Below are 72,089 nucleotides of genomic sequence, written 5' to 3'. Positions count from 1 at the left end.
CCATGAGTCGGGGAGTATTCCTTCCGGTATAATATCTGTGAGGGCGTGTTGAGTGCAAAGGTACGGTTCTGCGAGCACGAGCAATGATTCCTGCAAAACAGCAAACAGGTTAATATGCATGAATGCGACGTCTATCCATATGAGGGAGCTTCTGTCCTTTGATTCCGGTTTCATCGAGACAGATAACATTTTGACATCCATATTCTGAAATTCAAGATGTCTCTCAACCAGATTCTCAATCAATAATGCTCCCCATATGGCTAGACGTGTTTAGGTGCAGATGAATGCAAACTAATGCTGATGAATGAATGCAATGGGCCATCCTCTAAGTCATCTGATCATCTGTACTGAAGCCTGGTTTCTGAACTGATCATAACCATCTGAGGGAACTGTAACCACAACTCTGACCCTCGGGTTCCGAAATAAACGGAAGAAAGATACATCATCATCATCACCAGTCTCTGAGCAGACACCCACAACCATCTGAATCGGCCCGGGGAATCCTGAAATAAACGGATCCCCACTGATAAATATCTCGGCCCGGGGAATCCTGAAATAAACGGATCCCCACTGATAAATCACGGCCCGGGGAATCCTGAAATAAACGGATCCCCACTGATAAATCACGGACAGCACTCCGGCGTCTCTGAAATAAACGGCCATAAATCCGACTTATAAATTGGACTCTGATCCACAGAACAAAAAGTCACCATCTGATCACCATCTGAACATGCATCTATAAGAATCAACCCTCCCCTCACAGGTAAATTCTAAACAGGTCATCCTAAGGCGGACAATAGTCTCGACAATCGGGCAGAGATACTCAATGGGTTTGCCCTTTCGGGTGTGCCATTGTAGCTCTCCTGAGATCGTCTGAACCAAAGATCCGGGAAATGATCGGTCACCGAAGTCAATAGCCCAAAAGAGATAACCCAACCAAAGTGGAAAACCCCACTGGAAGAGCACTTCTCAGATGAACCTCGTCCGGCTTGTGGTATGTCACATCGCAACATCATGCCCAACCGACATGTGAGCGACGCGAGACCACGCTAATCCTAGGTGTATACTCGGGCCTGGGTTTTAGCCCCACTCAGAACACCCACCCCAAACAACAGAACCACCTGCAGAGGACGGCAACAACATGATAGTATGATGCATGCAGACATTAATGCAAATATATACACAGTCAGAATAATAAATGCAATAAATCAAACATCACAAGCAACCTAAACTATCCTAGAACGCTAGGAGAGACTCGCTTAGGGAAGATGGACCAGCACAGGTCAACATCTATGTTTCCCCAGCAGAGTCGCCAGCTGTCGCATCCTGCGAAAAATCAACCGGCGAGCCTAAAAATAAAAACACACAGAGCCGCCACTGCGCGTTATTTATCCCAAGATAGGGAAAGGAAACGCTCAGAGAAACCTGGAAAGACATGGTCTCGCGACCAGAGAGAAAAGGTTCGGGAGTCGGTTACGCGAGGGGAAGGTATTAGCACCCCTCACGTCCTAGGTACTCCTAGGGATCCACGTTCTAAAATAAAGAAAAGGTTGCTAAACATCACACACACACACGGGGAACGCAGGTGGGGTTAAGAGAAGGGAGCTCGATAAGGTATCGCACCTTATGCCTACATATCTTGTCTGCTACAAGAATCAGAGCCACTGTAGTTCGGCTTACGCACGCCAAACAACACAAAACATACAAACAAGCAAGGGTGGCAAACATGGAGCCCGACAACCACTGGATGGAATTACGTCGGCATCCGAACCAAAACACACTCAAAGGGCAAACGTGGAGCCCGACAGCCAATCACTGGGCTTACGTCGGCATCCGAACCCCAAACACATAATCAGATAACAAGTTAACACACGCAAAAAAAGAAAAAGGTTGCCCGGAGTGGTCTCGCACGACCCCCTGCCTACATACCTCGTCTGGCACGAGGATCAGGGCGATGTAGTTCCCCTGAAAGGGACTAAATTGCTAACCAGAAACCGGGGAAAGACACACGACTAGGGAGCTGAGACTCGAGCCTAATGTTGTCATGCATCGTTAACCCTAAGTTCGGTTTTCTATCCTACTTGCATAAGCAAACCAACCTAACCAGGAAAGAAGCTAGCACACAAGCATACAACATATATCAAATGAGAACAGGCATCTCAAACAAGCATGTCAATCAGAGATTCACAGAGCACGCACTATAGCCAAAACAAGGGACTCACACAATAGGTTTGACTGCCTCAGCAAGTCGTCTGTACGGGCTGTGTTTGCTCTTAACCTTGCCATTACGAGGCTAAGGTGAAGCAGATGAAAGGATGAAGTGAGGATCAGACCTCACAGCTCTTATCCCTAACCAGGGAGAGCGTCTGACAAATGAGCATGGGTCCAGAATGGGGGGACCCTTCTATACTCGGAGACTCTGACTCAATGTGCACTGCACAGGATCTTGGGTTAGGATCTCAATGCTTCAACCATGTAATGGGAGCAAGGAGAAGACTCAACTGAATAGTGGGGGACAGACTGCTTGTCCCTACCTTCCACCAATTGCCTTCTTTGAAGGACTTTTCCTGCTTGGGCTTAAAAATAAACAACCACAATCATTGCCTCTTAAGGAGGACTTCAGACATTTATTTGCCCGGCCCGGTAACAGCCGGGTCTCCAGACTACATGAAGTCAAGAGGACTTACCTCAATGCGAGTTGCTTAAGCAACGCAAAGCAAAAGTTCACAAGGAACTGAGCAACTAAAGTACCTGGAAACAATCCAACACAGTTAGTACTCAGACAGACAAAACCAAACAGCAAGTGTTCAATCAATCAAACTATACAAAGCAATGCACAATAAAGCAAGCTCAAAGCCCAAGCCTAAGCTTCACCACCTACAAAACAATGTTATGTTAGTGTACAAACATCAACAACATCAATTAAATTTAACTTGATTCATTCTCCATGTGCATTATGCTTTTGATCCTGAAAAATCAAGCAAATATTAGCAACAAGACCACTAGGCTAAGCCTAGGGTCCAAAGCAAGAAAAAATATTAAACAGCAAGGCATTCACCAACCAATCTCAAATTAAAGTCAAACAAGAGCAAACATCATTGGTCTCATGTTTATATCATTCATCATGCTCATTTTATGCACAAAATAAGGCAAACTAGTTCAAATGAAGCACCAAGCATACAAACAGAACTATTGCATTCAAATCCATATCAAAATAACTCCAAAAATTCTCAAATTAATTACACCTAAACAGGGGATGTTCAAGGTCTACCATATCAAATTTGAGCTCATTTGGGCAAATAGAACCATGTCAATGAAAATCAACAGAAAAAGACACAATCATAGGCTCCAAATCACAACATCAATGCATGCTTCCACTTCAAAAATTCACATCTCATTGAAAACAAAATAGAAATGGATGGGACCAAAACAGGGATGTCACATTATGTGTCTATTACATGCATATCAAATTTCATGATCATACAGTACCATATGAGGATTTCTCAATCAATCTACCAACCTAGGTCACATGAGCTTGCACAAATGATCACCAGAAATGAAAAATCATGATCAAATTGAAAATGCAGTGTAAAATTCCACAAAAATTCATACAATATCTCAACATGCCAACCAATCATCATGCAAAATTTCAATCAATTCTAACAAGTATAGGTCATGTAAAAAATTCCAGAAAGTTGACATCATGAGGTGTGACACAAATTGTCACACCTAAGTTCCAGAATTTGCTGCTCAATGACCAGGTATCAAAAATGCATGAAATTTACATGTAAATGAGCATCAATGAGTCCACAATCATCACAAAAATTTTCAAGAATTTATTTAACACTATGAGCATTTCACAATTAAAATGGTAAAAGGTGTCAAAAATGGATACATGTGAAACAAGCCTAAGCCAAATACAATTTTTGCCATGCACAACTTTGACCAATAGGTCAAAAAAATTCTACACTCATCAACAAAGTCATAGAAAAAATCTCCATATTTTTCTGAATTTTCTACTATTTTTTATGCATTTTTTAAGGTGTTTAAATATTTTTTAGAATTTAATTAAATTAATTAAAATAACAGTGGCATAATTGTAATTAATTTGGCGCGGGAGGGAAACACCAGATTCAAACTTTCAAACGCTTTTTTGGATCTACAGCACATTCAGTCATCATCTTCAAGCAACAATTTCCAGAAAATTGAAAATTCGAAGAACATTGAAACTCAATGGAAATTGGCAAGCGATAGCTCGTTCGAACCGTCTCAATGTGAGGAACACAAATATCATATTATTAAGACCTAAAAGTTCCTAAATCGAACAGATCGAAGCATTTAGGGTTTGAGTTCATAATTTCAATTCACGATTTCTCACGCTACAGATCACTATTTCTAAAACCACAAGCATCATCATGTTCTACAAGCAAGGCTCTACAGAATGCACATCATAATTCATCGAATCTTGAATTTCGAAAAAACTCCAAACCTGGAAATGCATAAGTGAATCCGATGCTTTTAGCGCTCCATTCTTCAAAACAGCAACAGCAGAGGGATAAGGAAGGTGATTGGCGCGCTCGAATTCAATTACTTCCACTCCTAGTGTCCACGATCCGGATTTGCCATTGATGAGGTGATGTTGAACAGTTGAGAATCCGAACTCCTTGCCTTCCAATTTGCAAAAACAGTCGATGAGGATGATGAATGTGGTTGAATGCAACAAGAATCGTGTGAATTGGTGGAGATTTGATGAAGAAACTTGAGATTGAAGGTGTTGGTGTTCTTGAGCAATCTTGAGAATTTGGAGAGTTTTGAGATCCAACTTTGGAGAATGTGATTTCTGTTTTGATTAGCAAGTGATTTAGATTATATATGGGTCCTTAATCCATGCTTAAGTGTGTGATTAACCAAATTAGCATTGTTAGTGTAATTGGTTATTTCAAGTGAGGGGTAAAAATGTAATTCCACTATGACAGCTCATGCCACCTGTTAACAGCTCATGCAACCTCTAAATATCATATGTGAACCATTGCAACTTGTCCCATTCCCATTGGTGGTGTATTTCTCAAATTCACATGTGTGTGGTAATTGTCCAATTTTCACCATTTCATTCTTCAAGCCAAATTCCAATTTACAAAAGCCTATGCAAGAAATGATGATTCTTCCAACACACTCCAAATTCCATTTATGAGGTGTAGAAAAAAGTCCCATCTCCAAATTCCAATTATTTTGAAAGTTGGACAATTTTGCCCCTGATCCAATTCAGCTGTCCAGTTGAAAAGTGACTTTTTGCCTTGGCCATTTTTGGGAAAATCCAATTATGCACCATGAAAGTACATATCAAATGGAGTTTGTGCATATAAAGAACTTGCAATTTGGACAAAATATGTGGAAATTATGGCCTCCTGATTACGGGTCATTTTTGAAATTCACTGGACCATAACTTGACAACCATACATGGGATTTTCAAGTTCTTGGACTTTTTGGAAAGGTGAGAACAAGATCTACAACTTTCATGTTGAACAATTTTTCATTTGAAGCTTCCTTAGACACGTGGCTTTGAGGTCAAAAACTTTCCATTTTTGGAAACTTCCATTACAAGTCACTTTCTATTTTTGGCAGTTTTTGTCCTGACTTGATTTTCTTCATTCTTAAGCTTTGAGATGTCATATAACACTTGTTCCAACATGAATGAAGTGTATCCAACTCCTTTCCACCTCCAAATCCATCAGATCATGTACAGTTGACCACAGTTGACTTTTTCATCTGACAGATGAATCTGGCAATGCATAGATCCGATTAAGCCCCAATCTTCAACTGAAATGGCTCAAGGGTGAAACCCTAGCCTCAATAATCACCATATAATCACAAAATGAACCCCATAATCATCAGAAACCTCATCTCCTGATCCAGCCCTGACTGGCCCAATACAACTGATTAGGGTTGACCAGTGGTCAAAACCCTAATCTCAAGGAATGAGCTTCAATCTTCTGATGACATCCAACCATGATGATGATGATGTATCACTTCAATCAAGATGAAGACCAATATCCATGGAGAATCCTGAAACCCTAATTCACAGCCCAATCCTCAGATGGCCAGTGATCAATCAGTAAAACCCTAGGCTTGCACTTTCTGACTTCCTCATCTTCTGATCAAGACTTGGGAAGATGGCTTGCACAATGTAACCACATGATATGCAACATGAAATGCCTAATGCCCTAAAATGAAATGCAAATATGTTAATGCTTAGTCCCACGAGAGGAGGGCAAATTTTGAGGTGTTACAGATACGCGTAGCATACGCGTATGGGCGTAGGCATTACGCGTATGGATTTGGTCAGGCGTGGGCAATACGCGTATGGGCATAGGCAATACGCGTATGGGCAGAATTGTGATTTTCTGTGCTGTTGTTATGCAGTTTTTTGGTTGTTTAGGCTGAGTGATGTACTTAGCTGATGTATGATGTAGCAGGGATCATTTCCCGTTGTTTTGAGTGGTATAGGTATTAGTAGAGTGTGCTAATACTGTATTTGATTATGTGGCATGATGTGATATGCTTTCGTGATAAAATGTATTAATGATGTGTGATGATATGCATGATGCCGTGAATGTATCAGTTATGTATGCATTTGTGAATAGACTGTTTTATGGCTTAGAGTGTGGGCTTATGTCTATTCTTGAATTGTTGCTGTTGTTGTTGCATTGCTAGGTGATTAGCATGCATATTCTAGCCTTTGGGGCTGTAGCTAATTCCCATGGTGAGGAATTAGTGAGTGAATCATCGTAGATTTGTTGTTGATGTTTGCATGCTAGATGATTAGTGTGCATAGTCTAGCCTTCGGGGCTGTAGCTAATTCCCACGGTGAGGAATTAGTGAGTGAGTCATTAGATCTCAAATGAGTGGGACTAGTGAGCTTAGTAGCCGTATCTGGATTTGATCGGTGAGCTTGAACTGTATGTTCAAGAATAGTCGGTACCGCATGTGTGGAGTCTCATTGCATAATGAATGTATGGCATATAATATGAATGGATGTATTCCAGTATTATATGTGTGTTGTGTGTTGTGTTGTTGATGTCGAGTATGGTTGAGATTATACATATGCTATATGTTACTGTTGAATATGATGTTTGAACGGATATTGCCGTTGCTGAGTGCGTAGTCTGATTAGGGTGAATTGATGTGTTATTTACTTAGCATTACATGTTGTTCTATAATGCTTATTATATTGATTGAGGAACTCACCCTTACAACTATTTTTCAGGTAACGAGCAGTGAGTTGAGTAGAAGCTAGTGCTATGGAGTCTAGTGTCGTCCTTAGTGGGTCATGCTCTGGTAGATGTGACATCGGGAGGGGATGTTTGACTATGTTTTATTTTAGTTGTTGACCAACTTTACATGTAATGTAGTACATGATTTGAATGTCGATATTTTGTGTCCGCTGCGAATTATGCAAAAGAGTCTTATTTTGATTAAATAAATGAGCATGACAGGATATTTTGATGATTGTTGTGAAATGATTGTGTGACACCCTTCGGGGCATAATTACTCTGATTTGATATGTTATATATTTAATTAAATATTTTGGGGTATTTAGAAGGGTGTTACATTAGTGGTATCAGAGCATCGTCGGTCGAGTCGAGTCGTAATTATTCTGTTTCCCCTGTACGGGATAGGTGTCGTGTGACCCTATCAGTACTTATTGTTTGAGTTGTTTGGGTTTTCAGAATAGAGATGGCTGGAAGAGGTAGAGATGATGCTGCAATTGCTGAGGCTCTGGGTATGCTAGCTGGAGTACTTGGAGGAAATCCGAATGTTGTGGGAATGGGAGCTGCTCGTCAACTGAGTGAGTTCCAGAAGAACAATCCTCCAATGTTCAAGGGAGCATACGATCCAGATGGCGCTCAGAAGTGGTTGAAGGAGATTGAGAGGATCTTCCGAGTGACTGAGTGTGCCGATAACCAGAAAGTCAGGTTCGGTATAACCAGGTGCCATCAATTTGCAGGAGAGGTTTGCAGAAAGCAAAACCTTTGATGCACGGGTCAAATGCCCAAAAGAGACGGTGAAATATTCTATTACCTGTAGCACAGGTTCCGTCTGGCATCATTGCTGGCACTGTCTCCAGAATTGCCACAGTTCTTGGGACATAAGTTTTTAGTGCCCATAAAAACCGTGGTAATTCCTTGAATGAATCCTCCCAGTTGCCGAAAACCTGTTCAACAGCCTTTGTCCTCGCAATCCATGATTTCTTGTAAGATGGAATATAATTATATGTTGTTCGGATATGGGATATAATTATACTCACCTTCACTGATGGGTCTTTATTTACCAATGGCAGAATGTCTTGACATATCAAAGTTGTGCTCAGTTTACGGTGATCTTGTTCAACGTTAGTTGCAACGCAACTGTGTGGTGGGTCTATTGAAGCGATCTCCCAAGAGTCATTTTTCTTCTTGTAAGATGCAGCCAAACGAAACTTACAAAGCATGTTACGACATTCGATAACATACCTTCTAGAATCAGTGCATTTCACTGTAAAGTCAGCAAAGTTGTTCATGTGGAATTTTTTGATTGCCAAGACACATTCTTCTTTGGTACGAAACATGTCTCCCACCTTTAATTCGCCTACTGGTCTCGGATACGGATTATAGAAGACACTGTCGGACGTTTCATCGTCGTGAAGATCCATATTTGTCATATGTTGAGGAGGATTGTAGGCATGACTAGGAGGTATTGGTGGTGGTTGAGCCTCGTCTTCATCGTCGTTGTTCAGGATGTGATCAACCTGTATCTCAGTCTCCTCTTCTTCTTCATCAACAACGTCGACTTCTACTTCTGCTTCTGGGTTGAGTTCATCTGACCATTGTGCATCATCTGCAGCATCTTCACCAGCTGCATCCTGATCGGTTAGTTGAGACTGTTGAGACGGTATACATGGTTGTAGAGTAATGTACAACTCGATACAATCCATGCCTGAATGTTCATGACTAAGAAATATGTTTTCAACATCTTCATCGTCTCGTATCTTAAGGGGGAAAAACTTGCATTGACCATTCTCAAAAAATATAGGATTTTGATATGTCATCTTTGACACAATACCTGATCCTATAAAGGATTGTATTCTTTTTTTCAAATGCAAAAATGTTGCATTTCTCTTCAACGTGACTCTAATGGTATCAGTGTTTCTAAAATAAAAACCATGAAGCTCATACTCAAAAGTTTCACCGTTGCAGTGAACGTTGACACTGTATAATGATGAAGATGACATTTTGGAGATGAAAACTATTTTGCAAGTGCAGATGAATGTGAGTGAAGTGTCTTGGATGTTGATAGTAAGACACTTAAATAGATGGTATCAGTGTCTCACATGCTAGCTAGTTCTGAGATAATGTGTCAGACATTGAAGTTACTCTGAGATAATGTGTCAAGAATGCAAGTCAGTTCTGAGATGAGGTGTCTGTCATGCAATACAGTGTGAGTTGATGTGTCAAGCATGCTAGCTAGTCATGAGTTGATGTGTCTATCATGCAAGACAGTGTGAGTTGATGTGTCAAGCATGCTAGCTAGTCAAGACAGAAGTGAGTCTTCAGCATGCAGGATACTAGAGAGCCACGTGTCTGAGATGATGTGTCAATCCTGCAAGACAGTGTGAGTTGATGTGTCAACCAGGCAAGCTATCAAGAAGTTAGTCATCAGCATGCAGGAGACAAGACAACCACGTGTCGGACACCTAAGATGGTCAGACATGATGTGTCAACCATGCAAGCTATCAAGAAGCTAGTCATCAGCATGCAGGACACAAGACAGACACGTGTCGGACACCTAAGATGGTCAGAGATGATGTGTCAATCATGCAAGCCATCCATAAGTGAGTTGTTCAGCATGCAGGAGACAACCATATCTCTTCCAAACACCCCAACAACCTTTCCAACCGTTCCTAGACCCATCATTCACACCCATGTCTCCCTTCAACCGTCCTGGTCGCCCATCCATGAGTCAACCACACCCCAACTTCTCTGGCATGGGTCATGAGCTCAGCTACGCCGGTACACCATCATTGAATACTGAAGACTATGTTGAGTTGGCTGAATAACTCAATGGATCTTCTCCTGTAGGAGGTAATGACGCTCCTGGACCATCAGATGAACAAACACCGGTGCAGAATCGTCAACGGGGGTTATGGCCAAGGGCTAGGGTAGCTAGGGGATGTGGGACCGGAGGTCGGTTAGGTGATCCCGGTCATCACCATTAGGATTCTTTGTGTAAAATCCAAATTTTATTAATATCAATTCGTATTATATCAAATTTATGTAAACTCCAAACATTAGGTTTCTTTGTCTAAACTCCATTTTGGCAAAATTCACATACACATGTTTTAACTGAAACTCCATTGAGATGTCTACTTAAATTGTTATGTTGGACAAAATTTCATAATTCTAAAATAAACACATATGATAATACAAAACATTATAGGTCAGATAACAATTGAAATGTCAAAGAGTCCAACTTCAGGTGCCCATACCTTTCTCATAAAAAATGCAAATGATGCAAAAAATTTGTCCAAATTCATTATCTTGAAAAGATATAAAACTTTTATGTTGAAGGTTTTGTCATTTGAGGCTTTTATCATTCAAACAGAAGGGCTTGAATTTGGTCCCTTTTGGCAAAATTCACATACACATGTTTTGACAGAAACCCTAATTTTGGGTCAAGTTCGCAAGGACCTAACTCACTCATTTTTAATTATTTTGAGGTGGGACCAAGTGCATTGGAAAATTTAAGATGTCTACTTCACTTGTTATGTTGGACAAAAATTCATAACTCTAACACAAACACATGCAATAATACAAAACATTATAGGTCAGATAACAGTTAAAATGTCAAAGAGTCCAAGTTCAGGTGCCCATACCTTTCTCATAAAAATTGCAAATGATGCAAAACTTTAGTCCATATTCATTATCTTGAAAAGATCTACAACTTTTATGTTTAAGGTTTTGTCATTTGAGGATTTTATCATTCAAACAGAAGGGCTTGAAGTTGGTCCCTTTTGGCAAAATTCACATACTCATGTTTTGACATAAACCCTAATTTTGGGTCAAGTTCGCAAAGACCTAACTCACTCATTTTTAATTATTTTGAAGTGGGACCAAGTGCATTGGAAAATTTAATATGTCTACTTCAAATGTTATGTTGGACAAAAATTCATATTCCTAAAATAAACACATGCAATACTACAAAACATTATAGGTCAGATAATAGTTGAAAAACTCAGAAGTCCAACTTCAACTGCCCATAACTTTCTCATAAAAAATCCAAATGATGCAAAATTTATATCCAAATTCATTGTCTTGAAAAGATCTACAACTTTCATGTTTGAGGTTTTTTCATTTGAGGCTTTTTTAAGGGAGGCGCCAATTGGATTGGCGCCCCCTCTTAAAAATTACACATAGGCGCTAATTGGATTGGCTGGGGCAGGTGCCCTAGCCAATCCAATTGGCGCCTCCTTGCAATTTTTAAGAGGGGTCCCCAATCCAATTGACGCCTCCTCCTAAAAGTGGGGTATTTTGGGAATTTTCCTGAAAAATGGGGTATTTTGAGATTTTTTTTCGAAAAAGTGGATTATCTCGGTAAAAAAAACCCTTTAATTAAACTTTTATAGTCTTATTATAGTCTTATATAATTTTCCTCCACACATATATAATCTTATAAAATATTGACCATGATATTCAACTCTATATCATTCAATTTTCTCACGTTGACCCAAACCCAATATTCTACTACTAATTGAGCAAACTCATACACATGCAATGTATAAACTAAAGATAGATACAGAATATGCATTGAAAATATGATTGAAAGCATGATGTATATTTTATCTATAATAATTGATAAGAATTTCCAAATGAAAAAATACAATTGATAAACTTTCTCTTATTATACTTGATATGCATTGACTAGCTATGTACACGTCTAGTTTTGCTGGAATTTTAGTATTCATTAATGGTATAATATATTCTAATACTCCTTAAAGTTGGAGGTGGGATACAAATGAATTTTATTTTATTTAAAAAATAATAATTTAAAAAAAAATTAAAAAGTTTGTTTATAAAATTTTCTATTTTTATTTTATTACAAGGGGGTAAATGAAAATTTGCTCACACTATAGGGTACATTTTTTTTCATTATAATTAAGTTGTCAATCATTTTCCAATGTCTCCTAATTGGCCTAATGGATTCCTTATAAATAGTGACACATGATACCAAGAACAATTACATGATGAAAATTCAGATTCCGAATTACATACTATATGTGTTATGCTGTTGTCACTTTCATCCGCAAAATAATCAAGTCAGCAGCTTGAATGCTACTTAGTTGTTAACTTGTGGACTAACTAATCTACTTTTTGCAGCGCTCTTAGATGTGAATCATCGAAAAATTTGGCTTTCTGTTTAAAATGGTAGGCTTCTAATGCTCTAGAAGCTTCCTGACCGTAAAAATTTTCATCGTCCAAAGCCACATTTCTAAAAAAAAAATATTTAAAAAATAAATAAATAAAATAAAATCCACATACATTTTATAAAAAATAATAAAAAAATTAAATTAAATCATATAGACAAGTCACATTAACAAATGGTGTACTTCAGAGACCGTAGACAGAAAATATTCACATTACAAGAAGAATAAAACATATTTTTTACAAAGATTCAAATCAAATATCATTTACATTTTAAAGAGTATAATATATTCAACGCTTATTATTATTATTATTATTATTATTATTATTATTATTATTATTATTATTATTATTATTATTATTATTATTATTATTATTATTATTATTATTATTATTATTATTATTATTATTATTATTATTATTATTATTATTTCCTACATTTTGTGGTGAAATTTCTTCGTATCAATTTGCATCTTCAAATCACTACTTCCTTTAATTTTTAGGATAAAAATTTGCATGACTCGTAACTTCACAAAAACTTGAATTGACAAGGCAAAGTTAGACGTGTTTAGACGTGTTGTACAAATTGATAAGCTTTGCCTCGCTGTACTTGATATGCATTGACTTGATATGCATTGACTTGATATGCAATACTCCTTTAATTTTTAGAAGATGTCACGTTTAGTGGATTTTTTACTACTATTCAAACATTGACATCTTCTATACAATTTATTCCTTTTTCTATCAAGCATGACAGAAGAGAGAACCCAAAATTTAAATATCTAACATATAACTGCAAAAACAAACTGTATTTGAAACTATAATATGTATCTGTATCATTTTGAAAATAATATTATACTTATATAATAAAGGAGAAATAATTGTTCTATCAGTATGTGATCTTATTTTATGTGATTTGCATTATATATTATATATATATATATATATATATATATATATATATATATATATATTATATATATATTATATATATATATATATATATATATATATATATATATATATATATATATATATAATTTCATGTGATATATAATATATTGTATAGATTAAAAATAGATACAAGGATATATATGCATTGAAAGCATGCATCGAAAGTCAAGCCTATATTTTGTCTATAATAAAAATCTATTAATACAATTGATAACAATTTTTATATGAAGAGATACAATTATAAGAATTTTTATATGAAGAAATACAATTGATAAGCTTTGCCTTGTTGTACTTATATGTATTGATCAGCTATGTACACGTCTAGATTTGCTGTAATTTTGGTATTCATTAATTGTATAATATATCCTAGCACCCCCTTCAAGTTGGAGGTGGGATTGAAATCTCAAGAACACCCAACTTGTCGAGTAGTCGTTTATAAGAATCGCCTCCAAGAGGTTTAGTAAAAATGACAGCTAGTTGGTCAAAAGACCGGAGATATGAAGGAGTGATAAGACCTGATTTTATTTTCTCACGAACAAAATGACAATCGATTTCAATGTGTTTGGTGCGTTCATGAAAAACTGGATTTTCGATAATATGGATGACAGCTTGACTATCACAATAAACTGTGATCGATTGAGGGTGATCAATTCCTAGATCAGAGGGAAGGTATTTTAACCGTTGTAACTCAGAAGATAAAGTTGTAAGGGAACGATATTTTGCTTCAGCAGAAGAAGGTGAAATTGTTGGTTGCTTCTTGGTTTTCCATGAAATTGGATTAGAACCCAACATGGTGAAATAACCAGTAGTGGATCAACGAGTTGTAGGACAACCGACCCAATCAGAGTCTGCATATCCAACTAAATTAATAGAGCTAGCTGCTGAGAGAAATAAGCATTTGCCAACACTTCTTTGAAGATATTGAAGAACGCGTGTGACTGCATCCATATGAGAGGTACGCGGAGATTGCATTAATTGACTGAGAATGTTAACAACATATTGAATATCAGGTCGTGTCACTGTGAGATATAATAGACGACCAATGAGGCGACGATAGAGTGTCGGATCAGGAAGAGGGCTTCCATCATTGGGCCATAGACGAAGGTGTTGTTCCATAGGAAAATCTGATGGTCGACAGCCAGTCATACCAGAGTCAGATAAAATGTCAAGTGTATATTTTCTTTGACATAAGAATATTCCTTTTTTAGAATGGGATACTTCAATGCCTAAAAAATAGGAAAGATTGCCCAAGTCTTTGATAAAGAAAGATTGGGCAAGAAATCGCTTTATATCTGAGATGGAATCTTCATTGTTGTTAGTGATGATGATGTCATCAACATAAACAAGGACAAATATGGTCGTTTGAGCATAATTGTAAGTGAATAGACTATAATCAAAAATTGATTGACAGAAACCTTTTTGAATAAGAGTGATGGAGAATTTCGAGAACCATTAGCGAGAAGCCTGTTTAAGACCATAAATTGATTTGTTTAATTTGCAGACACATGGTTTCCCTTTATGAGAGAATTCATGTGGTAATTTCATATAAACTTCTTCATTGAGATCTCCTTGAAGGAATGCATTATTGACATCAAGTTGATGTAATTGCCAATTTTTAATGGCAGCAATGGAGAAGAGAAGTTGAATTGTGACTAATTTGTCGATTGGTGCAAAGGTATCATGATAATCGATACCTTGAACTTGAGTGTAGCCTTTGGCTACTAATCGAGCCTTATACCTCTCAATGGTACCATCAGAGTGACATTTTATTTTGTAAACCCACTTACAACCAATTGTTGATTTTCCTTCTGGGAGTGGACATACAGTCCAAGTGTTGTTCGATTCAAGGGCTTGAATTTCTTTTGCAATAGCTTCATGCCATTCAGCTGATTTCATAGCTTGAGAATAAGATTTTGGTTCTTTATTTTCAATGAGATTGATGAGAAAAGTTTGATGAGAATTACTTAGATTTGAGAATGATAAATAATTTTCCAAAGAAAAATTAATTTTTAATGTGACATTATTAATTTTAGTGACGTACTCCTTGAGGCGCCATGAAGGAGTAGGAATACGTTGAGAATGACGGTGATTTAAAGGATTTAATTCTATAGGAGGTTTATTTGGAAGAGTTTCTACAGAAATTGATGGAAGATTGGATGAGGTATCATCTTGAGAATATGAAATAGTCACAAATTAATATAAACATACAATACAACAAAGGCAAAAAGTAGGCTAAACCCACTAGGAAACAAATATGGTCCCCAGCAGAGTCTCCACTTTTCTGTAGCGGGGTATTCATTACCTTTAGATTTATTGACTAAATCAAAAGTAAGCATACAATTCGAGTCGCCACCGCACTTCTATTTATCCAAAGGAAAGGTTAGAAAGCGAACTGTCGCACCTCGAAAAAATGGGGATACGACTTTATGTGAAGCGCGATCGCACGCTCGCAATGATGGACTGAACAGAGTTGTCACCGAACTTTATTTATTCCTAAAAAGGAAAGGGGAAATATCGATAAAACCCAAGACAAAATGACAATGATTATTGGTCGTCGCAACCAAATCAGGGTTCGGGAGTCGATTACGCAAGGGGAAGGTATTAGCACCCCTCACGTCCGTTGTGTTCAACGGGAACCGTTTAGTTAGTTTCGTTTTGAATGTTAGCTTATGTTAGTCTTCTCAAGTTATAATGAGGGAGAGAAAGAATAGAAGAGAGAAGAAATGTTTTTAGATTTTTGACGAAAGACTAAACCTAAGTTTTTTATTAGTGGGCCTGACAAGATTTACAAATCCTGCTCCTACGTATCTCAATAGAGAAGTCAAGGCTTACGTAGTTCTGGGTAGGATACGTAGGAGCAGGATTTGTAAATCTTGTCAGGCCCACTAATAAAAAACTTAGGTTTAGTCCTTCGTCAAAAATCTAAAAACATTTCTTCTCTCTTTTATTCTTTCTCTCCCTCATTATAACTTGAGAAGACTAACATAAGCTAACATTCAAAATGAAACTAACTAAACGGTTCCCGTTGAATACAACGGACGTGAGGGGTGCTAATACCTTCCCCTTGCGTAATCGACTCCCGAACCCTGATTTAGTTGCGACGACCAATAATCATTGTCATTTTGTCTTAGGTTTTATCGATATTTCCCCCTTCCTTTTTAGGAATAAATAAAGTTCGGTGGCGACTTTGTTCAGTCCATCATTGCGAACGTGCGATCGCACTTCGCATAAAGTCGTATCCCCATTTTTTCGAGGTGCGACACGAACAAAAACCAAGTAAGAAGTTTTATCAAATAAAAAACTAATAAAAATGTCAGAGATCTGGGTAAGGGGGTTTGTTATGAAATGGGAAGGTTTTAAGCACCAAAAATATCCTTAGTACTCTAAGGGAGCCCTTTTTGCAAAGATGTATTGTAGGTTGGTATTTGAGAAAATATTTGTGCAAACAAGATTAGGGAGATGAGAAAAGAACATACATATTTACAATTTTTGTTGTTTGAATGGATGAACCCATTGCCTACGTACCATCACAAAGGTAGGATCAAAACCTCGTAGTTCGGGGTAAAAATCTCAAAATATTAGTGAATTGATTTGATCAAAAGCCTTAAGGTCTTTTGTTATCAAAGGGAGAAAACTCAACCTAAACCAACAATCCACCATGTGAGGAGACCTTCAACATACTAGTGAGGGATTCACCCTATAATAAGTATGGAAGACTTATAGTCCAATCACTAAGGATAAGGTGAGGTTTACATCAACCACTATGATAACTCAAACCTAATGACTAATATTTAAGAAAAAATTTTTAACAAAGGTGGCCATTGGAACCACAAAAACAACTTAAAGCGAGTTGTATTTACAAATTAGAAGTATTCACAAAATGAAGTCAAAGTTGACTTAAAGTTCATTCAAAATAAGTATTAATGAAAAGAGTTTGAAAAATCAAAGGCATATGGCCTAGGTTTCTATTTTTGAAAACAATGTCAATGTTTGCACAAAATGAATTTGGCTTGGGTTAGAGTGGAGAGAAGAAGAGAAGGGCTAGTCCTAAACATGCAAAGATAAGAGAAGAGATAAAACCCTTGGAGTTCCTTTTCTTGAGATCATAAAGATGATTCAATATGCTCCTTTCCTTTGGACTTAGCAATTAACTCAAGCAATCAAACAAATATTCATTCAAGCTCCTAGGATCTCCATTTGGCATGTCTTTCTTAACTTGGCTATTCATGACAATGGTCCTTCTTACTATCTCAAGATTGGAGTCCCTATCACACAAGAACAAACAATCAAAAGGTTCACAACACAAATAAGAGAAATGGACAAAGAAAGAGTTTTGGATTAGGGGTCCTTTGAAGTCAACTTTAAGATTTAGCATTCTAAAGGCATGAGGCCTAGTTGCTCTTCAACAAGTTTATCATTCTAAATACATGAGGCCTAGTTGCTCTTGAACTCCTTTAAGCATAGGTAAGGTCCTAATTCTAAGTCCTTTCTCCTTTTTGCATTGGGTTCACACAAACAATCACAAAACAAACACAAAGCCACAATATATTTATTCATAATAATGAGCTCAAGTGAGCAAAAGGAGAATAGCATAAACATAAAATATGAGCTCAAGTGAGCAAAGTGAAAAGGCAATATGAATAAATGAGCAAGAAAATAAATTGCATTAAAGTAAATTACAAGAATTAAATGCTCAAATTAAAGTTAGTAATTAGTAGTCAATGTTAGTGTGTCATAAGACAATTTAGCGCTATGTTAAGCAATCGTAAGTGCACTAATGTAGTAGTCACACCTATCTGAGGTCGGTCAATAAAACTATAGGCAAATAAACACAAGTTAGAGATCATGACTAGTAAGCCAAGCTCCTACAACTTGTCATGCCAAAAGAAAAGAAGGAAGGCCTTGTATGGATTTTAGGTTTTTTGCTTGACCAAGAAGCAACCTATCTTGGACACAAAGTAACTCACTTGATCTTTGATCAAGTTAAGTTTCATTTGAATCAAATAAGGTTAAGCCTCTCATATGTCAAGGCTAACCACAAATCATTAACTCATTGGCCAAAATAAAAAGAAGAAGATGAAGATGAAATGAAATGGACAAAATGAGAATTCAAATGACATAATCAAAACACAATGATCAAAATGTGAATGAAATCATCATCAACCAATGATAAACAAAAGAGAAATGAATATTAGACGTCAATAAAGGTCAAACATATTTTTGGTATTTTTTGGAATTAAAATAAAACATAAAATAAAATGAACAAAGTATGGTCAAACTTCAAATTCAATTCAAATCAACTTGGATAAGTCCAATTGAATCACCATAAGTCTAACATGGTCAAACAAAGTTTGACAAATTTTCTCAACATTTTTTGAAAACAGAAACTATTTTTAAAACAATTAAAAATCAAGAAAAATAACACAAATAAATTAAAATCTCAAATAAATCTCAAATCAATTAAGAAATTGATGAGAATATTTTTCATAGACTTATCATCATCCATATGTGTTAAGAAAATATTTTTGGAATTTTTGGATATCAAAAAGTAATTAAAATGAATTAAAAACTATTAAAAACAAAATAATTCACAAAAAATATTAAATGGAATCACAAAATTAATTAAAAATCAGATTATGAAACTAGATTTTTCAAGAAAATTTTTGCAATTGGTCCTATATTTTGTGATTCCAAATAAAATAGTTATGAATTTTTGAAAATAAATGGAATAAAAGAAAATAAAACAGAAATTAGAAAAAGAGAAAAATCAGCGCCCCTTGGATCAATTCATTAATTGACGTGGCAACATCCAAGGGTTCAGAAGCGTGTTTCCATGGTAGGCATTAGTCAAACGCATCACATGCTGGATTCAAAAAAGTAAACACAATGCATGGCCACGATTAGAACGGAGGAGTGGGATCCAAAGGCCTGGAATCATCCACGTGGGGACGGTGGTGGAAACCACCATCTTCTCCGGTGAGCCAACTGATTCCGGCCACCAGTTGCAGGTTTTCAAACCTCAACCAAAATGCATGAGCCTTATACCAAAATGAAGCTGGGGTGATGTACATCACTCCTGTAACCTTGGATTTCTCTCAAGATCTCTATGGAATGAGAAATCTGAGCTTGAATTTCCAGGTGCATAAACTGAAGTGCTTCAAAACACAAAATCAAAGCCACCATTGGCTTGCCTCTCACACGAGGACTTCAGAAAACCAATTGAACACAAGCAAGTCATATTACATGGTGAGATTCATATCAAAAAAGTTAGATGATAAACCTTTGAAGTGCAGCTTTAAACAACACGATTCACTCAATCTCTTGCTTCCAAATTGATCTTGAGGTGTAATATGAATGCAAGGTTGAGGAATAAGTATTGAAGATCAACTGATTTTGTTGAAATTCAAACTTGAAATGAGAAATTAAAAATGAGAATTCCTTTGGTATGGTTGGGTTTCCAATTCTGCAGAGCTTCAGGTTGAATTCAGGTTCTCATTTGAATGAGTATGGCAAGGTATTTATAGTTGGAGCTGATGCCAAGTGAGGAGAAACTCGTGTGCATGAAGCTTTGGGTCCTCCATGCATGGGCCTGTACAGGCGCATGTGAGGCCCAAAAGCTGATGGATTTGCAAGCTGATAGCACAATGAGTTGATTTGGACGTGTAATTTGCCTTGCAATAACTTGCATTTCAAGATTCAATGTGAATTTCATAATTGGTCATAAATATTCATCTCTTCGAAAGTCACACATAAAAAATCTAAACACAGGCATGTGAGTAATGGTTGGAAAGGTCTTGACATAAGGAACAAAAGCTATGTTGGAAAATTATGAAAACTGACCTTGAAGTTTGATGTACAAAACATGCCTTTGAAAAATTTGCCAAAAGTGGCCAACTTCAAGCCCTTTTGTTTCAATGATGCAAGCCTCAAATGGAAAAACCTCCAACATAAAAGTTATAGATCTTTTCAATATGATAAATTTGGACTTAAATTTTGCATCACTTGTATTTCTGATGAGAAAGTTATGGGCACTTGAAGTTGGACATTTTTCACATTTCAATGGTTTTGGTCCAAAGTGACCTATAATGTTTTGCATTATCACATGTGTTTCTTTTAGGATTATGAAATTTTGTCCAACATAGAATTTGAAGTAGACATCTTAAGATTTCCAATGCAATTTTCTCACCTCAAAATCATGAAAAATGAAGAAGTTAGGTCCTTGGGAAGTTGACCCAAAATTAGGGTTTCAGTCAAAATGACCTATAATGTTTTATCATGAATGATGACCTTCCAAGTTTCAAATGAATTTTTTATGAACATGAAAGTTGTTCATATGGTTTGTAAGAACATTTTTTATCTTGGGGTCATCTTCATTTGACAAACACATCAAGAGTTAGGTCTCAGGGATCCTCAGTTTAGTCAGATGACTTGACTGGTCAACTTCTCAAGGCCAGGCTTCAAATATTGATGAATGAATGATTGAGGATACTCACATAAGCTCATATATGCATAAAATAATGAATGAAAGAACTTACCTTGATTAAATTTGATCATAGGTTGAGGTTGCTTCATGAGCAAGGCACAGTCAATGCATAGTTGAATTTAGGGTTTCCTTGGGAAACAAGCCTCAACCCCTTCTGGTTTATCTTGATCAAATTGGAAACTTGAGATACTTGGGAGACATATATGATCATTTGGAACGTGAACCATTGTCATGCTTTCTTTCATCTTCTTCTGGCCACTTCATTGAGCATAGGAGCCTCATAGGAGCAAGGGCACACGTGATTGCTTGAGCTTCAAAACAAAACAATTTAGTGACATATTTTTGTGCTTTTGGTTAGTAAGCAAAATAAGAAAAGCAATAATATACAATTCAAGCATGTTTGGTGGTCTCAAACCAACTCACACAAGTCCCAACCCTAGGGTTAAGGAGCCACACATGCTATGATCCTTGAGGCAATGCAATGAGCAATGATATGATGCCATGAGGGATCTTAGGGTCAAAATTAGGGTCTTACAGTAACCAACAAAAATACCAGGTTTGGACTGCTCATCAAATTTATGTTGAATATTCATATTTTTAGCAAAACATAGACATTCAAGCACACAAAGTGATAAGTATGAAGGAGAAGAACCAATTAAAATCTGACGAGGAGATTTATATTTTAGGATACGAGTATGGAGTTTGTTTATAAGGTATGTTGCAGTAAGAACAAATTCTCCCCAAAAAGAAAGAGGTAAGTTCGCTTGAAAGCACAACGCTCTTGTAACATCAAGAAGGTGTCAGTATTTTCGTTACACTACTTCATTCTGTTAAGGAGTTGTAACGCAACTGCGTTGATGAATGATGCCATGATCATGAAACCATGTTTGGACCTGTGTGGACAAGAATTCCGAACCGTTATCGAAACAAATGGTTTGGAGTTGGGGAAGAAAGATGTCTCCATTACCAGAGTTGATTTGATCGATTTTAGTGTTAAATTGACGATTTATTTAAGTAAAAAAATTAACTAACATAGTGAATGTTTCAGATTTATGTTGCATTAGATACAACCAAGTACATCGTGAATAATCATTGACAATTGTTAGAAAATAATGCGATCCATTGTTGGATGGTATAGAGAATGGACCCCCCCCCCCCCCCCCAGATGTCAACATGAATCCATTCAAAACAATGAGATGAATAAGTAGTTCTTAAGGAAAAAGGTAAACATGGTTGTTTCGCCGGAAAATTTTCACAAATAAAGTCTTTATTTGCTTTAATATTTGGAGAATTTTTAACAACAAAATTAAAATGAGACAATGATGGATGACCTAGGCTTTAATGTCATAGGTCAAACTTATTACAATGCTTAGAACTAAAAAAAGAGCTTGATGGATGACTAAGGCAATAGTGATCCTTGTCATGCTTATTTGATATTGATGCATCATTTAGATAGAAGAGTCCATTATGAGCACTACCCTGACCAATCATCTTCTTCGTTGCCCCATCCTGAAAAATGCAACCAGAAGATGAGAAAATTGCATCATAATTTATTGATTTTGTTAATTGTGAGATAAATAATAGATTATATTTGAAAGTCGGAATGTGGAAAACATTTGTAAATAGTGCCTATGTGTTTCACATGCGCTTGAGAACCATCAGGTAGTTGAACAGAGATATGAATATTAACGGGAGAATATGAAGAAAATAAAGAAATAGATGTATAGATGTGGTTTGAAGCACCATAATCAGTAATCCATGAAAAAGGGATACAAGTAAAGGTTGTACCTGCCAAGTTCACTGATGAGCCTACAATCTCTTCTTTAGCTAAGAGAGATAGGAGTTTTTTATATTATGCGCTTGACAGTTAATTAGCGGAAAAGGATGATGATGGTTTTGATTCCTTTTGTGGCTTATTTGGAAAACCATGAATCTGATAGAAAGTAGAAATAGTGTGACCATACTTATTGTAGTGTTCATAGTACAGACGCTGACGTTTTACTTGAGTCGATATGGTACTTTAGAGGTATGGAACAAAACTGATTCTTCACCAGGGAGAGGTAAAAAACTAGTCTCTTGTTATTTTTCTTCCTGATGAACTAGATTATAGATGTGCTGAATTGATGGAAATGGATCCATTAGAAGAATTTGATTGCGGACAGCCGAAAAACAGTCGTGAACTCCTTGAAGGAATTCCACGGCACGGTCTTGATTCTGGTGATCAAGAATGCTTTTAGCATTAGATACAAGAATTGACATGCGAAATAGAATTGAGTTCATCCCAAAGAGATTTGAGTTGAGTGAAATAAAGAAAGATAGACATGCCTTCTTGTTTGAGGGTAGAAATTGACTGTTTCAATTGATATATTTTAGGAGCATTTGATTGAGAGAATCGACCTTTTAGATCGGACCAGATTTGTGTTGTAGTTTCAATGTACAAAATATTGGGATGAATCTTGGTTGAAACCGAGTTAAGAATCCAACTTGTAACCAGATCGTTGCAACGTTGCCATTTAGGAATGTCTTCTTTATTCTTCAGGCTGATAAGTGACCCGTCAACAAAACCTAATTTATTTTTGGCACAGAGTTCCATTGTTACTGTGCGACTCCATGAACCATACTTATCACCAGTAAGTAAATAGGTAACAAGGACATTTGAAGGATTATCTAAATGGTTAATAACACAAGGATCTATGTTTGAGGTTATTGTGGAGTGATCAGTGATGGGCGGATTTTCAGAAGAAGGAATAGGAATTATTGGGGTTGGGATGGCAGACATGGTAACATATGAAAACAAGGGTGTCGATGAAGAAGAAAAGAAGAAAAGTGATGGATATTAACCAGGAAAAAATATTGATACCATATAAATTTATAGAAACAAAACAATAGGTATTAAAGGAGGAATAATTGTTGTATCAAAATGTTATCTTTGTTTAATGTGATTTGTATTACATATATACATGATTTCATGTGATATACACGTACTGTATAACTAAAAATGGATGCATTGAAAGTCTAGCCTATATTTTGTCTATAATAAAAACCTATTAATAAAATTAATAACAATTTCCGTATGAAGAGATACAATTGATAAGTTTTGTCTTGTTATACTTGATATGCATGGACCAGCTATATACACACCTAATTTTGTTATAATTTTGGTATTCATTAATTATATATATATATATATATATATATATAATATATATATATATATATATATATATATATAGATAGATAGATAGATATAGATAGATAGATAGATAGATAGATAGATAGATAGAGAGAGAGAGAGAGAGAGAGATATTAATCTATTAAATTTAACAATATGAAAATATAAAAAGGTATTTAAATTAAAATAATTAATATCTTTTTTCTCACAATAGAAATTCAATTTTTAATTTTTGATATATATATATATATATATATATATATATATATATATATATATATATATATATATATATATATATATATATATATATATATATATATATATATATATATATATATATATATATATATATATATATGGCCTATATAAAATTGCTGGAGTTGAGAATTGAAGCTCAGACACTTAACAAAATTTTACGTCAGTTTTTCTAGAAGGTGAAAGATAAAGTTTCTTTAAAAAAAATATTTAGCGCGTTTCAAGTCATTTGACCTTGATTTTTCAATAACTGAGGTAAAAGCTTCGTAATAAAATGTAGTATTTGTAGTATTGGCTTATTCCCAACTTCACTCCTCTCACCTCATATTATCCTCAATTTACATAATTGACCCAAACTCCTATTTATATCTTTAAATTATTATTTAAATTAAATAAATATTTAATTTGAATCATTATTTAATTAGGATTTTTATATTTTCTAGTATTTCAACTTATTACAAAATGATTAAATATATCTAATTATCTACAATAATCTTAATAATAATATTTTATTTAATTCCCTTGTTTAATTCTACAGGTTGAATGTCTTGACTCTACAGAAAAGATGTGGTATCTTAATAGTGGATGCTCAAGACATATGACGGGTGACATATCTCTATTCATTAACTTTGTGCCAAAGAAGAAGGGGTTCCTCACTTATGGAGACAACAAGGGAGCTATACTTGGAAAAGGTAGTGTAGGTAATTCATCATCTACTACTATCTCTGATGTTATGTTAGTTGATGGGCTTAAATATAACCTTATCGGCATTAGTCAACTTTGCGGCAAGGGTTTTAAAGTTACTTTTATAAATACTTATTTATTATTTGAACATAATGAGAAAAAAGATTGTATGTTTAAAGGCTTAAGGGTTAATAACACCTATATGTTTAACTTAGATGATGTATCCTTGGTTGGAACTAAGTGTCTAGCTACCATGAGTGAAAAATCTTGGTTATGGCATAGACGCCTAGCTCATGTCAACTTTGATTTACTAATTAAAGTAACCTCAAAAGATATAGTAATCGGTCTACCAAAGATAAAGTTCACAAAAGACCATTTATGTGAAGCATGTCAAATGGAGAAGCAAACGAGAGTGTCATTTAAATCGAAATACATAGTTTCAACCTCGAGACCTCTTGAGCTTCTTCATATGGATCTCTTTGGCCCCTCAAGGACCAAAAGCATAGGTGGTAACTCTTATAGCTTTGTGATTGTTGATGATTACTCTATATTTTGTTCGGTCATGTTTGTGTATAGTAAAGATGAGACCTATCTGACTTTCAAACAATTTGCAAGATTATTCCAAAATAAGATGAACTTGAAAATTATTTCCATCCAAAGTGATCATGGAGGATAATTTGAAAACCTCCTCTTTGAGAAGTATTGTGATAAACATGGCGTTGAGCATAATTTCTCTGCTCCTAGAACTCCACAACAAAATGGGGTTATGGAGCGCAAAAACCGTATTTTAGAGGAGTTGGTGAGGACTATGCTTAATGAAGGAAATCTACCAAAGTATTTCTAAACTGATGCCATTAGCACGGCATGTTATGTCTTGAATAGGATTTTAATACATCTTATTTTAGACAAAACTCCTTATAAGCTACTTAGGGGTATAAAACCTAATGTTTCTCATCTTCACATTTTCATATGTAAATGTTTCATTTTGAATAATGGAAAGGATAATATTGGTAAGTTAGATGAAAAAGCCGATGAGGATATCTTCCTCGGATACTCACAATCTAGTAAATCTTATAAGTTTTATAACAAAAGGCTACTTATTATTGAAGAGTCGGTTCACGTTACTTTTGATAAGTATTTTTCGAAAAATATTGGGAAAGATGTTTCTTTTCATGATGTACGTGTATCTTCATAAGATATTCTCAAGGAACCCGATGATGGAATTGATCAACCTAAAGCGGTGGAAAATGAGAAATAAGAAAGTAATAATTGTGAAGAGGAAAGGGTTGAAAGTCCAGCTGCAGTGGATGATCGTCCTTTGACTTAGAGAACATCTAAAGATCATCATATTTATAACATACTTGGATACATCACCAAAGGCATGACAACACGCTCCAAGATAAGTAAATTTTGTTATCACTTTGCATTAGTTTCACTGGTTGAACCTAAAAACTCTAAAGATGCATTACTTTATGAGCATTGGCTTATGGCCATGCAAGATGAACTAAACTAATTTAAAAGAAATTAAGTTTGGGACCTTGTCCCTCGTCCAAAACATCATCAAGTAATTGGCACAAGATGGGTTTTTAGAAACAAGTTTGATGAAAATAGAGTGATAACCTAGAACAAAGCTCGACTAGTGGCTCAAGGTTATATCCAAGAGGAGGGCATTGACTATGAAGAGACTTATGCTCTGGTTGCTCACCTTAAGGTTATACGCCTTTTACTAGTCTATGCTTGCTCCAAGGATTTCAAGTTATTTCAAATGGACGTGAAAAGTGTGATTCTTAATGGTTATATTAATGAGGAAGTATATGTAGCTCAACCTCCCGGCTTTGAAAATCACGAGTATCCCAATCATGTTTTCAAATTAAAATGTGCTTTGTATGGTCTCAAACAAACGTCTAGAGCTTGGTATGAGCGACTTAGTAAGTTTTTGATCAATCAAGGGTACTCAAGGGGAAAGGTAAACACTACACTTTTTATTAAGCTCCATGGAAATGATACTCTTCTTGTTCAAGTTTATGTCGATGATATCATTTTTGGATCAACTAATATTCAACTTGTCAAAGAGTTTTCTAAACTTATGCAGAGTGAGCTTGAGATGAGCCTCATAGGAGAGTTGAGTTACTTCCTAAGTATTCAAATCAAGCAACTCAATAAAGTCACATTCGTTTGTCAAACCAAATATTGCAATGACTTGCTAAAGAAATTTGGCATGGAAGATGTAAAATCGATTGACACTCCAATGCCTACAAACAGTAACTTGGAAAGGAATGAAAATGGTAAGGATGTTGATGTGAAGAATATAGGTATGATTGGTTTTCTTATATATCTCATTGCATCTAGGTCGGATATGATGTTTAATGTTTATATACATGCCTGTTATCAATCGGCTTCTAAGGAATCACATTTAAAACTCAGTAAACGCATTCTTAGGTATCTTCATGGTACTCATAAGTATGGGTTGTAGTATTCCAAGGTAAGTGATTATAATTTGGTTGGTTATACCGAAGGTGATTTTTCCGGTTACAAATCAGATAGGAAGAGTACTGGTGGAACTAGCCTTATGTTTTTAAATTCATTAGCTAGTTGGCATAGAAAGAAACAAGTTTTCGTTGCTTTGTCAAATTCCGAGGCGGAGTACGTTGCAGTCGTTAGTTGTTATTGTGAGGGAAAATATGCCTAGTCCTTATTTTAATGATATCAAACCTCTCTATTCGCCCACATCGTGTCTTTGAATAATATCATCATAGCATAGAAAGCATTCATCCTTTAACATGTTCAAAATATAGGTTCCGTGTGTTCAAGCATATAGGAGCATATCTTATATGTGAATCATGCACTTAATCATAGTAAACATCCTAGGTTCATAAGAGATAGGCTTAAATTGGTCATAATATGTTGGAAAACTCATTTTTGGAAGTTAAACCTCTGTGAGTCGACTCATGACTCGAAGCAAAACCTTCGGGTCCGAACAAGTCGACTCATAGGTCGACTCATTCTTGGAAAACCTGAATGAGTTGACTCATGCACTCGTTAGGTCGAATCATTTCCCAATCATATCGCCACGGGTCCGAACAGGTCGACTCAACCATGTAATAAACTCTGTTTGAGTCGACTCATCCCCTGTTTGAGTCGACTCGTCGCATGTTTCACTTAATTTTCTACTGTGTAACTTTGTGAAATTTTTCTGTTATGTTAGTCATTTGTCCATACATCATAGAAATATTCAAATGTCTCTTCTTCAACATTGTCAACAACAAAAGTGAAAGATATACACCAAAGTTCTTATCATCTTCATTCTTCATTGCATTTCTCAATAATCACACATAATAATCTTTGTTGAGCATTGTGCATTGCAGCTATGATAACGTCCAAATAAGATTGGATTATCTTAGTTTGGGTTGAGACTTTGTGTGGGTTTTTCTTAAATAAAACCCTTGAGGTTTTGTCCTCCAAGAATTGGGGGTTTTTGCACTAACCTTTGCTTCGCAGGTTCAGCCGAGTGAAAAGTTTGAATAACGGAAGGTTCGGTCAAACAAGTAGCGATAAACGGAGGATTGTGAAGAAATCTTAGGGTTCAAGCAACTTGCATTCAAAATCAGCCGAGCTGGAGTTTTGGAGAACGAGGTGTTCATCCAATAAGGTAGCGGTAAACAAAGGTTTGTTCGAAGTGCTTGAAGAACTTAGTTCAACTCGAATCAATGGGAGAGAATAGAATAGGATCTGCAACAACTCTAGAATTTGATTGCCAGTGATAATTTGTTCTCTTGTATTGACTTTGCAACATGTTAATAAAACATCTCAATTCTAGATTTAGAATTGAGGGCAGACGTATGCTAAGCGAGGACGATAGGGGAATTGCCTCAACAAATTCGGCCTTGTTCTCTCTATCCCTTAACTCTTTAAATTCTGCAATAGTTACTTTGTGTGTGAAATTGATCGTAAAATCAATATCGCTTTATTGGTGTGTATATCAACTGTTCGATAAATTGTTTGAGTAAAATTCTGCACATTCAACTTAAGTGAAATTGATACTTTGAGTGAAGTGCACACCAAGTGTTCGACAAAATTAATTTCGCACAAACTTATTAATATTTTCCTTGATCTCTTATTGTGTTGAGCATCATTAGAGGTAACGATATCATGGATCATAGTAGTTAATTGATTGCTTTAGATAGGGGTTGATTTTCTCTATCTTAAGTAATTCCATTCGGTTCACGTATATTCGATCTTTCCATTAACGAGACCGTTTAGACGATTTCAATCTAGGGTGCTTCCGCAACCGTTGAAAACATTTTTAAAAAGCGCTTAATTTCAAAATTGATTTATTCAACCCCTCTTCTAGATCGGTACTATCGTCTAACAAGTGGTATCACGAGCGTCGGTTCACCTAGTGCTTCGCATATAACTTTTTAGAAAATGAGTAACGATCCTAAAGGGGCGTACAATAGGGCACCTATTTTTACCGGTGAAAACTATAATTATTGGAAAGATTGTATGTGTATCCATATCAACTCTATTGATAGGAAAGTATGGAAATTCATCCTAGATGGTCCTATGGAAATAAACATGATCAATGCGGATGGCTTTGTTGTACCTAAACCGGAAGCACAATGGAACGAAGAAGATGAGAAAAATTATAGCTATAATTGGAAAGCTAGAAATATGCTCATTGCCGCTTTAGGTGTTGATGAGTACTATAGGGTTTCCCATTGTACTAGTGCTAAAGCTATGTGGGACTCATTGCAAATTACCCATGAGGGAACCAATGATGTCAAACTAGCTAGAATCAACACCCTAACTCAAGAATTTGACCTATTCATATGGAAGATGGTGAAACCATTGCCGATATGCAAAAGAGATTTGCTCATCTAATCAATCGGTTAAATGCTTTTGGTAGAAATACCCCTAATGATGTTGCTACTAATAAAATCTTAAGATGTCTTAAAAGGGATTGCGTTAAAGGCTTCAAGATACAAGTCATCCACCAATGATGTGTGTGAAAGTGAGTCAAGTGACGATGACAAAGATTCGAATGAATACATGGGGTTGTTCGTTAGGAGGTACAATCGATACCTTAGAAAAAATGAAGTCCAACATTTGGACAAAAATCTTGTCAATTACAGAAGGAAATCAAAATTTCCAAATCGAGAGGAAAGCAAGACAAACAAGTCAAAAGGATCATGCTTCAATTGCGGAAAGACCGGTCACTATAAGCCAGAGTGTCCCTTATTGAAGAAAGACAAAGGAAAAGACAAACGCCATAACAAACCAAGTAAACCTAGAAGAGCATACATCACATGGGAGAGCGATAGCGAGCCCTCAAGCGATGACAACTCAAGTGATGAAGAAGAAATTGTCAATCTTTGTCTCACGACTCATCAAAGGAAGAAAAAGAATGTAAGTCATTCCAAATATGATCACACTGATAAAATGTCTTATGCTGATTTGCAAAATGCCTTTAGTACTCTACACAATGAGGCCAAGGAAGCTCTTAAACTCTTGGCCTCTAATAAGAAAATTTTCAACCATTTAGAAAAGAAGATTTCTGATTCCGAAAAGGAATTATAAACCCTCAATAAATCTATGATAGAGGCTACTAAAGGCAAAACGGAAGACGATAAGGGATTTTGGTTTAGATGGGGTGGATGTGAAACCTGTCATATTTGGAAAAGAGAGGTTAGAACTCTCCAAGCTAAATTAGACAAGGCTTTACAACCCAAAAAGTTACCTTCACTATTGATCAATCACACTTTAGAAGCAATATGAATAATCCTTATCAAAAATACACTTATGTGGTTAAGGATCAAGCTAGCAAAAGCAACTTTCATCCGAACTTAAATTGTCTATATTGTTGCAAAAAGGGACATACTATTGCTAAATGTAGATTTAGGATATTTCTAGTTCCTAAAGGCATTTTTCAATGGTTTCCCATATGCAACCAAAGTTTCACTCACACACTAGGACCCAATGAAAATTGGGTACCTCATTCCCTTGTTTAAATTTGTAGGTGGAATGTCTTGAGGATACAGAGAGAACAAGGGTTCTCGATAGTGGATGCTCAAGGCACATGACGGGTGACTCTTTCTTATTCCTTGACTTTATGGCTAAGAAGAAAGGTTTTGTGACCTACGGTGACAATAACAAGGGAGCTATACTCGAAAAAGGTAGTGTAGGTAATCCCTCCTCTACTACCATCTCAAACGTCCTACTAGTTGAAGGTCTTAAGCACAGTCTCACTAGCATTAGCCAATTATGTGACAAAGGATATAAAGTCTCGTTTTCAAAAGACTGTTGCATGATTGAACATAATGAAAATAAGAACGATGTGGTTAAGAGATGGAGGGAAAATAATGTATACATGCTCAACTTGAATGAAGTATCCTCGACAAGCACTAAATGTCTCGTCTCCATGAGTGAAGACTCGTGGCTTTGACATAAGCGATTAGCGCATGTCAACTTTGACTTGCTTAAAAAAGTTGTCTCAAAAGATCTAGTAGTTGGTCTTCCCAAAATTAAATTTTCAAAAGATCACCTGTGTGATGTGTGCCAAATGGGAAAGTAAACAAGGATCTCGTTTAAATCTAAAAATGTTGTTTCCACTACGAGACCTCTTGAACTTTTCCATATGTACCTCTTTGTGTCATCTATAATTAAAAGTCTAGGTGGAAACTACTATGGTTTTGTCATAGTGGACGACTACTCTAGATTTTGTTGGACTATCTTCTTAGCAAGTAAAAGCGACATTTTTTCTGCGTTTGAAAATTTTGCCAAGATGTCTCAAAAAAAATTGAACACTAGCATAGTTACCATTCAAAGTGATCACGGAGGTGAATTTAAAAACCACCTCTTTGAGCAATTTTGTGAAACAAACGGCATTGATCATAATTTTTCTGCTCCAAGAACTCCACAACAAAATGGAGTTGTGGAACGTAAAAACCGAATTTTAGAAGAACATGAAAGAACTATTATCAATGAAAACAACCTTCCTAAATATTTTTAGGTCGATGCCATAAACACGACATGCTATGTACTGAATAGGATACTCATTCATCCTATTCTAAATAAAACCCCTTATGAATTGCTAAAGGTAAGGAAGCCAAATGTTTCACATCTTCATATCTTTGGATGTAAGTGTTTTGTGTTAAACAATGGTAAAGAAAACCTTGGTAAATTTGACTCAAAAGCTGGTGAAGGTATCTTTCTAGGATACTCTCAATCTAGTAAAGTATATAGAGTATCCAACAAAAGGTTACTTATTATTGAAGAATCCGTGCATGTCTCCTTTGATGAGTCTTATCCGAAAACTATCGGAGAAGGTAGTTTTGTTAATGGTGCAGGTGTTCCTTCGGAAGACATAATAAAAGATCAAGAAGAAAATTGTGTTGACACCCATCCGGAAAAAGCTAAGGAGGAGCCGAATCTTAATTCCGAAAAGAAAGAGGAGGATCATTCCATCAATAACAATGACCTTCCTTTGGAATGGAAATCTTCCAAGGATCATCCCATTTATAATGTTATAGGAGATATCTCAAAGGGAGTTACAATACGGTCTAAGATAAGTAACTTTTGTTATCACTTTGCTTTCGTCTCTCAAAATGAGCCTAAAAACTCCAAAGACACATTACTCGATGAAAATTGGTTTCTAGCTATGCAAGAGGAACTTAATCAATTTAAAAGAAATGAGGTATGGGATCTTGTTCCCCCTCCACGAGACCATCGAGTAATCGGCACTAAATGGGTGTTTAGGAACAAGTTAGACGAAAACGGAGTCATAACTCGCAACAAGGCTCGCCTTGTTGCTCAAGGGTATAACCAAGAGGAAGGCATGGACTATGAGGAAACTTATGCTCCGATTTCGCGACTCGAGGCTATACGCCTTCTGTTTGCCTATGCTTATTCTCAAAATTTCAAGTTATTTCAAATGAATGTCAAGAGCATTATCCTTAACGGTCACATAAGTGAAGAGGTCTATGTATCTCAACCTCCCGGATTTGAAAACCATGAGCATCCAAACTATGTTTATAAGCTCAAGCGGGCTTTGTACGGCCTCAAACAAGCCCCTAGGGCATGGTATGAGCGTCTTAGAAAATTCCTACTAGAGCAAGGATTCTCAAGAGGGAAGGTTGATACTATCCTTTTTACTATACGTCAAGGGAAACACTCCATCTAAGGTCAAGTCTATGTAGATGACATTATCTTTGGATCTACTAACATTAATTTGGTCAAGGAGTTCTCTAAGTTGATGCAGGGAGAATTCAAAATGAGCATGATGGGGGAGCTAAATTACTTCCTCGGACTTCAAATCAAGCAACTTGAAGAAGGAACCTTCGTGAGCCAAACCAAGTATTGTAATGAGCTACTTAAGCGCTTCGATATGGCAAATTCCAAAGTGATCGACACTTCAATTCCTACCGCTGTCAACATGGATCGGAATGAAAATGGTAAGGCCGTTGATATCAAAATGTATAGAGGTATGATCAGATCTCTTCTCTATCTTACTGCATCCCGACCAGACATTATGTATAGTGTATGTATGTGTGCAAGGTATCAATCATGTCCCAAAGAATCACATTTAAAATCCAGCAAGCGCATACTTAGATACCTCTGTGGTACTTCAAAGTATGAGCTTGGGTTCTCTAAGGGAAGTGATTGCTCTTTGGTTGGTTACTCCGATTCTGACTTTTCCGGTTGCAAATCGGATAGGAAAAGCACCACTGGCACTTGTCATTTTTATTCAAATTCCTTAGTAAGTTGGCACAGCAAAAAGCAAGTTTCAGTTGCTATGTCAACCGTTGAGGCGGAATATGTTGTTGCGGGTAATTGTTGCGCTCAAATTTTATGGCTCAAACAACAATTACTCGACTTTGATGTTCAACTTGAGCGTATTCCCATCTTTTGTGACAACACAAGCGCCATAAATCTAACCAAAAACCCTATACTACATTCGCGCACTAAACATATTGAAATTCGGCATCACTTCCTTAGGGATCATGTTGAGAAAGGTGATATTGTCTTCGAGCATGTTGATAGCAAAAATTAACTTGTCGGTATTTTCACAAAACCACTTGCGTTTATATATATATATATATATATATATATATATATATATATATATATATATATATATATATATATATATATATATATATATATATATATATATATATATATATATATATATATATATATATATATATATATACCTATCCATTCCATGATTCATATGTGAGGGCTACATGAAGGCACTTGTCGTCTATCATCATTGGAGGTAATATCGTTCCTATTCATTTGACCTTATTAATCAATTATGTATGTATACATACTTGCTAAACTTTGATATTCATGATTAATTGATTTGAACTAAGTATGGTTCATGTATATGCTTGAGTTATACTTAAACTTGCTTAGGTATCTTAGTTATCATGCATTCTGCATTAAGAAAATGGGTTTGAACCTCATATCATCAAACTGGTTACATAGGTTCCAACAGGTGGACTGAATGAGTCGACTCATCAATTTCTGTGTTTTCCTCGGGTCCCAACAGGTCAACCTGTGAGTCGAATCATCAATCTAGGAGTTCTCCTCGGGTCCCAACAGGTCGACCAATGTGTCGACTCATAAATCTCTAAGTCCCAACAGGTTGACCTATGCGTCGACTCATCGCTACCCAGATCTACTTTTTTGGGTTTTTAAACGTCAATGTGTTGACTCATCACACGTGTGAGTCGACTCTTCACTGCCCAATACTGGGATTGCATTTATTTCGGGTCCGACTGCGTCGACCCATGAGTCGACTCTTCCCTGCTTAGGTCAGCGCATATACTTTTGGAATCTGGTCGACTCAGTTCTAAAGAAAATCTGAAGTAATGGAAATGTTAAGAACCATGCAAATCCAGCAGCAAAACTTCGCTACACTTCAAGAGGAGAGGTTCGCAGCCTTGCAGGAAGAAATTCAGAGTCAAGGTGACAATTTTGCATCCTTCGCTTCCATCCAAGAGGAGCGATATGCGGAACTAAGGAGTCAAATCCAAACTCAAGTGAAAATTTCAACTCCTTTTACTCTACCATCCTACAAAGGATCGAATGATCAAATCGCGTTCTCGTAGGCTCCATAAACACGCTGAACACGAACGTCATTGAATTAACCATCCTCTATGAAGAAGAAAGACTTGCATGTCCACCTTCCGGTTATAGAGGCAGACATGAATCGTTCTGTGGGTGACGACCTTAGATGACTGCTCAAACTCAACGCATTTCAATTTTCACTATGTGTGCATGTTATTCTAGTTACTTATTTGTCTTATTGTATTCGTTGAACACCTATTGTAATGTTATTTCTGTATTGGTTCTTTCATCGTGTGTTAATTATGCTTCTACTTCTGTTATTAACTACATGATTTGTGCATTGTTGTTAACGACCATGTGTTGCAAAGTCACCGACTAAGTGATTCTGAATATTTTTTACTACATGATTGACCGTTTCCTTGCCTCTTTTTGATATTGTCAAATGGGGAGAAAGCAATGGAAACAAACATTAGAAGATGGATAATATAGCAGGAACAAACATTAGTAGATGAATAATATAGCAGGATGCTCCAAGGACACTACGCCAAAAGAGGGAAAAGAGGGCGCTTTTTTTGGCCTATAACAGCGCTTTAAAGCGCCCTCTAATCTGGCGCTGGCATAGGTAAAGACAGCGCTTTTTTTCCTGGTGAAAGCGCTGTCTAAAGTGGCTCTTTAAGCCCTTTAAGGGCCACTTTAGAGGGCGCTTTTTAAAGAAAGCGCCCTCTAAAGTGGAAACATTTAAGGGTTTAGAGGGCGCTTTTACTGGAAAGCGCCCTCTAAAGTGGAAACTTTTAAGGGTTTAGAGGGCGCTTTTACTGGAAAGCGCCCTCTAAAGTGGAAATTTAAAGGGTTTAGAGGGTGCTTATTTTGGGAAGCGCCCTCTAAAGTGGGTGGTTATTTAAATTTTTTTTTTAAAAAAGCGCTATATTTATTTATTTATTTTAGACAACCTGTATATTGAAGCAGTACACCCAAAACTGTATAATTTGAAGCCCTTTTTCACACATTGCATTCAACAAGCCTTATATACAACAATCCATACATATACAACAATCCACTGATATATAATTGTTTAACTTCTAAAGATTCTAAATATACAACCAATTCATAACTTAAAAAGAAATAAAACTAAGTAGCAAAAGCATCTCTGAGATGTATGTTTTTTTTGCTAGCAGCAGTCTTCTTAGCAACAACCTCTTTTTGTTCAATATCAATAGCATGAACCTAAAATATCATAAAATTAGTTAGGTGATGTATAAGATCAAGAATTAACATTTTCTATGCATAAATATCATATAATTGTGTTTATACCTTTTTTTTTATGCAACTGACTCGATTTGCTGCGTAATCCCCTTATATTTTTGGTCTCTTATATTTTGAAGATAGAATTGATATTTGTTTAGATGGACATGTTCCATTGTCGTAGAGGGATACTTTCAAATATCCAGCATCATCATCTACGCGAATGAGGCTTGACGACAATGGAACATCTCCATCTAAACAAATATCAATTGATACTTTCGAGTATCCCTTGCCCCTTGCACGAATGATTGACTTCATAATAGCCATTTTACCTGTAATAAAGAAACCAATTTAAATCAGATGACAAATGTAAAAACAATTAAAATCATAAAAGTCATTTTACCTGTAATAAAGAAAACAATTAAAATCATTTGACCTGTACCTTTTTCACTAAGTTCTCTTTCTTTTCTTGGTTGGAATATGTTCTACATGTCTCTTAACAACACGGACGGTTGGATTGATCCAAATACCCTCATTATGATCATTTCTAATATATGAATCATTTGATATAATATTCTCATCTTGATCATTTCTGGTAAACGATTCAATCTCAACATCAATATCACCTTGATCTCCAGTGTTTTCATCAATTACTTTGTTGGAAAAAAGAACTATAGACCATTTCGTACTTTTCGGATCATTGACATAGAACACTTGTCTAGCTTGAGAGGCTAGAATAAAAGACTCATCTTTGTATCCCACCCTATTAAGATCCACTTGCAAAAATCCTGACTTATCCATTCGAATGCCGTTATTATTTTCAACCCACTTGCAACCAAATATAGGAATCTGAAACTTCTCATAATCAAACACCCAAATGCGCTCGATAACACCAAAATACGACAGATTTGCAAATTTGGGGTTTAAGTCCTTCACACTTGATATGTGCATTGCTTCAGCTACCACGGTGACACCACTATTCTGCATAGTACTTTTATCATCTTGTTCTTTGGTATAAAATATGTATCCATTAATCGCATATGCGCTATAAGAAAAAACATGGAAACTTGGACCATATGCTAAGCATCTCAACCTTTCTGTTATTGAAGCGGGATCTGAATAATACTTTGAATAAATATGATCCTTAAACCAAGGTATAAAACATCGATTGTGCTCTCGTACTATCCAATTTTCATTTCTATTGGGATTTAAACCTCGGAGAACATCCTTGTGAATTTCAACATACGGCTCAACCTCATTCTCATTGTCCAGAACATACAAATGCACTTGATCCCGTTCGACCCTTGATACTGCCACGATTTTATTTCCAATTAGATTTTTTCCTTCTTTCTTTTCGACAAGCTGAGACTTGGGGAGTCCGATTGACTGAACATTAGACAAATATTCAGTACAAAACTCAATCGCTTCTTCAACAATGTATCTTTCAACCATACAACCTTCTGGTCGACTTCGGTTCTTCACGTACCCTTTTAATATTTTCATATAACGTTCAACAGGGTACATCCATCTCATATAAGTTGGTCCACACAATTGTGTCTCTTTCACAAGATGAACAACTAGATGTACCATTATGTCAAAAAATGATGGAGGAAAAAACATTTCAAGCTCACACAAAGTAATAACGATTTCTTTTTGCAACATTGGTAAGATCGCAGGATTGATCACCTTACTGCAAATTGACTTGAAGAAAGAACACAACTTAGTTATAGAGCTTCTTACTTTTTCTGGAAGAATAGAACGTATACCTATTGGGAGAAAATGTTCCATTATAACATGGCAATCATGGGTCTTTAAACTCTTTAACTTGAGGTCTTTCATAGATACAAGTCTTCTAATATCTGAAGAGTACCCTTCTGGAACTTTAACTTCACTTAGAAACTTACACAATGTTTTTTTCTCCTTTCTAGATAGAGTATAAGCAGCAGGAGGTAGATATGTTCGTTTTCCTTTCTTCAAGGGTCCTAATTCAGTTCTTATTCTCATCGCTATCAAGTCCTTTCTTGCCTTAAGGCCATCCTTAGACTTTCCTTGTATATTGAGTAACGTGCCAATAACACTTTCAAATACATTTTTTTTAATATGCATAACATCAAGAAAATGTCTCACATACAAGGACTTCCAATACGGAAATTCAAAAAAAACTGACCTCTTCTTCCACCCACTTTTGACAAGTGTGTGGGCAAAAGGCTTGCCAAACTGAGTATCCAAATCTTTCACCTTTTCAAAAATTTGATCACCCGTCAATATAGGTGGAGCTCTGCCTTGTTCTGTCTCTCTATTGAATGCCTTTCTCCATCCACGGTAGTGATGATTTGAATTTAAGAATCTCCGATGACCGAGAAAGACATTCTTCTGACCAAACTCCAAGCGCTTCCAATCTGTTTTATCTTCACAAATAGGACACGTACATTGACCTTTTATGCTATACCCTGATAGATTTCCGTATGCTGGAAAATCATTAATTGTGCCAAACAACATCGCCCTCAAGTTGAAACTTTCTTTCCTATATCCATCATAAACCTCCACAACGGTCTCCCACAAAATCTTTAAATCTTCGATTAAGGGCTTCAAGTACACGTCTATGTCATTCCCTGGTTGTTTAGGTCCAGAAATCAACATAGACAACATCATGTACTTACGCTTCATACATAGCCATGGAGGTAGGTTATAAATCATAATAATCACAGGCCATGTACTATGTGAGATACTCTGGATACCGTGTGGGTTCATTCCATCAGTAGATAATGCCAAGCGAAGGTTTCTTGATTCTTCTCCAAATTCAGGATAATCATTATCAATTTTCAACCACTGTGGTGAATCTGCCGGATGTCGATATTTTCCATCTATAATTCTTTCATCTGCATGCCAGGTCAAGTGTCTTGAATCGGTTTCACTACGAAACATGCGTCTAAATCTCGGAATAACAGGAAAATACCACAAGACTTTTGCTGGAGACAACTTGTTCTTATATCGCGAGACACCGCATTTAGGACACTCATTTAACGATGCATACTCATTTCGAAACAAAACGCAATCGTTTGGACATGCATGTATCTTATCATAGCTCATGCCAATAGAGCACAACATCTTTTTGGTCTCATATGTTCGATTGGGAAGAACATTATCCTCAGGAAACATATCTTTCAAAAGGGCTAATAACTCTGTGAAACTTTTATCCGACCATCCATTGCCCGCCTTTAAGTTGTACAACTTTAATACCGCAGACAATCTTGTGAATTTAGTGCAACCATCATACAAAGGTTTCTCTGCATCACTTACCAACCTCTCAAACATTTCGGGACAATCCTTAAGATCTCCTTCAAGTGCTTCTGCAATCTCTTCAACTCGATCACAATCGTATGTATCTGCGCCACTATAGTTTGAGGCATAGGTCGTACTATCCCCCGGTTCAACATTCTCGTTACTTTTCTCACCATGCAAATTCCAACATGTATAACTTCGATCAATTCCATGCCTCATTAGATGTGATGTCAACTGAACTGCGTCAACCCGTTTCCCATAACAACAACCCAAGCAAGGACATATCATTCTACTGGGGTCTTCGGCGTGCGCAACGGCAAACTTAACGAATTCTGATACCCCATTCTCGTACTCTCTCGACAATCGATTGAAAGACATCCATGTATTATCCATTACTAATTAGAATAAACAAAAAACAATTTCAGAAGAGTTCAAACACATTCGGACCTAGGTTTCTAATGATACTGGTGTTGACACAAAATCATATGTTCATAGGTCGTATAACCCTAACTACTGGGTAATGTAGTCCCATTGCATGCGCTATCATGGTCACTAAAAACCAACCGTCAATTTCCTAATAAACCCAAACTATTTAAATGACTATGAATATTGAAACTTTACAGGTCGAAACAAACGTAGCATAGACAACAATAACATAAAACAGAAATTGGGCAAAGCTAAAACAAAGCAATAGTGCAAGTAATAATGTATGCATCGTGTACCTTTGATTGGTAGAAGGAGGAAACGCGCAGTAATAATGTAGATCTAACAGAGGTGGAAGGAAAACGCCTTAGAACCCTAACGTGAAAAAGAACGAAAATAACAGATAGTGAAATAACAAAACGCGCAGTATGTTATAATTTTAATGTTTACTAAAGGGGACATTAGAGGGCGCTTGTGGAAAAAAAGCGCCCTCTAAAGGGGGCCTAAGAGGGCGCTTATGGAAGCGCTCTCTAAGGCTTTCCAGAAGCGCTTTATAAGCTGGAAATGCACATGGACTTATAACAGCGCTTTATTAAAAGCGCCCTCTAAGGGTAACCTTAGAGGGCGCTTTCTAAAAAGCGCCATGTATTGTTGTCCCTCTATCTCCTCCTTATTTTTTCGTTTCACCTTAGAGGGCGCTTGTGGAAAAAAAGCGCCCTCTAAAGGGGCCTAAGAGGGCGCTTATGGAAGCGCTCTCTAAGGCTTTCCAGAAGCGCTTTATAAGCTGGAAATGCACATGGACTTATAACAGCGCTTTAGTAAAAGCGCCCTCTAAGGATAACCTTAGAGGGCGCTTTCTAAAAAGCGCCATGTATTGTTGTCCCTCTATCTCCTCCTTATTTTTTCGCTTCACCTTAGAGGGCGCTTTATTACAAAAGCGCCCTCTAAAGTGCGTTGTCTATTGCTCCTTATTTTTCGCTTCACTTTAGAGAGCGCTTTTGTAATAAAGCGCCCTCTAAGGTGCGCTGTCTATTCCAGTTTTTGGCGTAGTGGGAATGCATAAAATCAGGGGGAGGATATCCATCAAAGTACACGTTTGTCCCACGGTTTGCCATCATCAAAGGGGGGTGTACGTGAGGGAAAATATGCCTAGTCCTTATTTTAATGATGTCAAACCTCTCTATTCGCCCACATTGTGTCTTTGAATAATATCATCATAGCATAGAAAGCATTCATCCTTTAACATGTTCAAAATATAGGTTATGTGTGTTCAAGCATATAAGAGCATATCTTATATATGAATCATGCACTTAATCATAGTAAACATCCTATGTTCATAAGAGATAGGCTTAAATTGGTCATAATATGTTGGAAAACTCATTTTTAGAAGTTAAACCTCTGTGAGTCGACTCATGACTCGAAGCAAAACCTTCGGGTCCGAACAGGTCGACTCATAGGTCGACTCATTCCTGGAAAACCTGAATGAGTCAACTCATGCACTCGTTAGGTCGACTCATTTCCCAATCATATTGCCACGGGTCCGAATAGGTCAACTCATAGGTCGACTCAACCATGTAATAAACTCTGTTTGAGTCAACTCATCCCCTGTTTGAGTCGACTCGTCACATGTTTCACTTAATTTTCTACTGTGTAACTTTATGAAATTTTTCTGTTATGTTGGTTATTTGTCCATACATCATATGAATATTCAAATGTCTCTTCTTCAACATTGTCAACAAGAAAAATGAAAGATATACACCAAAGTGCTCATCATCTTCATTCTTCATTGCATTTCTCAATAATCACACATAATAATCTTTGTTAAGAATTGTGCATTGCAGTTGTGATAACGTCCAAATAAGATTGGATTATCTTAGTTTGGGTTGAGACTTTGCGTGGGTTTTTCTTGAATAAAACCCTTGAGGTTTTGTCCTCCAAGAATTGGGGGTTTTTGCACTAATCTTTGCTTCGCAGATTCAGTCGAGTGAAAAGTTTGAAGAATGGAAGGTTTGGTCAAACAAGTAGTGGTAAATGGAGGATTGTGAAGAAACCTTAGGGTTCCAGCAACTTGCGTTCAAAATCAGTCGAGCTGAAGTTTTGAAGAACGAGGCGTTCGTCCAATAAGGTAGCGGTAAACAGAGGTTTGTTCGAAGTGCTTGAAGAACTTTGTTCAACTCAAATCAAGGGGAGAGAATAGAATAGGATCTGCAATAACTCTAGAAGTTGATCGCTAGTGATCATTTGTTCTCTTGTATTGACTTTGCAACATGTTAATAAAAACATCTCAATTCTAAATTTAGAATTGAGGGCAGACGTACCCTAAGCGAGGACGATAGGGGAACTGCCTCAACAAATTCGGCCTTGTTCTCTCTATCCCTTAACTCTTTAAATTCTGCATTAATTACTTTATGTGTGAAATTGATCGTAAAATCAATATCGCTTGATTGGTGTGCATATCAATTGTTCGATAAATTGTTTGAGTAAAATTCTGCACATTTAACTTAAGTGAAGTTGGTACTTGGAGTGAAGTGCACACCAAGTGTTCGACAAAATTAATTTCGCACAAACTTAGTAATATTTTCCTTGATCTCTTATTGTGTTGAGCATCATTAGAGGTAACGATATCAAGGATCATAGTAGTTAATTGATTGTTTTAGATAGGAGTTGATTTTCTCTATCTTAAGTAATTCCATTCGGTTCACGTATATCCGATCTTTCCATTAACGGGATCGTTTAGACGATTTCAATCTAGGGTGCTTCCGCAACCGTTGAAAACGTTTTTAAAAAGAGCTTAATTTCAAAACTGATCTATTTAACCCCTCCTTCTAGATCGGTACTATCGTCTAACAGTTATGTTCAAATTTTGTGGATTAAACAACAACTACTTGATTTTGATATTAAACTACAACGTATTCCTTATATGTGTGACAACACTAGTGCTAAGTGACTTTTGGGATTCGTCATCACTTCCTAGGTGATCATGTTGAGAAAGGAGGCGTCGTATATAAGCATGTTAATAGTAAAAATCAACTTGCGGATATTTATACAAAACCACTTGCGACTGAACCGCTTTTCAATATTCTAAGGGAATTGGGGATTCTTAACATCTCAAATCTTACATAAATGTGATTTGTTGCATGCACTTTATATATGTTTGCTTTAACCTTCCTTGGAAGTTCTATTACATAAGAGTGCATATTTCATCAATTCATAAGCAAGGTAATATTGTTCCATTTTCCCTTTTATAAGTAAGATTTTACTTTTGCATGTTGTTTATATTCCAAATGATTGATATTCTTGATGTATAAGATAGTTCATGAATGTTCACTTCCAAAAATGTATAATTGATGTATGCCAATTTATATGCTTATAGTGATTTTATGCTACTCTTCTCCATGCTTGAAATATATTATTCGTGCATTGGATTGTTATTTATTTCGTCATGAATTGTGGTTGAACATGTTATAATGTTAGTAAAATTCTTGTTGTGTGTCATTTTTATGTTTTCATCTCTGTTTTTGGTTTGAGTGGTGGTACATCATTTTATCGCTTTGCTAGAGCACATGTGTGTATAACATTTCGGGAACACCAAAGGCATATGTCACGTAATTGTGTCACTTTTGTAGAAACTCAAGATTTTTTATTACATTATATCCTTCATTTTTCATGCATTCCATATGTCGGCACATGCATTCCATATGTCGACACCCATGTTGCAGTATTAAAGCTTGTAGCTTCTGTTTCATGTGTCGCCTATTTAGGTCAACACATAGGGAGTGCATGACTTCACAGGTCGACAGATTACCTTAGACAGGTCGACCTATGCTTCGAACAGGTTGGCACATGACTTTCGTAGGTCGACCTATGCGACAATTTTTTTTCAAAAATTCATAATTTTTCCAAGTCCGTTGCATTCCATTTTTCCTTTAATCATTTATGCATATAAATACTTCGTACATGCATCATTCTCTAGAAGGTTTGTAGAGTGAGTAAAACCTACATGAATCCAAGATTTCAAAGCAGTATCATCATCTTCAACTATATCTATGCATACACACAATCAAACTACGCATAATCATTTTTTGATTGGGTGCCATCTAGATTAGGGTTGATAGCGTCCAATTAGGTTTGTTGTACCGTATATTGGGTTGAGAACTTTGAGGGATTCAAATCAGTAAACCAAGTTGGGGTTTTTCTACAAGATCTCTTAGGATTTGAAGGTTTTGGACAAGGTTGTGAAATTCGGATCTGATCGAGTGAAAGCCTTGGGACAAGGGGTGCCTGACAAGGGAGTAGCGTGTGATGATGGATCGAATTGACAAATCTTGGATTTCAACAAGTGTGCACTCGAGATTAATTCGTCCGAGTGAAACCTTTGAAGAACAAGGGGTTTCATTCAAAGAAGTAGCATGTGACGGTGAATTGAAGCGGCATTGTTGGTTACTTGAACAATCTTTGATCAAGGGTTTTGGAGGTGGTAGAGTCAATATAAAACTTAGGGTTTGTAGGGTTCGATTTCTTCATCTCTTGTATACACACATCTTGCAAGTAAGATATAATATAATATCTCAATTCCAATTTGAATTGAGGGCGGACGTACCATAGCGAGGTCGATTGAGGAACTACCTAAACAAATCCTTGTATAATCTCTCTCTCTCTCTCTCCTCTCTCTCTCTCTCTCTCTCTCTCTCTCTCTCTCTCTCTCTCTCTCTCTCTCTCTCTCTCTCTCTCTCTCTCTCTCTCTCTCTCTCTCTCTCTCTCTCTCTCTCTCTATATATATATATATATATATATATATATATATATATATATATATATATATATATATATATATATATATATATATATATATATATATATATAGAAAAAGGAGAGAGAGAGAGAGAGAGAGAGAGAGAGATCTTTCTTTTGTTTTTCTGTTTACAAATTGTCGATTGCATTGATCGCTTGATCAATATTGTTTGGATCATAATTTTGAATGCTTTTTGAAATTTGTGTTGTTGTGTAGATCACAAACCATTTAGTTGTGATTGGATTTCTAGAACAACAAACACCACATAAAATTCCAAACATTATTGATCGCACACTAAGTGTTCGACAAATTGCTTGACTTAATTTTTTGTGTGTATTTTCATTGGAGATTGACTTTTTTCTATTGTTTTGTATTCAACTAGTTCTTATTAGTTGTTGTTGATTTACTTGTGGATTATTATCATTGCATTGACACCTCTACGCATATCCGAGCTTTTCGATAGTAGGTTCGGTTAGACAATTATTTGATCCGGGAAAAATTTAAAACTTGCTTCCACGCTGTAAACTTTTTCAAAAATAATTTTGGTTCAAGTTTTAACTTGTAATCTATTCATCCCCTTCTAGATCTTGGCCTATCGTCTAACAGTTTTGTTCCCTTCTAGTGCTAAATCTGATTTAGAGTTGATATGCTATTCAGACTCTGATCTATGTGGAGACAGAGTTGACAGAAGAAATACTTCTGGATATTTCTTCAAGTATCTGGGAGGTCTCATTTCTTGGTGATCCAAGAAGCAACTAGTGGTTGCATTGTCAACCTGTGAAGCTAAGTACATTGCAGGTGTTTTGTCTATGTGTCAGACTGTTTGGATTATGAATTTATTGCAGGATATGAAGATCAAGGTTATCAAACCTGTGAGGTTAATGATTGACAACAAATCAGCTATAAGCCTTGTCAAAACTACAGTCTTGCATGGAAGGAGCAAGTACATTGACACAAAGTTCCATTTTCTGCGAAATTAGGTTCATAATGGAGTGTTTGAAGTTGATCACTATAGCACTTAGAAGCAATTTGCAGATGTGTTGACTAGAACTATCAAGATTGAACACTTTATTCATTTGAGGGATAGAATTGGTATTGTTGATTTTAATCTTAAATGTGGATTAAGGGATGGTATTGAAGTGTAATTAAAATTCATTTTAAGTTGCATTTATATTTAATTTGAGTTTCATTTAGTTGTCTTTTTGATATAAATACCGAACTCAAACTTCAATTTGTAGTAGAATTCATCTTCTAATTATTTTCAATTGAGAGTAAAAGCTAGTTAAAATTCTCTCTTTTTTATCATCTTCATCTTCATCTTCATCATTCTTGTACACTAACAAAATTAAATAAAGAACTGGGATTATCAAAATTTATGGCTAGATAGGAAACCTCTCTCTTATTCACCCCTAATTTGAAGTCAATGATCAATCGCTTACTGGATCAGCTAGAAGAATTGGAAAGAGGGAGAGGGCAACAACTATAGAGAGAAAAATAGGCAAATTTGTATAGTACAAGAATGATTTGAAGTCATACACAGATACATCCCATACATTAAACGCAATAACCAACACGCTTTTATTAATAAACAGTATTAAAAACTTGTATACAGTTCATTAAGAAACTTGTCAACTATATAGAAAGTTCGGTAAAATAAAACTAGCAGGTCCGTGAATAGAAGAGAGTATATAAAACTGTAAGACTAAACCAGAATCCTTCTATAATGAGGCATCACAAATATTCTGCTGGAATGCGATCTCAGGATTTTTGTGATCAATTTTAGAGTGGTGAGGGAAATCAAGTGGCATTTTATCAGCAGAAAGTCCTGCCTCATTGAACACCTTGATCACTTCTTCATATACTACTTCATTTCCATCTACTGTCAAGTGCAACCCATCTCTGTAACACCAAAACAACAATGTTAATCACCCTTAATAAATAGTAGTTAGAAGAAAGCAGTTCATTGCATCATTAGCAAGACTCATGAGAAGCTAAACCAACGCCCTTAACTAAGAAACGGATCATACTATAACCAGATTCAGTCAAGCTAAATCCATGATGCTTTTTGGTTTAAATCAAAAAGAAAACGTGGTTAAACTTATGTCGGGCATTTTTTCTAGTCCAGATTGCAACAAACCTTAAAAATTTCTTTTGCCAGCCATCTGTTTCTTGCATTTTGGACCATAAATCGATGTAAGCCACACCCATTTCCTTAGCTGTCTCAACACATACTTTTGCATATTGACCGGTAACTTCATTTGTTCTTTCAGACAATTTACGAGCATTATCACCGTATAAGGATCTGCAAGACATAACAAAAACTACTCGAACATGAAAGTAGTATAAAATGGTGAATAATTTAAAACTAACATTCTCTATTTCGCCGACTGGCATATCTTATACAACAAAAATTACAGCAAATACTTAACCAATGCATAAAACAGTTGCAAGACAGAGTTTAACCAAACTGGGTATAACAAAAGAGGCCATGTCAGATATTTTAGATGTATATATGACAGGAAGATAAATAGTCAAATGGAGGTTCAGAAAATACGAATACGGATGCAATAGTAGTACTAATAGCAGTAATGACAATAGTAAATTTAACAATTAGTGCATAATAAACCACACAAAACAGGTAGCAAGAATAGTTTCCTTCGCCGATATCAATAAGATGTCATAAATAGCCAATAGGGAGGCCAGACAATGTTCATAAACAAATGAAGAATACGAATGCTGAATTCAACGAGATCGGAAGAATTTATCTTACATGGCAAATGCTCGACGCCCTTCCTCACAAACCGGGGGTGGAGTAATAAGCACGATAAGCATAGTTGGTGAGCTTGACTGAAATCACATTTTTCATTTTTGCAATCAGTAACTGATAATGTAATTGGCATTTTAAGATGTATGAGTTTAATTCATTCTAAGCACAGATATTTTAGTACAGGCAGGAAAGATTCAATCAACACAAGAGCTATTCCTTAATCCAATGCAGCACCAAACTGTGCTAATGTAACAAGATAGAAAATCATCAGAAATCGGAATCATTTCACTAATTACACGAAAATGCTGGCCGCGACTTAGCCACCGTTATCGTTGATAAAAATGAACATAAATAAAATGTTTAAAATTTACGGCAACAATAGGCGGAATGTACAAAATTGAACCTTCAAGTGGTTGACAATTTTTTGGAGGTTTTGTTTGAATTCTGGAAGAGGTACATGTTGTCTTTCACTGGTTCTTCCGGCTATAGCCGCATCATTAGCACCGAAGAAAATTGTGGTGGCAATAGGCGGTTTACTCGACCCCTGAAAATGAAGCCAAAATCAATAACCGCCGTAAAAGAATTGAAAAAGGCAACAGAGTAATTTGATTTAGATAACATACGAGAGGGAAGATATGATTGAGCAAGAACAAAGCCCATCTAGTGTTGTAACCGCCGTAGCCACGAACAAGTACATCAGCCTGAAAATTAAATTGATTTTCCGATTTGTCAGTTACATTACAGAGAAATACACAAATTGGATCTGATCTGAGAGAGTTTGAGGAGAAAGAAAGCTTAACTTGCGAGAATAGGCATCGGCGAGTGAAGAACCCCAACCATTTTGAAACGCTTGCTGCGTTATTGAATCTCCAAACAACACTATATTTTCTCTCATTCTCGTGTCAAACGCGAACCTCGCACGAAAGTCTCCTTCAAATTTATATTATTATTACCATCCGTTATTTTTAACATCGTTGTCATTGTTGTTACGATCAATTTATAATTTTCCTTCTTTGAGTAAACATTGATAGTTTTTTAAAAACTTGTTATTTGTTAAAAGTATTAACTAGTTAAAATTATAGTAGACAAGTACAGCATAGTCTTTTTTCTGATTGCAATGTAAAATTATAATTCTTACTATCTAAAATATGAATTAAAAAAATTAAGATTTGTTTCTTTTTAGAACCTTGTTAGTGCAGATCCTTGATGAGGAGGTAAGAGTACTAGATGCTCCAGTGCGGTGTTGATATATCTTTTCAGCTGCATCCATTTCTTGCTAGGATTCTCACATTGTCACATTTTTTCTGTTTCAACTAGTTTCTTCCACTCCATCTCCTTGCTCGGGTGCGATCTTCTAATTTTTTCTTTTACTTGTTGTTTTATCCCTTTATCATTTACCTTTGTCGCTATCGAGGGTTTCACGGAGCGAGGGAACCGGGACCTATGAATTAAAGAAATGTCTTCCTGATCAAAGAAAACGGAGGGGCAAAAACTCAGAAGAGTCGCCGCCAGATTTTATTTGGATTGTCTTTATCGGAGAGGCGAGGGGAAATAATTGATAAAACCCTCAAAGAGAAAATATTACACACGGGTAGTGTGAAGATAAGGAATCGGTTTCGCAATCGAAATTTGGATTCGGAAGTCGGTTATGCAAGGGGAATGTATTAGTATCCCTTACGTCCATGGTACTCCATGGGAATCATTTGGGTTGTTTACGCATGTGAGTATTTATCATGTTTATTGTTTTTATTTTCAAAAGAGTGTAAAAAATGATTGGACTCTGGGAGTTTTTTTTTATTATGATCGCCAAGGACTGTGGCATTTGTGTCTACGTATTACTTATCGGGTGATGAGGAATCAAAGTTCCGTAGTTCGGAGTAGAAAATGTTTGTGGGTTGGTTGATTTTACTTTTGATAAAAGGGTTTTCGGAGTGGTACCCTGAGGCACAAAAATGAGGTTTGATGGGTTGAATTGTTTTTACCATGAACAAGGGTTTATGAAAAAAGAGTTTGTAGTTAGATTGTATTAAAGTCTATGGACGGAGGTGAATATTCTAGACAACAAGTCAAGGGTCTTGCGTCCAGAATAATCAGAGTAAGGGTATGAATGTTTCATTCTTACTCATTCTCCACCACTTAAGGCTCGTGACACACAATGTTAATCGTAGTTTTATTGTATTTTTTAATTTGATTATGAAAATGTCATTTAACGTTGGATCAAGGTTTTGTTTATTTGATTATGAAATTGGGTAATGCAACATGTATGCAAAGTAACCAACAAGAAAGTAAATGGTCTCATTGTAAGGTAGCCCAAGAGAAAGTCTTGTGTGCCAAAGTGACCTAAGTTAAACAAAGGATAATGTTCTTACAAACATGCCCCCCTAGGATGGTGCCATGATGCCATTCTTACAATCGGTATGCAAGTTACAAATGAAATCCAAAGTTAATAGAGTATCACAAAGATAAGGAAAAAGCCTCCAAGCAAATGTCCTAAATTGGATTCTCTAAGTCCAAGTTGATTAAGAGTGGAGTGAATATTTTTTTTCTTATCATTTTATCATGTTTTATTATTTTTAATTGTATGATGATAATAAGTAAATGACAATAAATAAACATGCATGATGAGTTTATACAATGAGTATGATGATGATAGGTACTTGAATGTAAATTACAAAGTAAAAACATAAAAGTAAATAAAAAAATAACAATGATAATAACAATGGTTAGTAGTGATCAAAGTTAGTAAAGTTTAAGTGAAGTTAGTATTATTTACAAGTTCAACACTTGAGGATTATCTATCCTTAGGTCAAAAGATTCAAAATATGGTGCATCAGGGGATAACTTATCACTAATGCAAAGTATTGAAGATGATTAAATGATCAACTTACAATAGGTTTGAAACAATGAAAGTTATGCAAACTGCAAGTCCATCTATCAATAGCTTGACAAAAGAAAGACTATAGCAACTCAAGAGTTAAAAGCTAATGTTTGATTAAGTGACTAAGTTAGGCAAGTTATAAAGATCAATGTACAATATAATCAAGTCAACAAGGGTTAGTGGATAATATAGACAAGTTAGCATAAAAGTTAGTGGGTTAGTATAAGCAAACGTAATAACATGAATCAGATGAAATCAGCAAGTTAGTATGTGCATAAACAAGGTTTCATCTACATGTCAAATGATCCAAGTTGGTTGATGTAGGGGCAACCTATCCATGCTCCAAAGTATCATGAATCATCACTCGATCATTCATTAGTAGGTTTGAAACATGGAAGGTTCAAGCAACCCTAAACAATCCAATATCATGACAAACATAAAATTCATTAGCCATTAGATTCAAGACCTCAAAAGTCAATCAAAAAATGTTCAAATGACATGAAACAAGGTATAAATAAATAGTAGAGGCAAAAATAATAAGGGTCCATGTTGAAAATATTTTCAGAATAATAAAAATAAGTGGGATAAAAATTAAAATGAAATTGGAAATAAATATGAAAAAAAATAAAATAAAATGAAAGTAAAAATGAAGAAAGAATAAAAAAGTGCATGCTCTGGAGGTTGAACCTTTGACCTTAAGGTCATGGGGGATCAACCCCCTCTCCCACTGAGCCAAGTGCTTGCTTGTGATAAGGAATACGCTGAACAAATAAAATAATAAATGAAAGGATAAAATGGAAGGTGCACGTGAATCAACCAATCAGAGTGGGACACGGAATTCTTTTGAATTCAAAAACACGTGCGAGGCAACGACTCAGTCGTTTTCAACCTCCAAACTCTGAAAATCAAAACTCCAAAAAACGTGTTTTCAATTAGATTTAAACATGGAGTCATCTTCCATAATCATAAACAAACCACCCTTCGTATTCATGAGTCATTGATTAGCTATGAGTGTGGAGTATTTTGTCAAGAACTAGAAGAACAACTCTGACCTAGATTAAAAATTAAATAGTGGATATTGATTAATCAAAACTCAAAGCATGGGGTTAATGATCAGTGAGTAATTTCGAGTGGAACGGTAACTTGTTTGAGCGGAAAGGGTGAGTGGAACTACCTGATCAAAATCGATCTCAGAGTGGTGCTCCGATGACTTGGTGGAGCTCATGTGAGGTGTTGGGAAGGTGAGTTAGGACTTGGGAAAGTTTGAGTGAGGTTCAAGGATGGTTTCTGAATGGTTATTTGGAACTGAAAGGCTTTGAATCTCAAAAATTGAAACTCGGTTTTGGATAGTTCAGCTCGGGTTTCCAGCAGGGTGTTTTTGGCTTGTGAAGCTTGTCAAATAAATACAACACCTTCCCCTATTTATAGGGAAGGTGATGGAATGGTTTGGAGGGAAAAGGGAGAGAGTTTACTTCAGAATGGTGTGGAGCTCGAAACATGCTCAAGGTTGAACTTGGGGAGACATGGAATGGTACAATCTGACCTTGCTTGCACTCCAGACTAGTTGGTTTTGGTTCTTAGTATCGATTGGGAACAGACAAAGGCAAGGAAATGACTTGTTGTGCATTTGAACTTTGGCCATTTTGGGAAGTTTTTCAATTTTCACATGGCATCGAGTTTTCAAATGTGAGAGGTTTTTCCATCCAAGTTAACTTTCATTCTTGTCCTGATATGTTTTGTAATGTGTTTGGGGACAAATGGGATCAGATCAAAGTGTTTTGAGGACTTGGTGAATCAATTTGCAAAATATGGCTGAGGTGTGTCTGGTTTATGCATCATGGCAAGTCAGCAACTTTGAACCAATGCCAAATGAAATTGGCTTGTGCATTTTGCATGAAACTTGTGCCAAATGTTCCTTGCCATGTTCTTGATTAGATGTAAAAAGAATCAGGTAAAAAGGAGTTGTGGTTTGGAAATGGGAATGTGGTAAAGCAGTGGACTTTGTCATGTTTTAGGGCATGGTAGGCATGTTGGACCAGCTTGGCCAATGCAAAAATTGAGGTCATTTCTCAATGTATTAGGTCTTGTACATTGAAACAAAGTTGAAGAGGAACTTATTTAGGACATTTGGCTCGAAGTGGAACTTAAAAAGCTTATGAAATGAGAAAGTTATGGTCTTTGGAACTTGTCATAGGTCATTCTTGCCGAAATGTGACCAACCAACATGACCTAAAAATGTGATTTTGTGATTTTGTGATTTCTTGATTTTTAAAACACAATGGTGGATATTTTGAGCTCATATGACCATATCATGATGGGAAATGAGACTTGAAGCTTTGTGGGATGATTTTAGGTCAAGTTCATGGGTGAATCAAATGCCTTGAAAGTTCAAAAACCATGATCAAACAAAGTACTTGTAACATGAATTGAATGAATGTTTGAATGGTGAAATATGGTTATGATTGTCATGAATTGATGTTGAATGAGTTGTAGTATGATAAGTAGATCAAAATGGAGCAAGTTCAATGATCAAAGGATGCCCAAATTAGGGTTTCTTGAACCACAAACTTCATCAAGAACCATGGTCAGACAAATTAGGGTATGTTGATGCAAGGGACATATTGAGATGTTTCAAAGGTTTAGGGCATGAAAAAAATTTGGATTTTATGGGTCTTCAATGGCATGGTCAAGATCCATGTGAACCATGACTTGCACAAGGCAATGAAGGTCAAGAGTTAGGGTTCAAGTCCTTGGGTGACCAAATGAATCTTGATAAGTCTTCAAAGGGGACTCACCGTCCAATTAGGGTTCTGGAGAGTGAGTGAGATGTCTTGAATGATCCTTAGAGATTTGGATGCTTGAGGATAGAGATTAGGATTAAGGTGGTTTAGGCACACCTTAACATGATTAAAGGGTCTTGAGGCTTCATAGATGAATCACATGCCTTGGGTTTGTGGATTATTGAGAGTCATTAAGTATAAATGCATATGAGATGATATGTATGGGATGTAAGCTCATGAATTAGGGTTCAAGAGGATGATATGGAGGTAGGGGAAATTTGAGGGTATGACAACCATGACTAATTTTAGAGACGCGACTGAGAACATAAATGAAGTTAATGGGGGTGATTCTCCAATATCAATCATTTATGAGAATCCTAACATCTCATATGATGTGACTTTGGAAATTAATAGTCCCAACCCAAACTTTGTTGTTTTTAGTGATAGTTATAGGTCTAGAGGAGGTTCTGTTGAAAGTGGAGACAACCCTCATAGCTCTTCTGAAGGGGATGGAGATGGAAACTTTTGTATTCCATCTTACATGGAAGTGGTTGCTGACCTTGCCTCCTCCCTCCAAGATTACAACAAACTAGAGCGGTCATTAGGCCCAAGATATGTGAAGAGTATTCTACTCCATTGGATCTTTTAAGGGTTGTGTGGTCAGAACCTTACTAAAGTAGAAATTAGGGACTACCTTACCTTTAGGAATAACAATCCAGCTTTTGATTGGCGTTATCTTTTACGTGACAACTGGAATGAAATTGCGAGACAAGGGCGTGCAAATTTGGTGTCGCCGCCAGATGTTGGGCTTTACCATTGGGGAGAATCCTAAGTTTGTGGGCATCGTTGCTATTTTTAATTGTGCAGAAAAGGTGTACGAGTGTTAGATAGAAGTTGGCTCTTCTTCGTATTTGTCTATTGATACGTCTCGTGACTGTATATAGAATATAGTCTATCGGGTACTTGGCTGCAAGTGCACAGTCCAGTCGTTTTAGTTTTAAAAGATATCGAACCCACAGGGACCGATGGTCAAACTAATGCTATCGATGATACTATGTTTAGCTAAGGAGATGATTTTTAGAGGTTTGGTTGAACAAAAATTAAATCTAAAGGAAGTTAAGTTTTTAAGAAAATATTAATAGGGGGATATCAATATGCAACGCATTAATCGTCAGGGATTCGATAACTCACCGGTGTATATTTTAAGTACCAAATATCTTTCAGTAGAAAATACTTATTTAAAAGGTTTTATCTCACACTCTCGTGATTGTTGACTCGGACTATACTTTTAAGTCAGAATGTACGCTCTCGCTGTCCCATTTGAAGTTAAAAATACTTTTTGAAAATAAATAAGTTCTAATTGCTTTTAAAGTGCTCTCGTTGTTTTTAAAATCAATGCCTAGTTTTTACTATCCAGTTCGACCCTCACGCTCTCGCGATTGTCGGTTCTCACCTTAGTTAATTTCCCACTCTCGTGGCAAAACCGTATTAAATAGCTTCTCACTCTTGTGACAAAGTTAATTAAATTTAAAATAAAAACCATAGCCAAAAAGATTGTTTGAGAAAAGAAGTTTTACACTGATTATTATTAAATCCCATCTAATTAAATTGTTTACATACCGATATCGGTAGTTTAGCCGGACATGTTAAATAACGCAAACACAGACGAACATGAACAGATTAACAATAAAGCAAACATGATTATAATAATAATAAAGCAATAACAATAATAGTTGAATAAAAACCTGGAAATTGGATTAATAGAATATGTCGAATCTTGAAGTACTTGAGCAGTCCTCCACAGGTCGGTAGGATTCTACTTCTTCGAAATAATTGCTTAAACTAAATTAAATAAATTGCAGTAGTTCCCTAGTGTAGGAAACTACTACTTTGGCTAAATGAAAAAAAAGGAAAGGGAAAAGAAAAATCAAAGTTCTGAACGGAACGGTAAAAAAATTGCGGTAAAAGAAAACAATGTTGCTGAAGAAAAATAATAGAAAAACAGAATTGTTATGGAAAATAAATGCAGAGAAAGGTCTTGAAATCTGGCTTCAGGAAGGAAAATCAAGCGTCGCCCGTAGGTTTCCAACTTCCATCCTTTTATATTCTCCATTTGGTCTTGGCAATTGAGAGAAATAAGGGTGACTTGGTTGAGTGAGAAATTCACGGGAAAGTGGGTTGAGGAACGAGAAATATGGGCGTGTGGATCACTTCTGTTGACAAATTCAATACGTTGCTTTTGGCCTTGTGACGGTCGTGGTAGGCCTGTGACGGTCGTGACACTCAGGGCGTGACGATCGTGACAGGGTTTGTGACGGTCGTCACATGCACGGGATTTGTATTTTCTGCTTTTCTGCTGTTTTCTCTTCTGTTTCTTCTTCTTTTCCTTCCTTTTCTATACTTTGCTCATTTAAACATGGGAATTGAAATACCTGCAAAAATAACTCGAACACTTGCAGAATAAGTGGAATATAAATGAAAGTGGTACGATTTTTTAGTGTAAATCAAGGCAAATATACGATGTATTTTCGCGTTATCAAACTCCCCTAAACTTGAATCTTTGCTTGTCCTCAAGCAAATGATCAGTATAAAATTTGAAGAACTAGTTAAACGCGAATACATAACACATTTCTAATTCATACGTGGTTGTTAGGTACTTCGCTAAGATGACAGATACTCAAGTAAAACACTAAAGATATAGTGACGACACAAGCAATAACAATTAACATAGATCTCTCTTTTGTACAAACCAGTTTGAATCATGCTATTATAGCTCAACCTAATGCTTCTCGTTCCTATTTCACCCGGTTTCATTCTAGCGCAATCACATTAAGCCTTTTGCCTTTACACGCACTTAGTGAAGTAGCCGGTTAGTGGCTTTGATCCTTTTTAGCACGGGGTCTGGTACACTAGTGTGGTAACCCTTATATATCCCATTTGAAGGTTGTAGGGGATCGAACCGTAGTTCGCCCTACCGAGTCCAGTACCAGGTGCCTCTGAACCAATCGGCAACGCGTTTTTCTGTTCCTTCCTTTTGTACATCTTGCAACCGTTTGTATGGTGCATTTTCAATTTCTCGATAGCAAAAGTTTGAAGGATCTTCTTAATTCGTAGGCATCAATCACTTATATTCATCGGCTCTTCACATGGTTTGTGTTTAAGACGGTGCTGACTGCTAGTATAAACTACTAGGGGTTAATCTAGGACAGAGACTTAAGGTGTCGGTATAATGGGTATTCAAACTGATCTCGCAAAAGTGAGAGATCTAAGGTGTCAGGACGGTATCAATCTTGTTAGATTTTTCTCAGCTTCCTAACAGAACCTATGTAAGACAACGTATATACTCGTAGGGTATGCATTTAACATAAAAACAAAAAAAATTGTTATGGCAATTTAGATAGAAATAAATGAACGATTAGATACGAACAAATAAACGAAAGACAACATTTTTGTTATGGCTAAAAATAGAAGTAAATAAAGGAAAGACAAGGATTCCCTCCCACACTTGAACAAAGCATTGACCTCAATGTGACAATATAAAGAATGAAAAGGGAAGAAACAGGAGGATCACTACTCCTCGTCATGATGTTGGGCTCTGCGTGCTCTAACTCTTGCTCGTGCACGCTCACTTCTACCACGCTGGGTAGGATCCAACCCCACATGCTGAGTGTACTCCTGGATGGCATCAATGTGATGTGCCAAGGCACTCATCTCTTCGGAAAGTTTCGCCATCCCCTAGTCATGCCAGTTTGCATAGTCATGTTGATCCCTCTATATCTGCTAGATCGTTTGCATCATTTTCGTCTGACGCTCCTCCATCCTCTAGTTATGTCGCAACATCTCACTGTAGATGTCTTCCATGGTGGCGGGCCGACGCTCATTTCTTCGCTGGCCTCGGAAAGATGTCTCTACAGCATACTCAGAAGGTGTTTGTGGCATTTGTCGGTCAAGTTCCTCCTCAATTTCATCCGCTCCATTATTAGGATCTCCTTCATTGGGCTCAGGAGCGTTCAGATCAAAAATCCAATTCGTCATATTTTGCGAATCCGTACGGTTCCTATTGGGCATAATGATGCATCGAACTATCTTGTTTCGAACCACAGGGTGGTACTTTCCGTCGTCTCTGACCTTGATGAGGTGCGAGGAACGACAATAATCGATGTTGAGGAACTCGGCCGGCAAGGCAGGTAAGTTGGTGAGCCTATCCCCCAGATTCAGGCCTAATACTTTGGAGGTGATGATTCCTCCAAAATAGAACGTTGTGTTGCCTCTCATGCAGGCAGCCTGGATGTTGGCCAACAAAAATAGGGTGGCATTGAATGTCACCGGAGTGAACACACAGTGAAGAAAGAAGAGCTCCTTAGAGTTTACCTTATGATTGTTGACTCTTCCGAAAATCGTGTGTCCTAAGACTCGGTGGAAATATCTTATAGTTGGGTTGTGGATGTATATTGCGTTGAGCGCATCTCAGCTTATGACGTTCATGTTGGTGAGGTTGTGCCACACTCCAAATGCTATTTCCGACCATTCGTCCGGGATACAGCAGTGAACTCCATCTCCATGTCGGAAACCAAGTATTCGCGCTATTTGAGTTTGGTTCAGGGAATACTCGGTATCGAACATTCTAAATGTGGCGGCTCCGGTGAGAAATTGAGTTGCACCGGGAGGGGTTATATAGGAGAACGAACTCAGGAATTCCAGGGTCAGCGCCTCATAAGTTGGTTGCGGGTTGGTGCATAGCTGCGTCAGACCAGAGGTGTTTAGCATCCATTCCACACCCTTTGAAAGCCCTAACTCCGTCAGACAGACATTATCAATGTACCTCATAGCTTGGACTGAGCGATGATAGAACCTGAGGTAGTTGTCTCTCTATCATTCGCCGGCTTCTACCTCTCTGAATACGATATTTGAAAGGTCGGGAGCAGCTCTCTCTTGACGGGCCATTGAGTGTGCGAATTTGTAAATATAGGTTTTGGTGGAAGAGATGGATTTCGAGTTATAGGGAACTCACTCGTTTCTCACTTAAAATAGGATGTGATGGAAAGGTTAATGGAGAAAAGAGTGGTGTGAGTGGGATGGTTGAGGAAAACAGAAGGATTAGATGAGGAAGAAGAAGAGAAGTCTGCATGTTTTTATAGGGAAGCAGAACGCACCTTCTGTATCTGTGACGATCATCACAGGGCTATTACGATCATCACACATAACGGTCTTGCATAACGGTCATATGTAACGGTCGTGTGCAACAGTCATATACTTCATGTGTGACGGGCGTAGCGTTTCTGTGACGGACGTCACGCCTCTGTGACAGGCGTAACACTGCATGTGACACTCGTCACATGCAACGGTCACAATTTTTGCAAAAAGGCCAAAAAATATAAAAAAAATTAACAGCAGTACCACAGTAGTAATGATAGTATAAACATAGTAATAAAGTAATTTCAGCAGCAGTATAAAATAAAATAAGAGCAGTATGGAATTAACAGCAGTAGAAAAAATAAACTGACGGAGGTAAATTAAATTTATTGTAGAAGCAAAAAGAAATAACAATGTTATTAAAAGACTAAAGTTAAATGTAACATTAAGCATTAAAAGAAATAATAGCAATAAAAGTGCTCCCTCCCCACATTAAAACATAGCAGTGTTCTCATTGCTGTAATGTGAGTAGGAGAATTCAGCGGTCGATGTAATCAGCCACGGTTCTATCCCAAAGCAGCTACAGCCTGGTTCAAGTGATCAAACTGTTCGATGGAGACATCCATTAAGCCTAAGACATCAAGGTGCATGCTCTTTATTTCATCTTTCACATTAGTAATGTCAGTGTGGAAACCATCCAAACGGGTAAGGATTATGGTCAGATTTTCGGCATACGGTGGAATTTCTGGTTCACCTAGGTTATAGTAGTTTGGAGGGGTTTCAGGGTCAGATTCATCAACAGAGATAGGGTCATCTAAATACTCATAAATAGGCGGTGTCTCAGGGGTGATGGTGGAGCAATATGGTGTTCATCTAAATCATATAGCCAGTTATTTCGGTTATGAACACTTTTTCTCTCATGGTTTGGTAAGGTAAATAGCTGGACAACTTCATTATTAATTAGGTAGTCAAAAGTATTTGGCCCAAGGTTTCGTATGATTCTTCGGTTGAAGCAAAATTCAATATCCATGGGTCGGATGTGTCCAAAAGGTGTATGCTCGTAAAGTGGGCGTCTAAGTCCAATGGTATCAACTATCATGGTTACTAGGCCTCCTATTATGATTGGGGCGCGATTGTTCTTTTAAAGGTGAACAAATCTTTCCATCATAAATGTCACAGCATTGACATGTCGACCTTGGTCGACACAGAGTAAGATGAAAAGTTCATCCCGTGACACTAAGGTGTTGTTCGCTTCTTTTCCAAATAGGGTGTGGGCTAGTATTTTGTGGAAGTAGCGGATAGCAGGGTTGTGTATCATTTGGGAGTGCATCTCGTGTGGGTCAGGGTGGTAGTCTCCAGTTAAACAACCCCAAAAGTAATCTAGGTCGATGTCATCGATTAATTCCTCCTGGCGGGTAGTGAAAACAAATGTGCCACTAGGAAATCCTAGGAGGTCTGAAAGGTCTCTACCGTTATAAGTGAAGTCCATACTAAACATCCTAAAGGAAATCAACCCTTTGTTGAGTCTGTAACCATGCTCGGGGTTGTAAACTAGGGAGCTAAGGAATTCTAGGGTAAGCTCACGGTATGTGACAAACCTTCTCTTAATAGCAGCATTCTCCCAACCTAGTTGGTTAAACATAAACAAGATGCTATCTCAGATACCTAACCTATCCATGGTAGGTCCATCATAATATATGGATAAAGACATATCCTTCTGAGCTAAATAATCGTAACGCCTTCTCTGAACTCTTCCTCTGAAAACTGTATCTACTGATTGCATGATGAAAGTTAGTTACTAACTAGTTACAAATTTTCCTGTTAATCGGTATCCAATATTTCTAAGTTAGTAACGAGAAGCAACAAGTACATTACTGCATAGAATCAAGGAAAGGGAGAAAAATAAAAGTAACAGTCAAAGAAGGGAAACGCTTAAAAACAAAAATAACAAGTTAAAAAGAGGCGGGTTGTCTCCCACTAAGCACTTTGTTTAATGTCGTAAGTTCGACAGTAACGTTGCGATATACTAGTTTTGGGGTTGAGCAGACAGCTCTATAAGTCTTAGACTATTTGAATAGTCTCTATTGTTAATATTATGATAATGTTTTAATCGCTGCCCATTTACCATAAACGGTTCACTATTTCTACCTTTGATTTCTATCGCACCGCTTTTAAAAACTTTAGTAATTTCAAAAGGGCCTGACCACCTAGATTTAAGTTTTCCCGGAAAAAGCTTAAGTCTTGAATTAAATAGTAGCACTACATCGCCAACATTAAACTCTTTCCTAGATATACGTTCATCGTGCCATTTTTTGGTTCGTTCTTTGTATATCTTGGCATTCTCATAGGCGTCTAGTCGAAGTTCTTCCAATTCGTGAATGTCTAAAATTCGCTTCTCGCCTGCGGAAGTATAATTTAGATTTAGGGTCTTAATTGCCCAATAAGCTTTGTGTTCTAATTCCACAGGGAGATGACATGATTTACCATAGACTAATTTAAAGGGTGTGGTCCCTATTAGGGTCTTGTAGGTTGTCCTATAGGCCCACAGAGCTTCATTTAGTTTAGATGACCAGTCTTTTCTAGATATTCCGACGGTTTTTTCTAGAATTTGTTTGATCTCTTTATTCGAAACTTCGACTTGCCCACTGGTTTGTGGGTGATAAGATGTTGTTACACGGTGTCGGACTCTATACTTCAGAAGAAGTTTTCCAAAGATATTTGATATGAAATGGGAGCCACCATCACTAACGACTAGTTTTGGCACGCCGAATCTAGGAAAGATTATGTTCTTGAACAACTTAATCACTACTCGTGTGTCATTTGTCGGAGAAGCTATAGCCTCGATCCATTTTGAAACGTAATCGACAACTACAAGTATGTACTTATTACCAAAAGAAGACGGTAATGGTCCCATGAATTCAATCCCCCACACATCAAAGACTTCAACTTCTAAGATGCCTGTTTGTGGCATTTCGTTGCGTCTTGAAATGTTACGAGTGTGTTGGCACCGGTCGCAATTTATAACCGCATTATGGACATCTTTCCATAAAGTAGGCCAAAAGAGGCCCGATTGTAAGATCTTAGCACAAGTTTTTGAAGTGCTTGCGTGCCCACCATAGGGAGCGAAATGGCAATGAGAGATTATGTCGTCTATTTCATCCTCAGGAACACATCGACGGAAAATACCGTCGGTACCTCTTTTGAAAAGCAGGGGTTCATCCCAGTAGTATTGTTTTAGATCATGAAAGAATTTCTTCTTTTGTTGGTATGATAGGTCTGGTGGAAGTACTCCAACAGCTAGGTAGTTGACAAAATCAGCATACCATGGCAGAGTTGTATTCGCACGAATTTCTTCCACGGATTCTTCTATTTTGGTATCATTTAAGGTTAGTTCAGACATGTCGCTTTCCATTTGGGCTATAAGTCGTTTGTAAGGGAAATCATCATTGATTGGGATTTGTTCAGGCTTATTCCCTTCGATTCATGATAAGTGGTCTACTACTACGTTTTCAGTACCCTTCTTATCTTTTATCTCTAAGTCAAATTCTTGTAAGAGTAGGATCCATCTTAAGAGTCTTGGTTTGGCATCCTTCTTACTTAGCAAATATCTAATAGCAGCATGATCAGTATAGATGATGATTTTCGCTACTACTAAGTAGGAACGGAATTTGTCTAAAGAGAACACAACGGCTAGAAGTTCCTTTTCATTGGTGGCGTAGTTCATTTGGGCAGGATCTAATGTTCTACTTGTGTAGTAGATAGCATGAAGCTTTTTATCCTTTCTTTGTCCTAGCATTGCGCCTACGGCATAGTCACTCGTATCACACATGATTTCGAATGGTAATCTCCAGTCAGGTGGTTGCATGATAGGTGCAGTGATTAAAGATGTTTTTAATTGTTCAAACGCTGTTAGACATTTCTCATCAAAGATAAAGTCAACGTCTTTCATTAGTAAACCAGTAAGTGGTTTGGTAATTTTTGAGAAATCTTTGATAAAGCGTCGGTAGAAACCGGCGTGTCCTAAAAAGCTTCGTATTTCTCATACGGTTTTAGGAGGTTGAAGATTCTCTATGATTTCAATATTAGCTTTGTCTACTTCAATTCCTTTATCAGATACTACGTTTCCTAACACGATTCCTTGTTGGACCATGAAATGACATTTCTCCCAGTTCAAGACGAGATTCACCTTTATGCATCTTTCAAGTACCATTTCAAGGTTTGATAGACATCCTTTGAAGCTCTGCCCACAAACAGAAAAATCGTCCATAAAGACATCCATAATGTCGTCTATAAAGTCAGTGAAGATTGACATCATGCATCTTTGGAATGTTGCGGGAGCGTTGCATAGTCCAAATGGCATTCATCGATAAGCAAATGTACCATAAGGGCATGTAAAGGTTATTTTTTCTTGGTCGTCAGGATGGATAGGAATTTGAAAGAATCCTGAATAACCATCTAGATAGCAGAAGTGGGAATGCTTAGTCGATCGTTCAAGCATTTGATCAATGAAAGGCAGAGGAAAATGATCCTTTCGAGTGGCTTTGTTTAGTTTCCTATAATCGATGCACATTCTACTTCTGGTCACAACTCTTTATGCTATAGATTCGCCCTTCTCGTTCTTAACAACTATAACACCCCCTTTCTTGGGTACTACATGAACGGGGCTAACCCATTGACTATCGGAGATCGGGTATAGGATTCCTGCATCTAATAACTTCTTTACTTCATCCTTGACTACAGTACTTAAGATTGGGTTGATCCTTTTCTGGTGTTCTCTAGAGGTTTTACAATCTTCCTCTAGCATAATGCGATGCGTACAGATAGAAGGACTTATTCCTTTTAGGTCAGCGATGATGTAGCCTAACGCAGTTGGATATTTTCTTAAGACATCTAGTAACTTTTCAGTTTCCATCTGTCCTAAGTCAGCGTTGACTATTACTGGTCTTTTGAGTTCAGTGTCTAGGAATTCATATCTTAGGTTCTTTGGTAGTGTATTTAATTCTAAGTCAGGTTTCTTCGGGCATGGCATGTGGTTAGGTGTAAGTGTTAAGCATTCGCTTAGACTGTCATTTTGGTATGGTTCACGCCAATTATCATCTTCATAGATTGGAGGGATTTGGATTTTCATTATATCAGAATATGTTGTTTCTTGCATCTCAATCTCTCTTACGCACTCGTCTATGATATCAAGTAGATAACAGGTATCGTCTATAGCTGGCGCTTGTAAGAATTGTGTCAAGATGAATTCAACCTTTTCTTCTCCAACTTCGAATGTTAGCTTACCTCTTTTCACGTCTATTATGGCTCTGGCGATAGCTAAGAATGGCCTTCCTAATATAATAGGTGTACTGGCATCTTCTTTGATGTCCATGATTATGAAGTTTGTAGAAATGTAGAATTGTCCTACACATACTGGGACATTCTCTAGTATATCAACAGGATATTTGATTGAGCGATCAGCTAGTTGAGCAGACATCTTGGTTGGTCTTAGTTCTCCGATGTTGAGCCTTTTACAGATGGTTAAGGGCATTACACTAATGATGGCTCCTAAGTCGCATAGATCTTTGTCTATGACAAACTTTCCAATGACACGGGGTATGGAGAAACTACCTGGGTCTTTTAGTTTGGGAGGCATGTTATTTTGGATGATTGCGCTACACTCAGCAGTAAGTTTAACTGTTTCGTTATCCTTAATCTTTTTCTTATTGGATAGGATCTCTTTAAGAAATTTGGCATATGAGGGCATTTGTGTGATGGCTTCTGTAAAGGGAATTGTAATATTCAGTTGCTTCAGAAGTTCAAAAAATTTCCTAAATTGCCCTGCAGTTTTAGAGTTTGCGAGTCTTTAAGGATACGGAATGGGTGGTTTATAAGGTGGTGGAGGCACATAAGGTTTTTCTTTCACTTCGGCCTCTTGGGTATTATCTTCCTTCTCCTTCGGTTCACTTACCTTCTCAGTTGTTGTTTTGTCAGGTTTTTGGTATATGGCAGGATTTTGGAGTCTTGGATCTACGGGTCCGTCTAGTTCTTTTCCACTCCTCAATATAATGGCATTTGTATGTCCTTTTGGATTAGGTAGTGGCTGTCTAGGAAATGTGCCCACAGGAGCAGCAGTAGATGTTTGTTGTTGAGCCACTTGTGAAATCTGTGTTTCAAGCATTTTGTTGTGGGTGGCTAAGGCGTCTACTTTGCTCGCTAATTATTTAAGTTGCTCACTAGTATGTATGTTTTGGTTCAAGAAGTCTTTGTTTGTTTGAGCTTGGGTAGCTATGAAGATTTCCATCATTAGTTCAAGGTTGGACTTCCTAGGCATGTTAGGAGCATTATTAGCTGGCTTTTGATATCCAGGCGAAACAGTGGGTGCCTGGCCAGGTGCATACAAGGCGTTGTTATTCTTATACGAAAAGTTAGGATGATTTTTCCAACCTAGGTTGTAGGTATTCAAATAAGGATTTCCTTGTGCGTAATTTACTTGATCAGTGGGGACTCCTGCCAATATCTGACATTCTGGTGCAGTGTGTCCAAGAGTTCCACATAACTCACAGTTTGGAGTCACGGCAGCCACGGTGGCTACGGTGGTATGGTCAAGTTATCTAACTTTTGAACAAGGGCATCTACCTTTGCATGGACGTGGTCAAGGCTATTGATTTCGTACATTCCACTCTTTGTTTGGGACTTTTCTACTGGAGTTCTTTCACCTCCCCATTGGCAATGGTTTTGGGCCATGTTTTTAATGAGTTTATAGGCTTCGTTGTATGGCTTGTCCATAAGTGCACCGCCCGCGGAAGCGTCTACTGTCAATTTTGTGTTATACAGAAGCCCATTGTAAAATGTGTGACTGATCACCCAGTCTTCGAGACCGTGATATGGACATATCCTCATCATTTCTTTGTATCTCTCTCATGCATCGTAGAGAGATTCTACATCTTTTGTCGAAATCCGTTGATTTGAGCTCTCAGCATAGCAGTTTTGCTTGGCGGAAAATATCGGGATAAGAAAATGTTCTTCAGTTCTTCCCATGTAGTAACTGAGTTGGATGGCAAGGATTGCAACCAAGCCCAAGCTTTGTCTCGTAGAGGGAAAGGAAAAAGGTGTAGTCTTATCGCATCTTGAGATACACCATTCGCCTTCACAATGTCTGCGTACTGCACAAACTTGGTCAAATGTTCATTAGGGTCGTCTGTAGGATTTCCAGCAAATTGATGTTGTTGGACAGCTGATAATAATGAGGGTTTTAACTCGAAATCGTTTCGATTTATAGCAGGGGCAGCAATGCTGCTGTGAGGTTCTTGTTGGGATGGGGTAGTGTAGAACTTAAGAGGACGATTATGTGGTTCCACTGTAGCCATGGTTGGTTTTTCAACTAGTTCAGCAGTAGGAAAGAAGATATCGAGAATATCGTACCTTCATTGTTACTCTAGTATTCGGCGTCTTAAATATAAGAAACGCTCTAATTCTGCGATTGGTGGTTCTAAGTTTTCGCCTTGTGAGCGAGTACTTGGCATACAATCGGGGAAATAAGGGAAAGGAAATTATTATTTTTTACCTTAGTCTATACTGCACAACGAAAGAATCGCACTATTTGACTAAATCAGGTCCCAGGCAACGGCGCCAAAAACTTGATATGTCTCGTGACTGTATATTGAATATAGTCTATCGGGTACTTGACTGCAAGTGCATAGTCCATTCGTTTTAGTTTTAAAAGATATCGAACTCACAGGGGTCGATGGTCAAACTAATATTATCGATGATACTATGTTTAGCTAAGGAGATGATTTTTAGAGGTTTGGTTGAACAAAAATTAAATCTAAAGGAAGTTAAGTTTTTAAGAAAATATTTAATAGGGGGATATCAGTATGCAACGTATTAATCGTCAGGGATTCGATAAGTCACCGATGTATATTTTAAGTACCAAATATCTTTCAGTAGAAAATACTTATTTAAAAGGCTTTATCTCACACTCTCGTGATTGTTGACTTGGACTATACTTTTAAGCCAGAATGTACGCTCTCGCTGTTCCATTTGAAGTTAAAAATACTTTTTGAAAATAAATAAGTCCTAATTGCTTTTAAAGTGCTCTCGTTGTTTTTAAAATCAATGTCTAGTTTTTACTATCCAGTTCGACCCTCACGCTCTCGCGATTGTCGGTTCTCACCTTAGTTAATTTCCCACTCTCGTGGCAAAAGCGTATTAAATAGCTTCTCACTCTTGTGACAAAGTTAATTAAATTTAAATTAAAAACCACAGCCAAAAGATTGTTTGAGAAAAGAAGTTTTACACTGATTATTATTAAATCCCGTCTAATTAAATTGTTTACATACCGATACCGGTAGTTTAGTCGGACATGTTAAATAACGCAAACACAGACGAACATAAACAGATTAAAAATAAAGCAAACATGATTATAATAATAATAAAGCAATAACAATAATAATTGAATAAAAACCTGGAAATTGGATTAATAGAATATGCCGAATCTTGAAGTACTTGGGCAGTCCTCCACAGGTCGGTAGGATTCTGCTTCTTCGAAATAATTGTTTAAACTAAATTAAATAAATTTCAGTAGTTCCCTAGTGTAGGAAACTACTACTTTGGCTAAATTTAAAAACGGAAAGGGAAAGGAAAAATCAAAGCTCTGAACGGAACGGTAAACAAATTGCGGTAAAAGAAAACAATGTTGCTGAAGAAAAATAATAGAAAAACAGAATTGTTGTGGAAAAAAATGCAGAGAAAGGTCTTGAAAGCTGGCTTCAGGGAGGAAAATCAAGTGTCGCCCGTAGGTTTCCAACTTCCATCCTTTTATATTCTCCATTTGGTCTTGGCAGTTGAGAGAAATAAGGGTGACTTGGTTGAGTGAGAAATTCACGGGAAAGTGGGCTGAGAAACGAGAAATATGGGCGTGTGGATCACTTCTGTTGACAAATTCAATATGCTGCTTTTGGCCTTGTGACGGTCGTGGTGGGCCTGCGGCGGTCGTGACACCCAGGGCGTGACGGTCGTCACATGCACAGGATTTGTATTTTTTGCTTTTTTGTTGTTTTCTCTTCTATTTCTTCTTCTTTTCCTTCCTTTTCTATTCTTTGCTCATTTAAACATGGGAATTGAAATACCTGCAAAAATAACTCGAACACTTGCGGAATAATCGGAATATAAATGAAAGTGGTACGATTTTTGAGTGTAAATCAAGGCAAATATACGATGTATTTTCGCGTTATCATCTATTTCTCATATTGATGATGGAAAGAGTATTTGTAGTCCTTATAATAGGTGGTATGTCCATTTCTATGAGTTTTTCTTCACTCAGTTGAGATTCAGGTTGCCCTTTGGTGGATTTGAAAAGGAATCGCTGAATCATCTCCATATTGCACCTTCTTAGCTTCACCCTTCTGCCTAGGTTTTTTCTAAGGTGTTCCAATACTAGTGTGAGTATCGGGAGACATGTTATCCCTTAATCTTTTCTTCAAATTATTCTTTGTGTCTCGTACTTCAAGAGATCCTTTTTACGGGCAAGGAATGATTTCTCTATCACTATTATAAATAATACATTTAATGACGAAACTTTCACTTCACCAACAAAAAACCAATGTGTAAACCATAGACGCATCATATTTTAATTTATATTTTTTAAAATACCATATATTCCCTTGGTTTAGTTGGAAAGTGAGGGATAAAGTATTTAGAGGATACGTATTTGAATCCTAGTAACTACATTTTAGTATATTTTAAATTTTTTTATTATTATTTTATGACATATTGCCTCGATTTTGCTGAAAACCGAGGGATAAAGTATTTAGAGGATACACCTTTGAGTCTCAGCAACAACTTTTTATCACCTTTTAACTTTAAAAAAATATATATAACTTATTACCTCGGTTTTACTGAAAACCTAGGGGGTAAAGTATTTAGAGGACACGTCTTTGAATCTCAGCAACTACATTTTGCCACCTTTTAATTTTAAAAAAATTATGATTTATCACCTCGGTTTTGCTGAAAACTGAGGGGTAAAGTGGCATTTTTTAATTTTTTTTATTTATCACCAATTTGATAATAAAAAATTAAGCAGCAAATCGTTGTCGTTCATTTACAAAGTAACAATGGTCAAGACATTTCCAAATCATCAATCCACATGAAACATTAGTGATCTGCGTGAAACACTCAATAAAAAATCAAAACGTAAATGTCACAGCTATCCATCTTGGATGCAAAGTGCTGAAATTTAAACTTAACATATTGAAAACTATGATAATGAAAGCAAGAACGAGAAAATATTTCATGGTTAGTGTCTTAACGTAATCTTTTCTCTAGTAATTCTTGTTAAAAATGTTTAATATTAGTTATGAAAACATGAAAGGGACTTATCAATATTAGTTGCAGTTGTATCAAGCAAAATGTTTAATATTGTTGTTGTCATTATTGTTGAAATTTAGTATTTAACGATGTTATTGATTTTGTTTATTTTTTATTGTTGTTGTTGTTGTTATTTTTATTGTTGTTGGTGTTGTTGTTGTTTTTGTTGTTATTGTTGTTGTTGAGATTTAATATTTAAAGATTCCATGGATTTTGTTATTGTTGTTATTCTTCTTCTTGTTGTTGTTGTTATTGTTGTTTTTGTTGAGATTTAATCTTTAAGGATTCTATTGATTTTGTTTTTGTTTTTGTTAATGGTGTTGTTGATGATGATGATGAAGAAGATGATTTAGAATTTTTCAACAAATGTGTTGCTTTGCAGATTAAAACGAAAAAAATAGGTTATAAATTTTTTTAAACAGGACTTTACCTCTCGGTTATTGTAAGACCCCAATTTTGACCCTAAGATCCCTCATGGAATCATAACATTGCATTTGCTAAGCCTCAAGGATCTTAAGCATCTGGGTTCCCTTTGTCTTTGGGTGGGACCTCTTGTGAGTGGTTTGAGATCACCAAGCATGCTTGAATTATGTATCATTGCTTTTCTCATTTTATTTACTAACCAAAAGCACAAAAATATGTCACTAACATTTCTTGATTGTAGCTTGAGCAATCACAAGGTCAAAAAGCTTCTAGGTGATCCTTTGTGCAATGATATGGCCAAGAGAAGATGAAAGCAAGCATGGTAATGGTTCCCAAAGCTCTCAACCACCAAATATGCCTCCCTAGTATCGCAATTCATCATTTTGATCAAAGCAAATCAAAGGGTTTGAAGTTTGTGTCCCAAAGAGCCCTAATTCATCTGTGTACCAAGTGTGCCTTGCTAAGGAAGCAACCTCAGCCCATGGTCAAATACAATCAAGGGAAGTTCTCTAATTCATCATTTCATGCATATTTGAACTTATTTGAGTGTCCTCAGTCATCAATTCATCAAGATATGAGTTGTGGACTTGAGAAGTTGATCAGTCAATTCATCTGACTATTTTGAAATGCACTGAGACCTAACAATTTATGTGTTAGTCAAATGGATATGATCCCAAAATCAAAAATGTTCTTAAGGAAAATATGAACAACTTTCATTTTCATCAAAATTTGATTTGAAGCTTGGAAGGTCATCTCCCATTCCAAGACATTATAGGTCATTTTGACTGAAACCCTAATTTTGGGTCAACTTCCCAAGAACATAACTCATTCATTTTTTCTGATTTTGATGTGGGATCAAATGAATTGGAAAGCTTAAGATGTCTACTTCAAATTTTATGTTGAACAAAATTTCAAAATCTCAAAATAAATACATGTGATAATGCAAAACATTATAGGTCACTTTGGACCAAATGCATTAAAAGGCAAAAAAGTCCAACTTCAAGTGCCGATAACCTCTTCATCAAAAATCCAAATGATGCACAATTTAAGTCCATCTTGATTGTCTTGAAAAGATATACAACTTTGATGTTGGAAGTGTTTTCATTTGAGGCTTTCATCATCAAAACAGAAGAGCTTGAAGTTGGACCAATTTGGCAAAATTCTCAAAGGCATGTTTTGCACTATGAACTTCATGGCCTGTTTTCATAAATTTCCACACTTCAAATGAGTTTTTGTCCAACATAACATTTGTTCCTTATGTCAAGACCTTTCCAACCATTACCCATATGCTTATGTTTGGATTTTCTAATTGGCATTTTCGAAGAGGTGAATATTTAGGCATAATTATGGAATTCATGATGAAGCTTCATGCACAAGCAAATACCATTCAAGATGCACGTCCATTTCACTTCAGAATGAGCTCAGCTTGCATTTGCACCAGGTTTTGGGCCTCACATGCGCCTGTGCAGGCCCATGCATGGAGGACCCAATTCTCACGCACACGAATCCTTCATGACTTTGCATCAGCTCCATCTATAAATAGAAGGCATTGCTCACTTCAAAACTCAACCTAAAGGCGCCTGAAATGCTGCAAGAGTGAATTCCCAACCATACCAAAGGAACTAAATCCATTTTCTTCAAAATATTCAGATCTGAAATTCGATTGAATTTGGTTGAATCTTCAGATCTAAAGTTCCTAAACCTTCATCATCTGATCCATTGAGGTTCTGTTTTGCAAAAGGAGCTAAGGAAACGGACTCAGAGCTTCACAATTTAAAGGTGTTCATCACTTCCTCTTAATAGGAATCTAGAGTGGAAGTGAGTGGTATAGGAGTGATGTACATCACTTCCTCTTTCGATTGATGCCTAGATCGTCCATTTTGGTGAGCATTTGAATCTCTGTGTTTTTTTGCCCTCGCCGGAGCTCACCGGAGAAGACGGTGGCGCTGGCCACCGTCTCTTTGCCAGATTGAATCTGGACCATTGGATGTGTTTCCCAGATCTAATCACAGCCTTCCATTGTTATAACTTTTATTTAATGTCCATGTGATGCTTTTGACTGAGAACTTTGGTAGGCGCGCGCTTGTGGAGCGTCTGATCAGCCACGTCAATTAATGAGGCTTGATCAGACGCCTCTCCTTTTTCTGATTTTTCTTAATTTCCATTTTATTTCTTTTATTTCATTTAACTTCAAAAATTCATAACTCTCTCATTTTTAATCCAAAAAATATGGGACCAATTGCATTATTTCTTTTTTTAATTCTAGTTTCTAAAAATGATTTTTAATATTTTTTATTTCATCATTTGATATTTTTTGTGAATTTTCTCTTTTCTGGCTATTTTTAATTCATTTTAAATAGTTTTTGATATTCAAAAAGTACAAAAATATTTTCTCAACCTATTTGAATGATGATGGATCTATGAAAAATATTCTCATCAATTTATTAATTGATTTGAGATTTATTTGAGTATTTAGTTAAATTAGGTTATTTTTATTCATTTTAATTGATTAAAAATAGTTTCTGACTTTTAAAAATGCTGAAATTTTTTGTCAAACTTTGTTTGACCTTGTTGAACTTGGGATAAATCACTTGGACCTTTCAAGGTTGATTTGAAGTGATTTTGAAGTTTGACCTTTCTTTAATATTTTAATTCAAGTTTATTTTTTAATATTAAAAATGCCAAAAATATTTTGTTCATGTCTTGACTTCCAATCTTCATCTCACTTCTGTTTTTGATGGTTTGACCATGATCCTCAATGTCATTGGTCAACACTTGATGATTGGTACATTCCATTTCATTTAATGCACTTATTTCTTTTCATTTTTATTATCCATTATTCATCTCCTTCTTCTTCTTCTTTCTTTTTGATCAATGAGTTAAAGGTTGATAAGTTAACATTGATTAGGGAGGCTTAATCTTCCTTGATTCAAATCTAATTC

General features: G+C 36.6%; 2 protein-coding genes and 1 non-coding gene across 3 annotated transcripts; 1 reads left to right on the top strand and 2 right to left on the bottom strand.

Annotated features, from left to right (window-relative positions):
- Positions 1-14,222: 14,222 nt before the first annotated feature.
- LOC127136296 (uncharacterized mitochondrial protein AtMg00240-like) lies at positions 14,223-14,555 on the bottom strand. Its single transcript, XM_051062874.1, has one exon. The coding sequence runs from the start codon at positions 14,553-14,555 to the stop codon at positions 14,223-14,225; it is 333 nt and encodes a 110-aa protein (XP_050918831.1).
- A 31,818-nt stretch (positions 14,556-46,373) lies between these two features.
- Positions 46,374-48,534, bottom strand: LOC127073924 (GDSL esterase/lipase At5g62930). Its single transcript, XM_051015174.1, has 6 exons — positions 48,388-48,534; positions 48,210-48,289; positions 47,990-48,130; positions 47,590-47,666; positions 46,957-47,121; positions 46,374-46,718 (listed from the first exon to the last, which is right to left on the bottom strand). Exons 1-6 carry the CDS (start codon positions 48,479-48,481, stop codon positions 46,538-46,540), a joined length of 738 nt encoding a protein of 245 aa, XP_050871131.1. The 5' UTR covers positions 48,482-48,534; the 3' UTR covers positions 46,374-46,537.
- Positions 48,535-65,233: 16,699 nt separating this feature from the next.
- LOC127077454 (small nucleolar RNA R71) lies at positions 65,234-65,339 on the top strand. The gene has a single exon (XR_007787265.1). It is a non-coding gene; the product is annotated as a small nucleolar RNA R71 (small nucleolar RNA).
- The last annotated feature ends 6,750 nt before the right edge of the window (positions 65,340-72,089 follow it).

Source organism: Lathyrus oleraceus, chromosome 4, assembly GCF_024323335.1.
Source record: "Lathyrus oleraceus cultivar Zhongwan6 chromosome 4, CAAS_Psat_ZW6_1.0, whole genome shotgun sequence".
In the NCBI taxonomy this organism is placed as follows: Eukaryota; Viridiplantae; Streptophyta; class Magnoliopsida; order Fabales; family Fabaceae; genus Lathyrus; species Lathyrus oleraceus.
Note: the sequence above shows the minus strand (reverse complement) of the source record. Positions and strands in the feature narration are given on the sequence as shown.

Bases quoted from the DNA above. Each gene is read 5' to 3' on its own strand.
- LOC127136296 (XM_051062874.1), bottom strand. From the start codon at position 14,555: ATGACTGGCTGTCGACCATCAGATTTTCCTATGGAACAACACCTTCGT.
- LOC127073924 (XM_051015174.1), bottom strand. From the start codon at position 48,481: ATGAGAGAAAATATAGTGTTGTTTGGAGATTCAATAACGCAGCAAGCG. The intron at 48,290-48,387 runs AGTTAAGCTTTC...AATTTAATTTTC, and splicing joins CGCCGATGCCTATTCTCGCA to AGGCTGATGTACTTGTTCGT. The intron at 46,719-46,956 runs GTTTGTTGCAAT...TTGGTGTTACAG, and splicing joins TGGCAAAAGAAATTTTTAAG to AGATGGGTTGCACTTGACAG.